General features: G+C 45.8%; 1 protein-coding gene across 1 annotated transcript; it reads left to right on the top strand.

Annotated features, from left to right (window-relative positions):
- Window positions 1–22,457: 22,457 nt before the first annotated feature.
- On the top strand, window positions 22,458–58,383 carry LOC121857956 (serine/threonine-protein phosphatase with EF-hands pef-1-like; the record flags this gene model as incomplete). Its single annotated transcript, XM_042354196.1, is given in 13 exon segments — window positions 22,458–22,478; window positions 22,666–22,800; window positions 24,213–24,309; window positions 24,460–24,620; window positions 32,079–32,231; window positions 35,314–35,333; window positions 35,773–35,945; window positions 35,948–35,987; window positions 43,828–43,860; window positions 48,590–48,607; window positions 57,081–57,216; window positions 57,942–58,064; window positions 58,198–58,383. Coding segments are annotated over 13 exon segments (1,296 nt in total), but the record flags the coding sequence as incomplete, so codon positions are not given.
- Window positions 58,384–67,910: the final 9,527 nt, after the last annotated feature.

Below are 67,910 nucleotides of genomic sequence, written 5' to 3'. Positions count from 1 at the left end.
CCCACACTGCTAACACACCAGGCCGTCTACACTACTAACACACCAGGCCCGCCCACACTACTAACACACCAGGCCGTCCCACACTACAACACACCAGGCCGTCCCACTCACTAACACACCAGGCCGTCACACTACTAACACACCAGGCCGTCCTACACTACTAACACACCAGGCCGCTCCACACTACTACAACACACCAGGCCGTCCACACTACTAACACCAGGCCGCGTCCACTACTAACACACCAGGCCGTCCACACTACCCAACACACCAGGCCGTCCACACTCACCAACACCAGGCCGTCCACACTACTAACACACCAGGCCGTCCACACTAACACACCAGGCGGTCCACACTACTAACACACCAGGCCGTCCCACACTACTAACACACCAGGCCGTCACACTCTAACACACCAGGCCGTCACACTACTAACACCAGGCCGTCCACACTACTAACACACCAGGCCGTCCACACTACTAACACCAGGCCGTCACACTACTAACACGCAGGCCGTCACACCTGCTAACACACCAGGCCGTCCACACTACTAACACACCAGGCAGGTCACACACTCGGCCGTCCACTCAACACACCGGCCATCCACCTCAACACACACCAGGCCGTCCACACACTCCCAACACACCAGGCCGTCCACACTGCTAACACACCAGGCCGTCCACACTACTAACACCGGGCCGTCACTACTTAACACGCAGGCAGGTCACACTCCAACACACCAGGCCGTCTACACTACTAACACACCAGGCAGTCACACTACAACACACCAGGCCGTCACACTGCTAACACACCAGGCCGTCCTGCACTACTAACACACCAGGCCGTCACACTGACTAACACACCAGGCCGTCCACACTACTAACACACCAGGCCGTCCCACTACTAACACCAGGCCGTCACACTACTAACCAGCCGTCACACTCCCTAACACACCAGGCCGTCCCACTACTAACACCAGGCCGTCACACTACTAACACACCAGGCCGTCCACACTCCACTTACACCAGGCCAGGTCACACTGCTAACACCGGGCCGTCCACACTGCTAACACACCAGGCCGTCTACACTGCCTAACACACCAGGCCGTCCCACACTGCTAACACACCAGCCGTCACACTCAACACCGGGCCGTCCACACTACTAACACACCAGGCCGTCCCTGCCTAACACCAGGCCAGTCACACTGCTAACACACCAGGCCGTCCTGCACTAACACACCAGGCCGTCCCTGCACACTGCACACACCAGGCCGTCTCACTACTAACACACCAGGCCGTCCACGCTACACACACCAGGCCGTCCTGCACTACTAACACACCAGGAGTCTACACTACTAACACCAGGCCGTCCCACACTACTAACACACCAGGCCGTCACACTACTAACACGCAGGCCGTCACACTACTACTAACACACCAGGCCGTCCACACAACACACCAGGCCGTCCTGCACTACTAACACACCAGGCCATCTGCACTACTAACACCCAGGCCGTCACACTACTAACACACCAGGCCGTCACACTCACTAACACACTAGGCCGTCCACACTACTAACACACCAGGCCGTCCACACTCCTAACACCAGGCCGTCCTACACTACTAACACACCAGGCCGCTCTACACAACTAACACACCAGGCCGTCCTACACTACTAACACACACCAGGCCGTCCACTACTAACACACCAGGCCGCCCCACACTACTAACACCAGGCCGCCCCACACCTACTAACACACCAGGCCCCCACACTACTAACACACCAGGCCGTCCACACTACTAACACCAGGCCGTCCCCACCAACACTAACACCAGGCCGTCCACACTACTAACACACCAGGCCGTCCACACTACTAACACACCAGGCCGTCTCACACTAACACACCAGGCCGCCCCACACTACTAACACACCAGGCCGTCCACTACTAACACACCAGGCAGTCTCACACATCTAACACACCAGGCCGTTCACACTACTAACACGGGCCGTCCACACTACTAACACACCAGGCCGTCCCACACTATAACACAGGCCGTCTCCACACAACTAACACACCAGGCCGTCCACACTATAACACACCAGGCCGTCTCACACAACTAACACACCAGGCCGTCCCACACAACTAACACACCAGGCCGTCTCACACAACTAACACACCAGGCTGTCGCACACTAGTAACACCAGGCCGTCCCACACTACTAACACACCAGGCCGCCCACACTACTAACACACCAGGCCGTCACACTACTAACACCAGGCCGTCCCATACTCCTAACACGCACCAGGCCGTCACACTACTAACACACCAAGCCGTCACACTACTAACACCCAAGCCGTCACACTATTAACCCAGGACGCCCCATACTACTAACCCAGGCCGTCACACTACTAAACACCAGGCCGTCACACTACTAACACACCAGGCCGTCCCACAGTACTAACACACCAGGCCGTCACACTACTAACACACCAGGCCGTCCACACTACTAACACCAGGCCTCCCACACTACTAACACACGAGGGCCGTCCCCACACTACCAACACACGAGGCCACCCCACTACTTAACACACACCAGGCCGCCCCGCACTACTCACATGAGGCCACCCCTACTAACACACGAGACCACACACTACTAACACACCAGGCCTCCCTCACTACTCACACACAGGCCACCCACCACTACTAACACACAGGCCGTCCCCCTGCTAACACACAGGCCACCCCACACCTACTAACACACCAGGCCGCCGCACTACTCACACACCAGGCCGTCCCCACTACTAACACCAGGCCGTCATACTACTAACACACCAGGCCGTCCACACTACTAACACACCAGCCGCCCCACACTACTAACACCAGGCCGTCCACCTGCCACACCAGCACTCACTAACACACCAGGCAGGTCACACTACTAACACACCAGGCGGTCACACTACTAACACACCACTCCGCCCCGCACCACTAACACACCAGGCCATCCCACACTAACACACCAGGCCGTCATACTAACACCCAGGCCGTCACACTCTAACACACCAGGCCGTCCACTACTAGCACCCAGGCCGTCCCCACACTACTAGCACACCAGGCCGTCCCACTACTAACACACCAGGCAGGTCATACTACTAACACACCAGGCCGTCCCACACTACTCAACACACCAGGCCGTCACACCTACTAACACACCAGGCCGCCCCACACTACTAACACACCAGGCCGTCACTACTAACACACCAGGCCGCCCCACACTACTAACACCAGGCCGCCCCACACCCACAACACACCAGGCCGCCCGCACCACTAACACACCAGAATGGAGCCAGAAGTGACTTATTAACAATGTTAGCAAGCAAATAGAAAAACTTGGATTATGCAGTTCAGTTCTGGTCCCTGAACTACACAATGGAAAAAGAATCCCCAAAAAGTATTCAAATGAGAATGCCAAGACTAATCCCGGGCATTAAGGAACCTTGAGTACAGAGACAGGTTAATCATTTATATTTGCACTCCCTCGAGAGACGGAGAGTGCGGGACGATATGATCGAGGTGTATAAATGTAAGTCACGGCTAAACAAAGGTGATATAACAAAGGTACTCTCCAACTATCCAACCAGGAGCGAACTCGTAACAATGGTTTTAAATTAGACAACTTTAGATTTAGGCGCGAGATCGGTAAACATTGGTTTGGAAATATAGTGGATGAATGAAACAAGTTATCAAACATCATCATTAACTCGAATACGCTGAACAGCTTCAAATATAGGGTTGGGTGTAAACGGGACTGCCCAGTATTGGCCAATAGGCCCGCTGCAGATTCGTCCATTCGGCCCGACGAGATATTTGCCAGAGTATTAAAGGAATGTAAGGACGAACTTAGCATGCCTTCAGCAATCTTGATTAACATGTCAATAAAAACAAGTGTAGTGCCAGAATCCTGGAGGATAGCGAATGTGATACCGATATTTACGAAGGGAGATCAGTTTAACATCAATTGTAGGCAAATTGCTCGAAGCAATAATTTCAAACTCAATTCGAAATCACCTGGAGAAGCACAAATTGATCAATGATGCCCAACATTGCTTCACAAGTGGGCGTTCATGTGTGACTATAATCTATTAACATTATTTTCAGCCGTTTTCGAATCAGTCGAAGAATTAAGTAGAAATAGTAGTTAGTTTATGCCATACATCACTAGCCATTAAATATTGGAACAAATTGTGAGGTATAGACTTTAATTCACAGTATCCATTGATCTCATTTTCGGTAATTAGAATGCAATACTGTTCAAACCAAACACTGCAGTCAATGTGTTAATTATTCAGGCGTCGAACACATCGATCAAGGAAATAATTTTATGCATTAGTAATAATAATTATTTATCAACTGTTTGTAAAGTCAAAAAACAAATGGAGAACACAATCTCAGAACTTACGGAAGAACGATGGGAAGTAACAGGCAGACAGACACGGACCATCAGTGTACTACATCAGTCGACGAGGGGCATAAAACCTGTGGGCGGTGAGCGAGAATATTCCCCCTCTATACCTTTACATCAGCCAAGCCAACGTCCAATATACTCACACAAAAAACTATTTCGGCTGGAAAATGACCAGTGTAAAGTTTACTAAAATATTTTAGATTAGAGAGAGAGAGAGAGAGAGAGAGAGAGAGAGAGAGAGAGAGAGAGAGAGGATGACGCAGTAGGATGACTGAAGATGAACATAAGAACATAAGAACATAAGAAAATAAGGAGTCTGCAATAGGCCGGTTGGCCTGTGCATGGCAGCTCCTGTCGAGAGTTACTACCACTCTCTTTCATCCATGAATCTATCTAGCCTCCTTTTGAAACTTTCCAGCGTTCCAGCACTTACTAAAAAGTTGCTAGGCTTGTTCCACTCGTCCACCACCCTATTTGTGAACCCTATCTCCCTCCTAAACCTAAACTTATCCAACTTAAATTCGTTGCTCCGAGTCCTATCCTGCTCGGATATTATAAGAACTTTATCTATATCCTCTTTATTGATTCCTTTCACCCACTTAAATACTTATATCATATCTCCCCGCACTCTTCGGATTTCTAGGGAATGCAAGTTTAGTTTCTTTAACCTATCCTGATATGGAAGGCTTCTAAGTCCCGGAATCATTTTAGTCATTCTTCGCTGCACCGACTCTAATGAATTGATATCCATTCTATAATAAGGGCACCAGAACTGAACCGCATAATCGAGGTGCGGCCTGACTAGCGCAAGATATAGTTGCAATAAGACCTCTGCACTCTTATTACTTACACTTCTAGATATAAAACCCAATACTCTGTTTGCCTTATTTCGAACTTTAACGCACTGTTTTCTAGGACGTAAGTCCGGGCTTACAAGTACCCCTAGGTCTCTTTCACAAGTCGACTTCTCTAGGTTGATGTTGTTGAGACTGTATACATTGACAGTATTTGTTCTTCCAATATTAAGTACGCTGCACTTGCTGGTGTTGAATTTCATTTGCCATTTTTCAGACCACCCCTGCAGTTTATTTAGATCCTCCTGTAATGCATTTGCATCCTGCCCTGAATTAATCTGCTGCCCTAGTTTGGTGTCATCCACAAACTTGCTTATGTCACTGCTGATCCCAGTATCTAGATCGCTTATGTAGATTATGAACAAGAGTGGGCCTAGTACTGATCCCTGGGGAACCCCACTGGTTACACGGCCCCACTCAGATTTAACACCATCTACGCTGACCCTCTGCTTTCTATCGGTGAGCCATGATTTTATCTTATTTAAAATTTTCCCCTAGATACTATGAGCCTTAATTTTTCTCAGAAGCCTCTGATGCGGTACTCTGTCAAATGCTTTGCTTAAGTCTAAGTAAATAACATCGTAATTTTCGTCATTATCTACTACCTCGAAGACTTTCCTAAAAAACGTCAGCAGATTTGTTAGACAAGATTTCCCCTTTGTAAACCCATGTTGAGAGTCGTAGATTAATTTGCTTTTCTCTAGATGCGATCGGATGCTATCTGCTATAATTGATTCAAGAAATTTCCCCACTACTGACGTCAAACTGATCGGCCGGTAATTTGACGCTGATGCTCTGTCTCCCTTTTTGAATATGGATACTACATTTGCCTGTTTCCACAAGTCTGGTACAACTCCAGTGTCTAATGAATCTGTAAATAAATTTATGAGGGGTCCGCTAATCTGTTCCCTACACTCTTTCAAGACTCGAGGGAAAATTTCATCCGGCCCTGGGGATTTTGTCTTCTTTAGTTTATTTATCCTCTGAAGAACATCCTCTTTTCTAACAGTGATATTCTTTAATTTCTCTTCTTCCTTTCCCCTAAATATCAGTTCCACCTCTGGAATTTCCTCGCGAATTTCTTCTGTGAAAACTGATAAGAAGTAGCTGTTCAATGCTTTGCTTATTTCTTCACTGCCATTTATCACTTCTCCCCTCCCTGACTTTAAAGGCCCAACTTTGTCCTTGACCTTTGTTCTATATACCTGGAAAGCTCCCTTGGGATTCGCCTTGGATTCTCTTGTTATTTTGATTTCATAGTCTCTCTTTGCTCTCCTTACATTTTTCTTAACATTCCTAGATAGTTCATTATACCTATTTCTGAGTTGCTCCTCCCCTCCCTTTAATTTCTTATAAATTCCTTTCTTTATTCCTATGTCATGTTTAAGTTTTCTGGTCATCCACCTTAGGTCAATCTTATTTAACCTAATTTTTCTGTATGGTATATTTTGTTCTTGTGCTTTATGTAGTATACTAGTGAATATATTATAGTCTGATCAATTGTTGTGTCATCTATGACCTCACCCCTTCCTACTGGGGACTGACGTGACTGTTCCCAGGTGACCACACCTAGGTACCTTCTTAACCCCTGATAATCCACCAACAGAAAGTCTGGGACTCTGACCATATTGTCATTGTTTTTCGTTTCCCAATTTAGGGTGAACCTGATTTCTCTGTGATCACTGTTACCTAGTTCTTCCCCTACTGTGATATCTCTGATAATATTTTCTTTATTTGTTAATACTAGGTCTAATATATTGTCACCTCTTGTAGGTTCTGTAATTAGTTGTTTCAAAAAATTGTCCTGTACTGAGTCTAGGAAGTCTTCAGATTCATAGTCACCTACAATGTTGTCCCAGTCAATATTTCTGAAGTTGAAATCCCCCATAATGCATAGGTTGTTATATTTTGCTGCCCTACTCATTTCCTGCCATATGGGCTGAGCTGCTTCTTTCCCAAGACTTGGGGGCCTGTAAATCACTCCCATAATTAGTTTTTCTCTTCCTTCCGTGATTTCTACCCATACAGACTCGGTTCCTATTTCACCCTTTATTGAATTATTAATACAACATTTTAATGTATCCTTGACGAAGAGTGCGACCCCTCCCCCCTTCCTACCTTCCCTGTCCTTGTGAAAAAGGTTGTACCCTTCTATGTGGTACTCTGATAAAAAAATTTTGCTCGCCAGATTCATCCAAGTTTCGGTGATTGCTATGACGTCTACATTCTCGGTACATACAACCGCTCTCAGCAAGTCTATTTTATTTCTAACGCTCCTACTGTTTGTATAGTATACATTTAAACCTACCCTTCCCTGGTCCTGTTTTACCCCTTGTCCTGAGTAACTAATTTTACTTCCCAGGACCTGCTTGTTTTTTGACTCCCACTTTCCCCGACCTCTCTCTACTGGCGAAACCCCCCCTTCGGAGTGACAATTTCACGCTCCAGGGATGCAGACAACGTCTTTACCCCCTCACGAGACAAGTGTACTCCGTCGCGACTGTACAGGTAGTCGTTGCCATAGAATCGTTGCCAGCTATCAATGAATGCCCAACCATTGTTTGCACAATGTTTTTCCAGTCGGCAATTTATAGCAATTGCCCTGGACAGCCATTCACGACCAACCCCTCTTCTAGGCAAGACACCACATACTATCGGGATCCCTCCCTTATCTCTAATCTTCCCCAGCGCCTCCCTATACCTCTTGAAAAGTTCCTCACTCCTAACCTTTCCTATGTCGTTTCCTCCCACACTAAGACACACTACTGCATTGGTACCCTACCCTGACACAGCCCTATCTATCCTCTCAGCTACATGCCCTATCCCAGCCCCAGGAAAACACACCCTAGTCCTACGTTTCCTATCTCTTGCACAAAAAGTCCTATCTAAAAACCTCACCTGGCTGTCCCCAACTACCACGACCTTACCTCTGGGCAGGGTTTGTACAACTGCTCTTTCCTCTCCCTGCACCACACTTTCCTGCCTCTTCTCTTCCTCGCCAGCTTCCTCCAGCACCTGGTAGGGGTTACTACACTCCACACCCTGGTCAGCTTTCCTGAGTCTGACCCTAGTCCTCTTGGAGACAATCACTCTCCACGCCTGTTCCTCCTTCGCAGGTGTCCTGCTAGGCAGGACACCTACCTGAAGGAGTTCAGTCCTGAGGGCTTCATTTTCCCCCTTTAGAGTGTCAATCTCACTCCTCAAGTCGCTCTTCTATTGTGTGTTTTTGTAGGGTTACAATGGCAGTTAATATTCTTTAGCGTATGAAATTCAAGTAAAAAACACATGTATTTATTTATTTTTATCTTTATTATTATTTTTTTTTTACAGAGGGTAAACATAAACCATCGTTAGTATGGCTCCTTTTACAGTTGTACCCTCCAGGATGATGCAGAATACGCCCGTGGGCAGGTAGCATCATCCTGCCCCTAATGACACACAAAGGAGCCAGAGTCACATATCATTCTTGCTTAATGCAGCTTCCCAGAGCTCCATTCAGCCCCAACAGAGAGTATCAGTAGGAAGACAAGAGCCTGCCTGGAGCTGGCCTGGCACTCTCTCAGCTAGGAACAGTCATAAGAGCATCACTCATTTATCTCCCCCGTCACATTATCTCCGCGCTTAAAGGCAATCGTTGTTGAAGCGCAGTAATAAGATTATAACAACAACTATCACTTGTGTTTTTGTGAGGTAACTTATTTTAGTTATTTTTTTTATAATGAAGTAAAGACTACTTGAAGACGCGGTCATAAGCGTATCCGCCTCCAGCCAGGGAGATGTGACAATGTCTGCCTGTGTGTGTGTAAACATGTAAACTAACACAGTTAAGTTTTGTTTATTCCTGCACACACAGTAAAATGTTACTGACAGCCTACCATAATATTCCTAATTTGTAGAAAAAATAGTAACTGCACTGCAATGTATAAAGGACATGGAGGCTTTTATATGTGAATCAGAACGTTTAGAGATTACTGTAGCAGAAATTACAGTATATTACTAAAACTAAAGAAAACTAAAAAGGATATGTACTTTGAGATTCTACTGTGACTACTTACGAATAGCAATATTAATGGGGAGCCTCTCGGTGTTGACAATGTGCTCCATAAAGTCACAACTCTTACCCAAAAGACAGTACAGTAGATGGGACAGTTTTCTGAATGTTAACTTGCTCTTTTGATAAACGTTTTATTAATACACCTGACAACACCTTAATAACTCATTCCAAAAGCATCAATAATTACTTCCACCTCAAACTAAGTCATGCACACTATATCTATATCACTTATAATTTTGTTTTTATTATTTCACGGTATATATAACGTTTCTCATTTGTGTATTAGGAAGCTGCTACTTACAGTGACTTCTGTTAGCCCAGCTGGCGAGATTGTGTTATAATAACTTTATTCACTTTATCTTCTTCGCCCCTTCTCAGCTAACTGCTGTTGTCGGGCGGTCAGTCAATTTCCTGTTACACATTGTTGGCAAGTACTGAGCACGTACGCACTCTTGAATGTACCAGAACATATCCCAATGTTTGTAAAAAATTAACTAAAAAAACTCTTGTTTGCTGCTGTCAAAACGTTCTCTGGCAGGTTAACCCAAGAGTTGATAACTCTCGTCCAGAGAAGTGTGTTTTGACAGCTTTCTGTACTATTAGCTGTGACCTCTAGAGGGGCGGCCTTCCTCTAACTCCAAAAAATGCACAACTGACTGAGTAATACTATTGTAGGTGCTGTGTTAAGTCATTCCTTGCTTTCATATAGCATTAACTATGTAATTGTCTGGGTACCGGCATCAGTTTGGTGACGCCCCTCTGAAAGTTCTCAATCAATTGGCAGTTATAGGTGTATCTCAGGACCAAACAGAACTGTAGTACTCCAAGTGAGGAACACAATACCTTTTAAAACTTTATGAGAGTCGGACCATGTAAGTAGGTGTAGGATCTTCGTATTGTTCCTACTGGTTCATCAGCAAGATTTACTTTCTTCTCACAAGATTCGAAAACTTCATTTGGTTGTCAATATAAACGCCCAGATCTTTCTCACATTAAGTTTCATCTAATGAAATGTTTTTGTCACTTTGGTACAGTCCACACCACTAATATGCCACGCAGACTGGCGCCCTCTAAATTCCTAACTGGCAACTTCGCTGGGTGCATCCCTCCCACATCTCACTTCCAGAAACACACAAGCCAGGAAATTAATCGGTGGTCAGCCAAGATGTAGAGTTAAAGCTGACCCCCAAACTATCAACACGTCCAGTACTGCCCAGTAAGACCCAGCCAAAATTTATGCTCTCACACTAATACTGAGATTAATCCATCGTGTCTGGAATGAATTACCGAGTGGATGCGAAACCTATCACGGACGGACGGATGGACGGTAGGAGGGAGGGACACGGACAGACGGACGGATGGAACGAACGGACGGACGGATGGAACGGACAGACAGATGGACGGATGGAACGGACGGACAGACAGACGGACGGACGGACGGACGGACGGACGGATGGATGGATGGATGGATGGATGGATGGATGGATGGACGGACGGACGGACGGACAGTATCATTGGAATACTTTACATCCCCAAACTTTCGGTCCGGGAGGAATACTAAGAGATATAAATTTAACGCCGGTCAACAAGGAACGGCGCTCCTAACACAGTAAAACGAATGATTTCACATCTTCATAAAACTTTGAAAAAATTGTATTTGGTGCAAGCTTAAGAAAACGTTACATTCCTAAAAATTACATAGAAAAATACTTTAATGGTCTTGAAACACAAGGAGGTGGTCTAATGCTCCCGAGGCATGAGTGTTAAGACGCTCCCACACATCTAAAAAGGGAGGAGACCCAATTCACCCAAAGCATTGTTCTCTGATGCTGTGTTGTGACGAGGTCAATACCGCAAATTTCAAGATCAATTGGTTCTCTGCTCAAAAAAGACCTTTCTCCAAATCGCCCCTGAGGCATTACGACCCTGAGTATTACGGTTGGGGCCCATTAAAATTAGGATCTATTGGAATTAGTACTCACCGGGATTGAGATCCAAATGTTACTAAGCTCCAATGGTTAGGTTGTTATGAATTAGGGCTGGGACCTGTTTGAGGAATTAACAGCTGTTAGAGAGGACATGACACCTCCAAAACACGAAGCTGATTAGCTAATAGCTTGTAAAGCAGGATAATGAACTATGACAGCATGGTGAGTGGTCATTTTATCTCCGTGAAACAAGAACTTTCCAGGAGAGATAGGGATGCCTTTAAAACAGGTGAGTGTGATCACTGCACCCACTTGAATGGAAGAGGTGAGGCTCTGATTGGAAGAAAGTGGGAGGGAGTGGACTCCGATACCCTCATATCCCTAGATGGGTAAAGTGGGGTCCAAAAATCCCCACGCCGAACTTATATGAACATACCCTGTAAGTGTAAAAGGGTAACAAAATTAAATCTATATTTTCATATACTCAGCTATTTGGTAATTTTTTTTTCATTTTCAGTCAGAAGCCTAGCTAGACCTTTAAATGATATACAGTAGACATCGACGGGACCACAGGCGACCATAAAGACGGAGTAGGTCCGACGTCCGCATGAACGAGTAGGAGCATCACGTTGACTCACTGATGAGGGGGAGGGACACCGACGTCCTCAAAGACGGAGGGGAAGACGTAATATTTCCTTAAAACTATTGTGGGATGCGAGAGACTTCAAACTTAGTTGATGAATAAAACGATAATCAATGAATATAATAACTTAGACGTACCTGAGATATGGTGTGTTAATGTCCTTCGTAGAGCTGTGTTAATGAACACTTACCTGGGAAAAGATAAGGACAAATCTGGTTGAGATTACCTGCCGTTACCACACACACACACACACACATACGCACATACTTAACTTACAGGTACAATAAGGCAGAACCAATATGTCAAGAACACAACAGTAATATTATTAGTAGTTACCTTGTGCTGGTGGTAGCAGAAGCCCTGGCACCGGTTTGACAATTTTATGACACCTCTTGCCACTTGACGACATCTTGCTGTACTCCCTGACACACTTTACACCTTGCGATAGCTCAAAACACTTTGCAACACTTTACGACACTAATGACACTTTATATCACTTTATGAGACTTTAAAGCATTAATGACACATTATTGACACTTTACGACATCAATGGCACTTTACGACACTTTGACAGACTTCACAGCACCTTACGACACTACTGTATGTTGCTTGGACACTATAACTATTAGAGACTTTCTAACACTTTATGCCACTTCATGATACTACATGGCTTTTTACAGCACTTTAAAACACTGACAGTCAAGACACTTCATGACACCTCTCGTACTTCACAGCACTTCAGAAATACTTTTGAAAGCCTAACCTAACCTTCCTTAACCTGTAAAAAGGTTAAGAATCACTTTCGAGTTTATGGCTCCCTTCTCATTTGAACACCGAAAACAACACCATAACATAGTAAACACCGAAAACACCACCATGCCATCTTAAACACCGAAAACACGAATAATTTAAGCTTTTTATACTGGTAGTCTTAAGATTTATTTAGGTTAGGAAAGGTTAGGTGAGGTTTTCAAAGGTTTTCTTGGTGTTCGTTTTAGTATTTTACCCCACATTTTCTCTCTACTTCAAAGCCCTGCCCACTTTGAACAACCAATATTGTTGGTAATATCGGTTAAAATATTCGAAAAATACAAATTTGCAACGGAAACGTAATAGATTAAAGTATTTTCATTTTTGCTCTTTTTCCAAACATAAATATAATTATCTAGTTCCTTGTTCGACCTAAAACGAGTCTTTTCCCTTAAGCCACTTACGACACTTTATACCAACTCTTATTACACGTATGGGTGTTTTTGACACACACAATTACTTTGTGACACTTAAAGTCTTCGTGACACAAACGCTTCACATCACTTATAAAACTTCATAACTCAAACACTTTACAACACAAATAAACACTTAACGTTACTTACAAACACGTTATGATACATGTGATCACTTCACAATACTTATGAAAAGTTACGGCACTTAAAAGCACTTTTTGAAACTGAAGACCTCTTTGAAACACTTATAACTACTTCACGTCACTTATAAACACTTTGTGATACTTGCAAACACTTCATGACACTTTTAAACACTTTACTACACTGAGGAACACTTTACGATGCTTTGCAGAGCTTGTCAATTACAGTCTCTTCACCGGCTATTTGTTTGTCTAAGCCTTCATGTAATTCCTTACCGGCACTGAGGCAGAGACAGCACTGCGTATGTCTTGTCTTTGTTGACATTCTCATAAATCCGAAACCGCGAAACGAGGCAGATTCAAGACTTGAGCGAACCGGTCAAACCTCATTCCATGCTATAACGGACTGACTTTGGTCGTGTTATATAAAATATAGGGCAATTCATTACAGATGATTATATGCTAATATTTTAATTCGTACAATGGCTCGTTTTGGGATCGAGTCTGATGTATCTAACACAGATCAGGGCTGTTCCTGAACCCTCGAAACACGTTATCGATGTCTCAAAGTGGTTTCGGTCTGGTGACTAAAAGTATCCAGAATTCTTTATATTGTTTATCTCTCTTGATGTGCTTATTTAAAACAAACAAACAGGAAACAAACATAATAAGATAAATCTGCATTAAATAAAAAAAAATAACGATAGAACACATGTTAAATTACTTTTTTACTCAAAGAGTAAACGCTTTTGAAGTCATGTGTGTTGTCTCATGACCAACAACCCAGACCACGTCTAAACCAAAGCTACCAACAGTCTCAACGTAACTGTCTCGTATATTGTGTGGTTTAATATTTTGACAAACTAAAGAAAATCAATCACCCTAAAATTAATTAATGAAAAGTGTTCAAAGACGTTGTCGTACTCAATAGGTATGGACAGTCACCGCAATAAATTTGCACCCAGACACTGCGGCACCGAAAACGATCGTGGAGGTTTGTGCGTTTCTGGAGGTTGGGTGAGGGAGGGATGCACCCAGTGAAGTTGTCAGTTATGAATTTCAAGGCCACCAGTCTGTGTGGCTTATTAGTGGCGTGAACTTACAGTAAGTACAGTCACTTATAAAAGAAACGCCCCCCCCCTCCCCCAGTCCACAGCCCTTCTAACTCATGGCAGTTCCGATCTGGTAACAGTGTACAGTACCTGACGTAGAGGGTCGGGGTGAGGGGTGGTGTTGGGGTCACATACTTACTCGACCAAGGTTCGAGTGGGTATACGAATGAACTCTCCTTTTGCAGAATAAGCTTAGTTTGGGTATAGGTATAATGCGATGAATAAGGTCAATTTAATACATATTATATTGGTAAGATACATTTATCAAGTTATACTTACCCATATGTTTACCAGTGATTTTAATGAAACACTCGAAGCCGGTATCTAAGGAGAATAGAATGAACTATGGCCAGCCCTACCCATCCTCTCCACTCACTCATTGGTGGGAGTTCCTCTGAGATTTAACGTTCAAGTCTTATCAAACTAATTAGAATGTGTAATCGGATAGACGAAGTAGGATTACACTTGACTGGTAAACCATAATCTCACCTTACATATGGAGCCATAATAATATAAATACGACCAATTAAAAGGGGTGATTGTGATAGCTTATTAATGGGCCTATGTATTCCTGCATGCAAACCACCCAGGTTAATCTAATATAAAATAGGAATAGCAGCGTCTCTGTCTGTCTGTCTGTCTGTTCTGGGCAGCCGAAACGGCACAATCGTTTTTCATCAAACTTGGTGGAAAAATCGCAAAAAAATCGTAGAGTGGAACAAACCTGGTCCCATGTCGATGGTTTCTTTAGGAAGGCATTAATTAACCATTTTTTTTTTACGCTGGAATACGATGCAAGTCTACGGACTTGGCGCACCCTCATTCGTGTACGTTGTCAGCCCACGATTGCAGTTATCATACGGCTCCCTCCTCCTCCCCCCACTTTTTCTATTAGCCTACTTTTTTTTAAATATTGTTTGGATTAGTATAGGAAGGAAGATGAGTAAATAGAAGAATAAAGAAGGGGAAACAGAAAATAGTTAGAGATAACAGGTGGGGGGGAGCTGAGTTTCATCATGCGTCTGGATGCACAGTTTCAACGTTACCAGACCATTTTCGGACCTTACAGCTACAGTGTGTACACTGTACAGTATACTTAGTCCTGTGGCTTACTGTACATGGAAAAGGAAAAGATATAAAATGATAATAACAGGAATGCAAGGACAAGATAGAAAGGGAGAAGAGAAGGAGAAGAAGAGAGACTGAAGCCTTACTATCCTTAAGAGGCGAGTGAGGAAAGGAGATCGGAGAGAAGGATAGTGAAAGGTGGAGGTATGAATGGAGGGATGGAAGGACAGAATAAGAATGGTATAGAAGGATAGTAGAGAAGGAGACAAAGGAAGGACAGCGATAAGTAAAACAAAAATCAGAACAAGTATTTGGATGATAACATGTAGAAATTAGTCGGTCAAATGAAGGTAAAAAGAGTAAGAATAATGAGATACAATATAAAGAAGAAAGAGACACTTATTATAACAACCACGACCATGATTATGACAGCCATGACCATGATTATAACAACCACGACCATGATTATAACAGTCACGACCATGATTATAACAACCACGACCATGATTATAACAACCACGACCATGATTATAACAACCACGACCATGATTATAACAACCACGACCATGATTACTTAAACCTTGACCATGATTATAACAACCGACCATGATTATAACGGTCACGACCATGATTATAGCAACTACGACCATGATTATAACAACCCCGACCATGATTATAACAACCACGACCATGATTATAACTCCTATGACTATGATTATAACAACCACGGCCATGATCATAACAACTACGACCATGATTATAACAACCACTACCATGATTATAGCAACCGCAACTATGATTATATCACCTACGACTATGATCATAGCAACCACGACCATGATTATAACAACGCCGACCATGATTATAACAACCACTACCATGATTATAACAACCACGACCAAGGATTATAACAACCACGACCAAGGATTATAATAAACTAATGACCATGATTATAACAGTCACGACCATGAGATTATAATAACCACGACCATGATTATAAATAACCACGACCATGATTATAACAACCACGACCGGCGATTATAACAACCACGACCATGATTATGACAACCATTAGACCATGATTATAACAACCACGACCATGATTATAACAACCACGACCATGATTATAACAACCACGACCATGATTATAACAACCACGACCATGATTATAACAACCACGACCATGATTATAACAACCACGACTACGATTGAGAATAACCACGGCCAGATTAAACAAACTACGGACTATGTTGATTATAACAGTCACGACTAATGATTATAACAACCACGACCATGATTATAACAGTCACGACCATGATTATAACAACTACTCTAATTATGATTATAACAACCACGACTATGATTATAACAACCACGACCAAGGATTATAAATAACTACGACTATGATTATGACAACCATGACCATGATTATAACAACCACGACCATGATTATAATATCACGACCATGATTATAACAACCACGGCCATGATTGAAATAACCAGGACCATGATTGTAATAACCACGAAATTATGATTATAATAGTCACGACTATGTGATTATAAATAACCACGACCATGATTATAACAACCACGACCATGATTATAAATAACCACGACCATGATTATAACAACCACGACCATGATTATGACAACCATGACCATGATTATAAATAACCACGACCATGATTATAACAGTCACGACCATTGATTATAACAACCACGACCATGATTATAAATAACCACGACCATGATTATAATATTGACTAAGGATTATACAACCACGACCATGATTGAGGAAGAACTATTGCCAAGGATTATAATAAACCACGACCAAGGATTATAACAACCACGACCATGATTATAATAGTCAAATAGACTATGATTATAACAACCATGACCATGATTATAACAACCACGACTATGATTATAACAACCACGACCATGATTATAACAACCACGACCATGATTATAACAACCACGACCATGATTATAAATAACCACGACCATGATTATAACAACCACGACCATGATTATAACAACCACGACTGAAGATTATAACAACCACGACCATGATTATAACAACCACGACTATGATTATAAATAACCACGACCATGATTATAACAACCACGACCATGATTATAACAACACGGCCATGTTTATAAATAACCACGACCATGATTATAATAACCACGACCATGATTATAACAGTCACGACCATGATTATAACAACCACGACCATGATTATAATAGCCACGACCATGATTATAACAACCATGACCATGATTATAAATAACCACGACTATGATTATAATAACCACGACTATGATTATACCAATCACGACTATGATTATAAATAACTACGACCATGATTATAACAACCACGACTATGATCATAACAACCACGACTATGATTTATAACAACCACGACCATGATTATAACAACCACGGCCATGAGTATAACACCCACGACTTTGATTATAACAACCACGACCATGATTATAACAACCACGACTATAATTATAACAACCACGACCATGATTATAACAACCACGAATATGATTATAAAAAACACAAACCATGATTATAACCACGACTATGATTATAACAATCACGACCATGACGACCATGATTATAACAACCACGACTATGATAATAACAACCACGACTATGATTGTTAACACCATGACTATGATTATAACAACCACGACCATGATTATAGCAACCACGACCATGATTATTACAACCACGACCATGATTATAACACCCACGACCATGATTATAGCAACCACGACTATGATTATAACACCAACGACCATGATTATAACACCCACGACCATGATTATAACAACCACGACTATGATTATAACAATCACGACCATGACGACCATGATTGTAAATAAACCACGACTATGATAATGACAACCACAACTATGATTGTAACACCCATGACTATGATTATAACAACCACGACCATGATTATAACAACCACGACCATGATTATAACACCCACGACCATGATTATAACAACCACGACTATGATTATAACAATCACGACCATGACGACCATGATTATAACAACCACGACTATGATAATGACAACCACGACTATGATTGTAACACCCATGACCATGATTATAACACCCACGACCATGATTATAACAACCACGACTATGATAATGACAACCACGACTATGATTGTAACACCCATGACTATGATTATAACAACCACGACTATGATAATGACAACCACGACCATGATTATAACAACCACGACCATGATTATAACAACCACGACTATGATAATGACAACCACGACTATGATTGTAAAAACCCATGACTATGATTATAACAACCACGACTATGATAATGACAACCACGACCATGATTATAACAACCACGACCATGATTATAACAACCACGACTATGATAATGACAACCACGACTATGATTGTAACACCCATGACTATGATTATAACAACCACGACTATGATAATGACAACCACGACCATGATTATAACAACCACGACTATGATAATGACAACCACGACTATGATAATGACAACCACGACTATGATTGTAACAATCCATGACTATGATTATAACAACCACGACTATGATAATGACAACCACGACCATGATTATAACAACCACGACCATCTATCTAATATACTATAGGAATAGCCGTGTGTCTGTCTGTGTGTCTGTTCTGGGCAGCAGAAACGGCACAATCGTTTTTCATCAAACTTGGTGGAAAAATCGCAAAAAAATTCGTAGAGTGGAACAAACCTGGTCCCATGTCGATGGTATCTTTAGGAAGGCATTAATTAACCATTTATTTACGCTGGAAAACGATGTCGCTGTACGCTGTCAGCCGGACGGCGGTTGCGCACTTGCCAAGCGCGAGCGTTTGAACTTTCATGCCTCGGTAAACTGTACCACCAGACCACCAGACTCGCCACCCGGCACAAAGGGCCCACGATCACTTGTATACTCTATATACATATGGGGTTGTAATATTACATGGTTATTTAGTAATGTTATTAGGAGTTTAGAATATAATGCCTTAGTTGTGCATGAAACGAAACATGAACCGAGACAGTGGTTCGTGCACGACGTGATCTTCCACCGCCCACCGCCCAACACCACCCCTCACCCCGACCCTCTACGTCAGGTACTGTACACTGTTACCAGGTCTGAATTGCCATGAGTTAGAAGACCTGTGGACTGGGGGGGGGGGTTCTTTTATGAGTGCCTGTACATGTGATATATTTTCCCTATTATTACTGCGACTAAGCACACTGCCTTGTGGCATATCGCTTGTCACAGGTGCAGTGCATATGACAAATTTCGTGCCCTTTACCACGAACCTTTTTTACGATCGTAAAGAAAACCACTGACCCATGATATACAAGACATTCTCCCAAATTCCATATCCTTCCAAAGTAATTTTTAGCCTTGACAAAGTCAAGATCTGTATTGCTAATATTACCACTACGGCCACAGATTCAGTGCCTTCGGCAGAAACGTCAAACAGGAGCCTCTGGGTATAAATTAATGGTGGCATTCCATCACAAGGCTGCTCCGTTGTAGATGGTACATCAAGGTATCAGGTACTGTACAATGTTCACCATAACTCTACACATTATGCAGGTCAAGCTTGCTCGACAGTAATTATTCGTGCTGTGGTAATCACCCCTTTTGCCACCACGTTCCAGGATCTGGGTCCAAACATCCAATACCTTAAGTAATTGCGTCAAACGGGAGCGTCCTGAAAAACTCATGTTGGTAGTCCTTACAAGGTTGTTTCGTAGCAGATGTTCCATCATGGCGTCTCTTAAAATGCCCTCAAGTACCTTACAGACTATGCTGGTCAAGCTCACGGGCGTATAATTTTTTGTAAAGTGGCGATCATCCTGTTTGAATATAGGACTCACATATGCCAATTTCCAGTCACTGGGGACCTTTTGCTCTTCCATGCATCTGCAGAACAAGATTTTAAGGGGCTTACCATGCTCGTTGTACAACTCTCTTAGCACTCTGGGATGACAGTTTGTCCCAATACAGTCTTCCGAAAGCGTAATGCGAGTCAACGCTTTGTCAAACCGTCTTTCCTTAAACGCAGGGAGATTGTTCGCATCCTCTTGAAACACTGATGAAAAGAATTTATTTAATTCCTCCGCTTTATCCTGATCTGAGTTTTATGTAACTACCACCTTCAAGTCTCAGATCTGATACGTCCACAAATGTCCTTAATTTCGACTTTGCGTAACAGTAAAAGGCCATTGGCTTTGCTTGACCTCACTTGCAATCCGCCTCTGAAACCTCTTTTCAGCCCTTCTACACTCTGACTTTGCTTGGTTCCTGGACCTGGCATACGTCCCTCTGTCCTGCTTATCATTTGCCACAACCCATCTCTTGAATTTCTGAGATTTCCTCTTAACTTTGTTGACCGCCGCATGGCTCATGTGTAACGGTCTTCTTGTATTCTTGGAGACACTGGGTTTGGTCTTGTGTATACATTTATCATTCAAATAGTTCACCTTACTGGGAAATAATGTTCAGAGTGATATTCCCGTTCTTGTTTACCAGCGAGTCAGGCCAGTGAATGCCTACCCCTTATCTCTTCCTTCATCTTGTCGTAATCACCACTGTAATATTTGAACCTTGACCTGCTTTTATCATTAACCAAATAACAGTTAAATCTTAAGGATAATATCATATGATGGCTGGTGCCAACGGGAACTAGTAACAGTTGTTCCAGCTAGGCCACCATACCCTCCTCGTTGGTTATGGTGTTTGCCCCTATAGTGAGTTGGATCTTTAACATGTTGGAATATAAAATTGTCTCTCAGGGTTTCACAAAAAGTAGCAGGATTATTTATGTCATTTTGTGAAATTTCATTCCTCCAATCGATGTCGCCATAGTTGAAGTCCCCCATGACAAGGAGGTGGCTAGAGTGAGCGCTATTGCGTTGCCTATTAAAACTATTAAGTGTCCATGGTTTAACAATCTGCAATTCGGGGATTTGTAGATGCATCCAACAATGAGTAAATCTCTCCCCCTTCAGTTTAATTTTACACCACTTGGATTCTTCAAAAACATCCTCTCCCCGCACCCTCCCTGGCTGGTTCTAAGGTCTTGTCTAACATTGATAACCACACCCTGTTTCAATTTGCCTGAGGAAGGTTCATAAATGAGTCATATCCTCCCTTTCTTACACAACAGTTCAACAACACCTACTATAAGTTTCCAACTCCGCTTTCTTGTCAAGGAAAGTGTCAGCTTTTGTGTACATGACTCTCAAGCCAGAAACAGTCCTCGGTAGTGACTTCGAGTTTGGTGGTTGTTCTGGCTTCCTTCCATTCTCATCAACTTCCTCGTTTACCTAATTCACTGTAATTTGTAGTGTAGGCCAGAAATGACACTGCTTACATGGCTGAGTCCGCACCACAACCATCTTCAAGTCTCGATAGTTATGGCGAGATTCAGTGATTTTGGTGTTGTTCACTCGGTGGGCCAGATCTTTAGAATGTTGCAATAGAGAATTGTCTCAAAGTTTATACAAATAGATTACGAGGTAATTAAAGTCGATTATCACCATAACTGTAATCACCGTGGGCCTGAGGAGTTTGTTTATCGTCTCGTCGAGTTTGTGTTGTAAATATTTCAAATTTTTGTTCAAATTAGGCCCCAAACGACACGCATATTTAACAGGAGGCAAAAAGTGACAGCGGGAGAGGCTGACACCTGGGAATGTTGACAACTGATTTATAATAATTATTAATGTGCCTAGAGAAATCTACTTACTCTACTTAAGAAATAAACCAGAAGAAAATATTGTACTGTAGGTAGAAAAAATTTTTAACGGAAATTCAGTAAAATCATAATGCAATTTCAATTTGATGCAGCACATACAAAAACAGCGTAGACATATAAAATAGGCAAATATAATTAGTCGATTCAACGTAAGATGACTTATGAAAGACCTAAGGTAAGCCTTATAGCTAAATAATTGTATGAACATAAAACATTTCACATTTCTCAACATAAAACAAACGCTCATCCTACCTATTATATAGTACATGATAGTATATAAACACTAGACGATCACAGTAGTCAATAAATACTTTACACGAGCTGCTCCTCAAGGAGTGAGACACTAACGTTTTCTTTGGTGATGCTCCACACTGAAAGCTGCACTGCTGATCCAGCGGTGGTACAGGAGATACTGCGCCAGGCTAGAGATCAGACGACGGTATACCTGGACCATCTTCCAGTCCATCGAGTATGCTGGCGAGCAAGACCAGATGAAGGTGAGACCTGCACTTACAATATCTGATACAGAGAGAAACCCAATACTCTAATATTTCTGCTCCTTTTATCCTTAAACTTGTTATGCTGAGGCATAATTTCGTATTATAATTTTGTAAACTAGGTGTTTTGATTGTTTTCTGTCCTATGCAGCAGTTATTTTGGCAAATTTATTGAACTTTTTTGTGTATATATTGATGTATTAATTATGTAAGAATATTCTCGAATGTATTGCATCGCTTTTCCTATGATTTACTTAATATTGTAAGCCTCGAACAGAGTAAAACATTTTAGAATCTCCCAGGCGTCTCTGGGTGATGCTAGGGTGTTCGAGAGGGATCTGGCGAGGCGTACTTAAACACCAGCGAGCATGCTAGGAGAAGTCGGTCAATCGCTTCTGTTCAGAGTGTGAAGAGCAAGTCTAGTAGAACAACTTGAGACAATTGTTGTGCAAGTATTGTGGAATTGTTGTGATTAATATAAAGTGAAAAGACTAAGGAATTGTACACTGGTAGTGTGCTGACTACAGTATATATTCGAAGTGAAAAGTCCAGCTGTGAAGCCATTACCCTGTTAACAGTGTTGTGAAGAATCAGTGCTTATTAAAGAAGACTACAGTGCACAAGTGTGTTTCTGTGACCTGGTGGAAATCTCCTGCCTGTTGTTTGTCTGTACACTGGCGGGACAGTCAATGGTAATTCGACAACACTTGAGCTATATATTGCTTCTGTACAACCGAACCTAGCCGCTGGTAACCAGTGGTGGAAGCTGGGTAAATGGTGATGGAGGAGTGTCGTAACAAACTTAATACTTTGCATAAATACTTTTGAAGCCTTCCAAGTTTTAATAGTTCCAACAACGTCACACGAAATGGCTTTAGATGTCTCTTATTGATATTTGCTGTGAAAGTCTTGTATAATTTTTTCGCTTCTACTGACAGCTTTAAAACCTGTTTCATGGAGCGAACTTCCCACTGTGGGAGCCTTCATACTGTGGGAATCCCACAGTATATAGGAACTTTTTAAATTTTAAGAGCTTTGTTTTCCTTGGTGTTGTTAACGATATTCCTGGAGTGAGGTGATAACTAGAGCCACGTAGCAGGGCACAGAGGCGCAGAGCCTTCTAGTTTTCATAATTTTTCAATGTTGTTGGGCACTAGAGCATTACTAACTTGATTACCCTCTTAAAGACCTTCGTGGTTGAAGCGCAATAATGATATTATACAACAACAGGTGAGGGTATCAGTAGAACAGGTATTGAGAGTGCAGGTGTTGGTAATGCAGGTAGTGGTAGTGGAGGAGACGAGAGTGTAGGTGTTGGTGGGGCAGTTGTTGAGAGAGCAGGTGTTGGTGGGGCAGGTGTTGGCAGCTTGGCAGAGAAGTGATTAGTACCATTAATGATATGTCTCCCACAGCTGTACGACTTCTTCAACGCCCTCCTCACACACATGACCAACACCACCATGAACGATGTTATGGAGGCCTTGTCACCCCGCGCCTCTCCCTCCACAGGTAGGAGAAAAGAAGAAAGAAAGAAAAAAGAAAAAGAAAGAAAGAAAGAAAGAAAGAAAGAAAGAAAGAAAGAAAGAAAGAAAGAAAAGAAAGAAAGAAAGAAAGAAAGAAAGAAAGATAGAAAGAATAAGAACGAAAGTTATCCCACAGATGAGGAGGGGGAGGAGGATGAGGTGAGCATGAAGAGGCTGCTGGAGGAGGCGTGGGCTGAGGAGGTGAAGGTGGAAGGGAGCTACAAGGGACCGCACCTCACCACGCCGCTCACAACACACTCCATACACCAGCTGGTCGATGCCTACAAGAAAAAGAAGGTCAAGGTTACCCCTCTAATCACACACACACACACACACACACTACCATACCCAGACACTCACAATACACTCACACTGCAACACACACACTCACACAGCACACACACACTTACACTGCTACACACACACTCACACTCACACTGCTACACACACACACCCACACTCACACTGCTACACACACACACACACACACCACCTTGTTACACACACATACTCACACTGCTACACAGACACACTGCCACACAGACAATCACACTGTCACAAAGACACTCACACTGCCACACACTCACACTGCCACACAGACACTCACACTGCCACACAGACACACTGCCACACAGACACACTCCACACAGACTTCACACTGCCACACAGACATTCACACTGCCACACAGACACTCACATCACACAGACACCACACGCCACAACACCACACTGCACACAGACATACACTGCCACAGACACCACCCCACAGACACACACTCACACAGACACTACACTGCCACAGACACACTGCCACACAGACACTCACACTGCCACACACTCACACTGCCACATAGACACACTGCCACACAGACACTAACACTACCACACAGACACTCACACTGCCACACAGACACACTGCCACACAGACACACTGCCACACAAACACTCCACACTGCCACACAGACACCCACACTGCTACACAGACACACTGCCAAACAGACACTCACACTGCCACACAGACAACCACACCCACACAGACCCACACTGCCACACAGACACACTGCCACACAAACACTCACACTGCCACACAGACACCCACACGCCACACAGACACCCTACACAGACACACTGCCACACAAACACTCACACTGCCACACAGACACCCACACTGCCACACAGCACACACTGCCACAGACACTCAGACTGCCACACAGACAACCACACTGCCACACAGACATCCACACTGCCACACAGACACTCACACTGCCACACAGACACTCACACTGCCACACAGACACACTGCCACACAGACACAGACACACTGCCACACAGATACTCACACTACCACACAGACATCCACACTGCCACACAGACATCCACTGCCCCACAGACACTCACACTGCCACACAGACACACTGCCACACAGACACACTGCCACACACAGACACAGACAACACTGCCACACAGACACAGACACACTGCCACACAGATACTCACACTGCCACATAGACACTCACACTGCCACACAGACACTCACACTGCCACACAGACACACTGACACACAGACACTCACACTGCCACAGACGCAGACACACTGCCACACAGACACCACACTGCCACACAGACACAGACACACTGCCACACAGACACTCACACTGAAACACAGACACAGACACATTGCCACACAGACAATCACACTGCCACACAGACACAGACACACTGCCACACAGACACTCACACTGCCACACAGACAATCACACTGCCACACAGACACTGCCACACAGACGCTCACACTGCCACACAGACACACTGCCACACAGACACAGACACACTGCACACAGACACACCCACACAGACACAGACACACTGCCACACAGACACTCACACTGCCACACAGACACAGACACACTGCCACACAGACACCACACTGCCACACAGACACAGACACACTGCCACACACACACAGACACACTGCCACACAGACGTCACACTGCCACACAGACACAGACACACTGCCACACAGACACTCACACTGCCACACAGACACAGACACACTGCCACACAGACGCTCACACTGCCACACAGACACACTGCCACACAGACACAGACACACTGCCACAGACACACTGCCACACAGACACAGACACACTGCCACACAGACTCACACTGCCACACAGACACAGACACACTGCCACACAGACACCTCACACTGCCACACAGACAATCACACTGCCACACAGCACACACTGCCACACAGACGCTCACACTGCCACACAGACACTGCCACACAGACAGACACACTGCCACACAGACACACTGCCACACAGACACACTGCCACACAGACACACTGCCACACAGACAGACACACTGCCACACAGACACTCACACTGCCACACAGACACAGACACACTGCCACACAGACACTCACACTGCCACACAGACACAGACACACTGCCACACAGACACACCTCCAAACAGACACACTGCCACACAGAAACAGACACACTGCCACACAGACGCTCACACTGCTACACACACAGACACAGACACACTGCCACACAGGCACAGACGCACTGCCACACAGACACAGACACACAGACACACTGCCACACAGACACACTGCCACACAGACACAGACACCACACACAGACACACTCCGCCACAGACACTCACACTGCCCACAGACACAGACACACTGCCACACAGACACACTCTCCACACAGACACACCACACAGACAAAGACACTGCCACACAGACACACTGCCACAGACACTCACACTGCCACACAGACACAGACACACTGCCACACAGACACACTGCCACACAGACACACCACACACAGACACACTGCACACACAGACACACTGCCACACAGACACACCACACACACACACTGCCACACAGACACACTGCCACACAGACACACTGCCACACAGACACACCACACACAGACACAGACACTGCCACACAGACACACCACACACAGACACAGACACACTGCCACACAGACACACCACACAGACACAGACACACCACACAGACACACACACAGACACAGACACACACAGACACCCAGCCACACAGACACACCACACTGCCACACAGACACAGACACACCACACACAGACACACTCCAGCCACACCACACAGACACACTTCCACACAGACACACTGCACACACAGACACACAGACACATCACACACAGACACACTCCACACAGACACCACACTGCCACACACACAGACACAGACACACTGCCACACAGACACAGACACACTGCCACACAGGCACAGACGCACTGCCACACAGACAGACACACTGCCACACAGACACACTGCCACACAGACACACTGCCACACAGACACACTGCCACACAGACACTCACACTGCCACACAGACACACTGCCACACAGACACCTCACACTGCTACACACACAGACACAGACACACTGCCACACAGACACAGACACACTGCCACACAGGCACAGACGCACTGCCACACAGACACAGACACACTACACAGCACACACACACTGCCACACAGACACTACACTGTGGGTTCTAGGTTGATACGCCCAGGTTCCTCAGATACTGCATTAAACCATTCCCTAAGGTGCGACCCACATCAGCCGTCTTACAACCAGGTTCCCACTCACTGCTGGGTGAACACAGGCAACGGTCTGTTCCAAAGACACCTCACACTGCTACACACACAGACACTCACACTGCTACACACACAGACACCACACTCACACACACAGACACTCACACTCGCACACACACAGACACTACACAGCTACACACACAGACACTCACACTGCTACACACAGACACTCACACTGCCACGCAGACACTCATATTGCTACACACACAGACACCACACTGCCACACACAGACACAGACACACGGCACACAGACACAGAACACACTGACACACAGACACCCACACTCACACACAGACACTCAGACTGCTACACACACAGACACTCACACCCCACACACATAGACACTGCACTGCCACACAGACACCCCCACTGCCACACACAGACACTCACATTGCCACACAGTCACTCACACTGTTACACACACAGACACTCAGACTGCCACACACACACAGACACTCACACTGCTTCATACACAGACACTCACACTGCCACACAGACACTCACACTGCTACACACACATACACTCACACTGCCACACAGACACAGACACGCTGTCACACAGACACAGACGCACTGCCACACAGACACCCACACTGCGACACAGACACTCCACACTGCCACACAGACACACCACACACAGACACACTGCCACACAGACACAGACACACTGCCACACAGACACAGGCACACTGCCACACAGACACACTGCCACACAGACACTCACACTGTGGGTTCTCTAGGCATACGCCCAGGTTCCTCAGATATTACTGCATTAAACCATTCCCCAAGGTGCGACCCACATCAGCCGTCTTACAACCAGGTTCCCACTCACTGCTGGGTGAACACAGGCAACGGTCTGTTCCAAAGACACTCACACTGCTACACACACAGACACTCCACACTGCTACACACACAGACACTCACACTGCTACACACACACAGACACTCACACTGCTACACAGACACTCACACTGCTACACAGACACTCACACTGTGGGTTCTAGGTTAAGGCATACGCCCAGGTTCCTCAGATATTACTGCATTAAACCATTCCCAGGTGCGACCCACATCAGCCGTCTTACAACCAGGTTCCACTCACTGCTGGGTGAACAGGCAACGGTCTGTTCCAAAGACACTCACACTGCCACACACAGACACTCACACTGCTACACACACAGACACTCACACCACACACAGACACCCACGCTGCTACACACACAGACACTACACTGCCACACAGACACTCACACTGCCACACAGACACTCACACTGCTACACACATAGACACTCACACTGCTACACACACAGACACTACACTGCTACACACACAGACACCACACTGCCACGCAGGCACTCACACTGCCACACACACAGACACTCACACTGCTACACACACACAGACACCACACAGCTACACACACAGACACCACACTGCTACACACACAGACACTCACACTGCTACACACACACAGACACTCACACTGCACACACACAGACACTCACACAGCTACACACACAGACACCACACTGCTACACACACAGACACTCACACTGCCATGCAGGCACCACTGCCACACAGACACCCACACTGCTACACACACAGACACTCACACAGCTACACACACAGACACTCACACTGCTACACACACAGACACTCACACTGCTACACACACAGACACTCACACTGCTACACACATAGACACTCACACTGCTACATACACAGACACCACACCACACACACACAGACACACCACACCACACACACACAGACATCACACTCCACGCAGGCACTCACACTGCCACACAGACACTCACACTGCTACACACATAGACACTCACACTGCTACACACACAGACACTCACAATGCTACACACACAGACACCTCACACTGCTACACACACAGACACTCACAGTGCTACACACATAGACACTCACACTGCTACACAGACACCACACTGCCACACAGACACTCACACTGCTACACACACAGACACTCACAATGCTACACACACAGACACTCACACTGCTACACACAGACACTCACACTGCTACACAGACACCTCACACTGCCACGCAGGCACTCACACTGCCACACAGACACCACACTGCTACACACAGACACCACACTGCTACACACACAGAGACACTCACAATGCTACACACACAGACACTCACACTGCCACGCAGGCACTCACACTGCTACACACACAGACACTCACACTGCTACACACACAGACACTCACACAGCACACAGACACTCACACTGCTACACACACAGACACTCACACTGCACACACACACAGACACTCACACTGCTACACACAGACACTCACACAGCCACACAGACACCACACTGCCACACACACAGACACTCACACAGCCACACACAGACACTCACACAGCTACACACACAGACACCACACACACAGACACTCACAGCCACACACACAGACACTCACACTCCTACACACACAGACACTCACACTGCCACGCAGGCACTCACACTGCCACACACACAGACACTCACAATGCTACACACAGACACTCACACTGCCACGCAGGCACTCACACTGCTACACACACAGACACTCACACTGCTACACACACAGACACTCACACAGCTACACACACAGACACTCACACTGCTACACACACAGACACTCACACTGCTACACACAGACACTCACACTGCTACACACACAGACACTCACACAGCTACACACACAGACACTCACACTGCTACACACACAGACACCACACTGCTACACACACAGACACTCACACTGCTACACACACAGACACCACACTTCTACACACACAGACACTCACACTGCCACACAGACACTCACACTGCTACACACACAGACACTCACACTGCCACACAGACACTCACACTGCTACACAAACAGACACTCACACTGCCACACAGACACTCATACTACCACACAAACAGTCTCACTCCACACAGACACTCACACTACACACGCAGACACTCACACTGCCACGCAAACACTATACTCCACACAAAGTCCCACTGCCACACAGACACTCACACTGCTACACACACAGACACTCACACTGCTACACACACAGACACTCACACAGCTACACACACAGACACTCACACTGCTACACACACAGACACTCACACTGCTACACACACAGACACTCACACTGCTACACACACAGACACTCACACTTCCACGCAGGCACTCACACTGCTACACACACAGACACTCACACTGCTACACACACAGACACTCACACTGCTACACACACAGACACTCACACTGCCACACAGACACTCCACACTGCCACACAGACACCACACTGCTACACACACAGACAGTCACACTGCCACACAGACACTCATACTACCACACAAACAGTCTCACTGCCACACAGACACCTCACACTGCTACACACGCAGACACCACACTGCCACGCAGACACCACACTGCCACGCAGACACTCACACTGCCACGCAGACACACTCACACTGCCACACAGACACTCACACTGCTACACACACAGACACTCACACTGCCACAAGACACTCACATTGCCACACAGACACTCACACTGCTACACAACCACTCACACTACCACACAAACAGTCTCACTACCACACAAACAGTCTCACTGCCACACAGACACTCACACTGCTACACAGACACACTGCTACACACACTCACGCTACTACTCAGACATCATATTACTGCTCAGACATTCACACTGCCACACATGACACTCACACTGCCAGACATTCACAACCTCATTGTCACACCGCCACACTTTCACACAACCTTTAATGACTTTGTAAATTCTAAATTCTTTAAGCCTTATTTTCAGTGTAGCAGCTTGGTACATAACGTACAGTACAGTATGGCAAAAAAAAAATATTCGTAGATTGTATTTTCCGCTAGTGGTGAAAATATTAGTGTACTACAACAACGCTGCACACACACACACTAGGTATACTTGTGCTTCTAACTATTTTCGCTCCATTCTGATTATTTATTACCTGTCCCACACCTGCCCTACATGATCCTCAGCGATTAGCTATACACTGTTTGTCTGGTACAGGCACTACACGTCCGCTACGTGTACGTGTTGCTGAGGGAGGGTGTGCGGGTGTTGCGGCAGCGAGCCACCGTCACCCACGCCTCCACCGCCATCTCCGGCCAGATTACCGTGGTGGGTGATCTGCACGGAAAGCTGGACGACTCTCACTATACTGTATAAGGTAAGTGTCCTCTTAATAGGTCAGCTACCTTGTGTACTTCTATACTTCTAATGTTCATTCTATCCACTCGCTACAAAAAGTATCTGCAAGGTGGAGTCCGATGGATGTCAAAATGAACAATACGACTCCTGTTGTCTCGGTAGGGTTGTCAAAATCATTCGTCCGTTGTCTTATTGTCTAAAAAAAAAATTGCTGATTCTATTTGTAGCTAGTATACACTACCCCTTATTACACGTTACTCCCACTACTTTTCAGTTTATTTGGAACAGTTCAAAACTCGAAACAATTAAGTATCATTCAAATCGGTTCCATAAAAAGGAATATCATTGGAACAATACTCGAGACACGCTTCATAACAGTTGGACAAAGTGTGTCTGTACAGACATTTTATAAAAATATGCGAGTCAATAGGGCAAATATTAATAACACTGATAACATTACAATATAGACACGGTAACATTATCGAAAATGGAATGCCGTACTGCTAGAAGACTGTTTGAGAGCTTTGTGGGTTCAAATACCGTATGACACCCATTAGTCTATGTCCTTGGGTAGGATTTACTGTCGACGTCTTTTAATGAATAAATAGTGGCACTGTGTTTTTTGTATGGTGGTAAACTTCCATGGCCTGCAGATGGCCACAAAGGCCACGACCATTTACGAATTTGGCCCAAAGCCTGAAAATCGTATTTTTTACTAACATAGGCAAGTTGCATATGAAAATAGGGATTTTGTGGGACCGGAAATCGACTGGAATCATTATTTTTGGCCTACAAGGTTGTTAGAAGCCAAGAACGGTCACTCCCACTTTTGGCATATGTGTACACTCAAAGATTTGGCAAGAGCCCATGTGGCTACATTTAGGAAGACCATGACTTCTTATGATGAAGCAGTAATTGCTTTTGATACTTACAAAGGTGTTGATTCTAAAGAATTCCATGCATAAAAAGAGTTGGTTCAATAAAGGCAATCAGGTATGATGTCCAAGATAATACAAGCCTGAAAGAAGTCTCCCTTAAGAAACTGCTTGTCCACCACGATACCAAGCTGACACAGTACTTGGCGATGAAGTGTATTGAGTATGTTGAGAAGCTGCTTATAGTGTTCTATCATGGCACAAGCTGCTTCAAACAGGCACGACATTAAGACACATACATTGAAAACAAACCACAATGAGGCGGATACTCGGATGATTTATGGAGCTGTCAAGGAATATGAGCGTCTCAGAGAGGGAAGTGAATCATTGTACCATTAAAAGATCCAAAGAAGATATCGATGGTATTTCATAGTCCAGACACAGATGTACTTACTGCTCCTACAACTACAGGGTAGGTCATCACCACTCTTTCACTCCAAATACTTAGATCAACTTGAAAAGTTCTACCATTAGCATCAAAGCAGTTGTACAAGCTCTAGGGCCACAACTTAGTGAGTACCTTTGCCTTTCATGTATTAACAGGAACAGATACTACTGTGAAATTTCCTGGGATATCAAAGACGATATGGTTTACTCTCTTAAATAATTACAAGAGTGATAACCTGAAAACTCTTTTCGACGCTCTCAAGACATCAGAGCCTCTCAGTGAGTCTGTTATTAGGTCCCTGGGAGTATCATTCTAGGTTACTATGGCAAGAACAGTTATGATGACCAGGTAGATGCAAAGTGTCTTAGTGAGTTATGGTGGAAAAAAAAAGCAGTGAGGAAATGCCTCCAACCTCATCCGCCTTTAAACAACACTGCTTGAGGACTCAAGCACAAACAATAGTTTGCACTCAATCTTCAATTGGTATCCAAGAGATCCTGTCATGCTCATGCTTTAAAAGTGTACATTGTGAGAATCAAGATATTCATTCTGTGGTTAATGATGATTTTGATGGTAACGCCTTTTTAAGTAATTGTTATATGTAAGGTATAACGTATCATCATTTGTTTTCATTAGAATTTATTAACAATCTTATTTAAGTGTAAAAATACTTGCTTTACTTTTTTAGGTTCTTGGTATTGAAGTTCTTTCTTTAATTAAGAAACTTTAATTACTTTCATTAGCTTTTCACACACACACATGTGTGCATGTGATAAATTTTATATACTTTGTACGGAGACATTTTCACATTCAAATGTTTATATTGGAGGGAATTAGGTAATTTTTATATATTTTTTCTATATAATAATGAAAAAAAATTCTCAAACTTACCTTATTTTTCAGTTCCATACCGTATGTGTACAGCAAATTACTATTATCTTTGAATATGTGCCGCGAGTGTTACTCAGACTCAAATGAATATTATAATGAGTACGTTTAAAATGAGCTCTTTTGACCTACTGTAAGCCAATAAACAACAGATCTGATGTAGTGTGAATAGTGTTTTCTTTATAACATATTGCAATATAACTTGTTATAGCTTCCAAAAGATCTTTCACTCTCTCTCTATATATATATATATATATATATATATATATATATATATATATATATATATATATATATATATATATATATATATATATATATATATATATATTACCTGTATTTTTGGGCATCAAAGAGGTGCGTTGCCGTTCTTGGCTTCCAACAGCCTTGTAGGCCAAAAGTAATGATTCCAATCGGTTTTGGTCCCACAAAACCTATATTTTCATACTCAACTTACCTTTGTTAGTCAAAAATACGATTTTCAGGTTTTTGGCCACCGAAAAAGGTCGTTGCCATTGTGGCCATCTGCAGGCCATGGGAGTTTGCCACCATACGGATCCTTAATAAGAATGGTATGGAAAAAAAAACAGTGCCACCTTTTATTCATTAAATTAAATCGGCAGTACGTAAGGACATAGACTACATATTCGTACCTACTTTACGGTTGACTATGTATGTTGGTGATCTGTCAGTGTAATAACTGCACGTCTGTCGAAGTAATCTGATGGAATGTTGATTTATGATGAGATGGTGTCAAAGGTTATGACGCAGTGATATAATGCAAAATATTATCTATATATTATGAATTTCCGTGGGAGTAAAGTGAAAAGGGCAGTACAACGAGACCACGGTGTAGTTAGGCAAAATTGTTTTATATTCTTAGACACAGAATCAAGTCCACAAGTAAGTACTGTATATAACAGTCAGCGTCGAATAAAACTATTGAATGATTAAAAAGATTATCATTATAAAAGTACGACCTCATAATAATAATAATAATAATAATAATAATAATAATAATAATAATAATAATAATAATAATAATAATAATAATAATAATAATAATAATAATAATAATAATAATAATAATAATAATAATAATAATAATAATAATAATAATAATAATAATAATAATAATAATAATAATAATAATAAAGCTCTACTTGCACTATACCTCCCCGGACAGACCCTCGTTGTTAGGCAGGATTGGTGTTGTGTGTAGTGCTCACGGCACACTCACAAAATGAAACATATTAACATATACATCAAAAGCCGCCCATCTAGATTCTCCTCTTATTATATTTCACTACTGAGCAATCGCCATACAAGTGCTCACCTACAGTACCACAGGTAACACTGGTCTGCCCTCCATTGATGATGATAATCCTCCACCCGACAGAACGGTTCCTTCCACTGACAACCCTTACGTGTTCAACGGTGACTTCGTGGATCGTGGCCAGAAGTCCATGGAAGTGATATTGTTATTGCTGGCGCTGGTAATCGCCTTCCCCGCTGAGGCCACCGCGGCAACCACGAGGACCTGGTCATGAACGCAAGGTGAGTCAAGCAGCCAGATACCGTGCGTCAGGCAAACAGGTGAGTGAAACAGCCAGGTGAATGAAGGAGGAGTGAAACAGCCAGGTGAGTGAAGTAGGAAGGTGAATGAAACAGCCAGGTGAATGAAGTAGGCAGGTGAGTGAAAGAGCCAGGTGAGTGAAGAGGAGAAGGCAGGTGAGTGAAACAGCCAGGTGAGTGATGAAAGTGAAACAGGTGAATGAAGTAGGCAGGTGAGTGAAAGAGCCAGGTGAGGAAGGAGGCAGGTTAGTGAAGAGGTGAGTGAAGTAGGAAGGTGAATGAACAGCCAGGTGAATGAAGTAGGCAGGTGAGTGAAACAGCCAGGTGAGGAAGTAGGCAGGTTAGTGAAAGAGCCAGGAGAGGGAAGTAGGCAGGTGACTGAAGAGGCAGGAGAAACAGCCAGGTGAATGAGGCAGGTGAGTGAAACAGCAGGTGAGTGAAGCAGGAGAGGAAAGAGCCAGGTGAGTGAAGAGGAAGGTGAATGAAACAGCCAGGTGAATGAAGTAGGCAGGTGAGTGAAAGACAGGTGAGTGAAGGAGTGAAGAGGCAGGTGAGTGAAACAGCCAGGTGAGTGAAGTAGGCAGGTGAGTGAAACAGCCAGGTGAATGAAGTAGGCAGGTGAGAAACAGCAGGTGAGTGAAGTAATGAAAGAGCCAGGTGAGAAGAGAAGGTGAATGAAACAGCCAGGAAGGCAGAAGGTGAATCAAAGAAGAAAGAAACAGCCAGGTGAGTGAAGAGGCAGGTTAGTGAAAAGAGCCAGTGAGTGAAGGAAAGGTGAAGAGTAGGCAGGTGAGTGAAACAGCCAGGTGAATGAAGTAGGCAGGTGAGTGAAAGAGCCAGGTGAGTGAAGTAGGCAGGTTAGTGAAAGAGCCAGGTGAGTGAAGTAGGAAGGTGAATGAAACAGCCAGGTGAATGAAGTAGGAAGGTGAATGAAACAGCCAGGTGAATGAAGTAGGCAGGTGAGTGAAACAGCCAGGTGAGTGAAGTAGGCAGGTTTGTGAAAGACCCAGGTGAGTGAAGTAGGCAGGTGAGTAATAGGCAGGTGAGTGAAACAGCCAGGTGAGGAAGCAGGTGAGTGAAAAGCCAGGTGAGTGAAGTAGGCAATGAAACAGACAGGTGAGTGAAGTGAGGCAGGTGAATGAAGCAGCCAGGTGAGGAAACAGCCAGGTGAGGAAACATAAGGAAGAATAAATAAGATATAAGCAGGCAGGTGAGGAAGTAGGCAGGTGAGTGAAAGAAGAAGTAAGAAGTGAAACAGACAGGTGAGTGAAACAGCCAGGTGAATGAAACAGACAGGAGTGAAGTAGGCAGGTTAATGGTGAGAAACAGCCAGATGAGTGAAGTAGGCAGGTGAGTGAAACAGCCAGGTGAGAAAGCAGGTGAGTGAATGAAACAAGTGAATGAAGTAGGCAGGTGAGATAAACAGCCAGGTGAATGAAGTAGGCAGGTGAATGAAACAGCCAGGTGAGTGAAGTAGGCAGGTGAATGAAACAGACAGGTGAGTGAAGTAGGCAGGTGAGTGAAACAGCTAGGTGAATGAAGTAGGCAGGTAAAAAACAGACAGGTGAGGAAGTAGGCAGGTGAGAAGCAGGTGAGTGAAACAGCCAGAGAAATGAGCCAGGTGAGAAGAGAGAGTGAAACAGCCAGGTGAATGAAGTAGCAATGAACAGTGAGTGAAGTAGGCAGGTGAGTGAAACAGAGAAGCATCCAGTGAGTGAAACATCCAGGTGAGTGAAGTAGGCAGGTGAGTGAAACAGCCAGGTGAGGAAACATCCAGGTGAGTGAAACAGCCAGGTGAGTGAAGTAGCAGGTGAGTGAAACATCCAGGTGAGTGAAGTGGCCAGGTGAGTGAAACATCCAGGTGAGTGAAGTAGGCAGGTGAGTGAAGTGAGGCAGGTGAGTGAAACAGCCAGGTGAGTAAACAGAGGCAGAGGAAACAGAATGAAGTAGGCAGGTGAATGACAGGTGAGTGAAGTAGGCAGGTGAGAAACAGCCAGGTGAGTGAAACATCCAGGAGTGAAACATCCAGGTGAGTGAAGTAGGCAGGTGAGTGAAACAGCCAGGTTAGTGAAACAGCCAGGTGAGAAACAGCCAGGTGAGTGAAGCAGGTGAGTGAAGCAGGCAGGTGAGTGAAGTAGGCAGGTGAGTGAAACAGCTAGGTGAGTAAAACAGCCAGGTGAGTGAAGTAGGCAAGAGGGAAACAGCCAGGTGAGTGAAACATCCAGGTGAGTGAAGTAGGCAGGTGAATGAAAACAGTAAAACATCTATGAAGTAGGCAGGTGAGTGAAACAGCCAGGTGAGAGGAAACATCCAGGAGTGAAGTAGGCAAGGAGTGAAACAGCCAGGTGAGTGAAGCAGGCAGGTGAGTGAAACACAGGTGAGTGAAACAGCCAGGTGAGTGAAGCAGGGCAGGTGAGTGAAACAGCCAGGTGAGTGAAGTAGGCAGGAGTGAAGCAGGCAGGAGTGAACAGCCAGGTGAGTGAAGTAGGCAGGTGAGTGAAACAGCCAGGTGAGTGAAACATCCAGGTGAGTGAAACAGCCAGGTGAGTGAAACATCCAGGAGTGAAACATCCAGGTGAGTGAAGTAGGCAGGTGAGTGAACAGCCAGGTGAGTGAAACCCAGGTGAGTGAAACAGCCAGGTGAGTGAAGTAGGCAGGTGAGTGAAGAGGCAGGTGAGTGAAACAGCCAGGTGAGTAAAACAGTCAGGTGAGTGAAGCAGGCAGGTGAGGAAACAGCCAGGTGAGTGAAACATCCAGGAGTGAAGTAGGCAGGTGAATGAAACAGCCAGGTGAGTGAAACATCCAGGTGAGTGAAGTAGGCAGGTGAGTGAACAGCCAGGTGAGTGAAACATCCAGGTGAGTGAAGTAGGCAAGTGAGTGAACAGCCAGGTGAGTGAAGTAGGCAGGTGAGTGAAACAGCCAGGTGAGTGAAACAGCCAGGTGAGTGAAGTAGGCAGGAGTGAAACAGCCAGGTGAGTGAAGTAGGTGAGTGAAGTAGACAGGTGAGAAACAGCTGAGAGTGAAGGCAGGTGAGTGAAACAGCCAGGTGAGTGAAAATCCAGGTGAGTGAAACAGCCAGGTGAGTGAAGGCAGGTGAGTGAAACAGCCAGGTGAGTGAAGTAGGCAGGTGAGTGAAATAGCCAGGTAAGTGAAGTAGGCAGGAGTGAAACAGCCAGGTGAGTGAAGTAGGCAGGAGTGAAACAGCCAGGTGAGTGAAGAGAGAGTGAAACAGCCAGGTGAGTGAAACATCCAGGTGAGTGAAGTAGGCAGGTGAGTGAAATGGCCAGGTGAGTGAAACATCCAGGAGTGAAGAGGCAGGTGAGTGAAACATCCAGGTGAGTGAAGTAGGCAGGTGAGGAAACATCCAGGTGAGTGAAGTAGGCAGGTGAGTGAACAGCCAGGTGAGTAAAACAGCCAGGTGAGTGAAGTAGGCAGGTGAGTGAAGTAGGCAGGTGAGGAAACAGCTAGGTGAGTAAAACAGCCAGGAGTGAAGTAGGCAGGTGAGTGAAGTAGGCAGGTGAGTGAAACAGCCAGGTGAGTAAAACAGCCAGGTGAGGAAGAGGCAGGTGAGTGAAACAGCCAGGTGAGTGAAACATCCAGGAGTGAAGTAGGTGATTGAAACAGCCAGGTGAGTGAAACATCCAGGTGAGTGAAGTAGGCAGGTGAGTGAAACAGCCAGGTGAGTGAAACATCCAGGTGAGTGAAGTAGGCAGGTGAGTGAAACAGCCAGGTGAGAAGTAGGCAGGTGATTGAAACAGCCGGGTGAGTGAAACAGCCAGGGAGTTAAGTAGGCAGGTGAGTGAAACAGCCAGGTGAGTGAAACATCCAGGTGAGGAAGTAGGCAGGTGGTGAAACAGCCAGGTGAGTGAAACATCCAGGTGAGTGAAGTAGGTGAGTGAAACAGCCAGGTGAGTGAAACATCCAGGTGAGTGAAGTAGGCAGGTGAATGAAACAGCCAGGTGAGTGAAACATCCAGGTGAGTGAAGTAGGCAGGAGTGAAACAGCCAGGTGAGTGAAAAACACCAGGTGAGTGAAGGCAGGTGAGTGAAACAGCCAGGTGAGTGAAGGAGGTGAGTGAAACAGCCAGGTGAGTGAAACAGCCAGGTGAGTGAAGTAGGCAGGTGAGTGAAACAGCCAGGTGAGTGAAGTAGGCAGGTGAGTGAAGTAGGCAGGTGAGTGAAACAGCTAGGAGGTGAAGTGGTGAGTGAAACACAGGTGAGTGAAGTAGGCAGGTGAGTGAAACAGCCAGGTGGGAAGTAGGCAGGTGAGTGAAACAGCCAGGAGTGAAGTAGGCAGGTGAGTGAAGTAGGCAGGTGAGTGAAACAGCCAGGTGAGTGAAACACAGGTGAGTGAAGTTGGCAGGAGAGAACAGCCAGGTGAGTGAAGTAGGCAGGTGAGTGAAACAGCTAGGTGAATGAAGTAGGCAGGTGGAATGAAACAGACAGGTGAGTGAAGTAGGCAGGTGAGTGGAGAGGCAGTTGAGTGAAACAGCCAGGTTAGTGAAAAACAACCAGGTGAGTGAAGTAGGCAGGTGAGTGAAACATCCAGGTGAGTTAAGTAGGCAGGTGAGTGAAACAGCCAGGTGAGTGAAGTAGGCAGGTGAGTGAAACACAGGTGAGTGAAGTAGGCAGGTGAGTGAAACAGCCAGGTGAGTGAAGTAGTAGAGAAGCAGGTGAGTGAAACAGCCAGGAGTGAAGTAGGCAGGTGAGTTAAGAGGCAGGTGAGTGAAACAGCCAGGTGAGTTAATGAGGCAGGTGAGTGAAACAGACAGGTGAGTGAAGTAGGCAGGTGAGTGAAACAGCCAGGAGTGAAGTAGGCAGGTGAGTGAAACAGCCAGGTGAGTGAAGGTAGGTGAGGAACAGCCAGGTGAGTGAAGTAGGCAGGTGAGTGAAAACAGCCAGGTGAGTGGAGAGGTAGGAGGAAACAGCCAGGTGAGTGAAGTAGGCAGGTGAGTGAAACAGCCAGGTGAGTGAAGTAGGCAGGTGAGTGAAACAGCCAGGTGAGTGAAGTAGGTAGGTGAGTGAAACAGCCAGGTGAGTGAAGTAGGTAGGTGAGTGAAACAGCCAGGTGAGTGAAGTAGGCAGGTGAGTGAAGTAGGCAGGTGAGTGAAACAACCAGATCGCCGTTATGTCCTCATCACCTGAACAATGCGTGGCTCAGACCACTGCGTCACAGATCATCGGTTCGTCAGAGCCAAGCTCTCGCTTCACGTCGCCTCAAAACGGTGCTGAATGGAGTATATTCTCGACACTGTCATGACAAAAACCGGCAGAGAGACCCTCAGCCAGATCGAAAGAATACACCAGGAATGGTTTGATGAAAATGACCCAGAAATCAATGTACTCGTCGATGATAAACGTGCTGCTTTAATGAATTGGCAGAACAACCTCAGTCTCGGATTAAAGCTGATACCTTCCGCAAGAAGAAAGCTGCGGCCCAGCGCTAACTTCACAAACTAAAGAACGACTGGTTTAAAAATAAAGCAGGTGAAATGCAAAAACTTGCAGATCAACGCAAGGTGCGCGAATTTTTCAATTCCACTAAAATATTTTATGAGCCAATCACTCGTGGCAACAGGCCCCCTCTGCTCATCCGATGGTAACTCCCTAATTAAAGACAAAGAAGGCATCTATCAGCACTGGAAAGAGCACTAACATTCGCTGCTCAGCCGAAACACCGATGTGGATGTCCTGACTACCCAGCAGGTCCTTCAGCATCCAGAGCTGACCCATCTCAGCTATCCTCCATCCCTGGATGAGGTAGTTACTGCCATCAAACAGATGAAAAATAACAAAGCCTCAGGGCCTGATGGAATCCCAGCCGAGGTGTATAAAGAAGGAGGACCTCTGCTTACTAGCAGTCTCCACTCTCTCCTGGAGAATATATGAGGAAAAGGAGAAAATCCCCCAAACTCGTAAAGACACCACCATCGTCAATATTTATAAGAACAAGGGCTACCGATCAGACTGTGGCAACTACTGCATGATCTCGCTGCCCTTCGTAGAAGGACGATTATCGCCCGAGTCCTCCTAAAAAGACTTCTTCCTGAGGCGGAAAACTTCCTCCCAGAATCTCAATGTGGCTTTAGACCATCATGTGGCACCACTGACATGATCTTTGCTGCCCGCCAGATACAGAAAAAGTGCAGAGAACAGCGTCGTGACCTGTACATGGCCCTAATCGACCTAACCAAGGCCTTTGACCCGGTCAACAGGGAAGCTCTCTGGCGGACCCTCAGCCATTTTGGCTGCCCACCAAAATTCATCGCCATTGTGATGCAACCTCACGATGGCATGAACGATAGTGTCCTGCACAAAGGCACCCACTCTGAGTTCTTTCTATCCAAACCTGGGGTAAAGCAAGGATATGTACTGGCACCAACCTCTTTACATTTTTTTGGGTTGTTTTCCTTACTCGTGCCAGTGCCAATTTAGCCGGCGGAGTGGACATCGAGTACCGGATGAAGGATCTTTTCAACATAAGACAACTCCAGGCAGTAACAAAGGTGTCGGCAGCTTCCATTACTGATCTTCAGTGTGCAAAAACGACCTCACCCTTCACTCACTGAACGCGACCTACAGGACATCCTGAACACCTACGCAGATGCAGATGCACACTTCGGCCTTGAGGTGAATGTACGCAAGACTCAGATTCAGCCTGTCCCTGGTTCAGCCACACCTCCACCATCCATCCAGCTTAACCCACTTTCAGCATCTTGGTTCCCACTTGTCCACCACAGCGGACATCGATAAAGGGATTCAGCATCGGATCAGATGTGCATCTCAAGCCTTTGGCAGACTCCATACACGTGCCTACAGCTGTAGGGAGCTGAAATTATCTAGAAAGTTGCATGTATATCGAACAGTGGTCCTGCCCACCCTGCTATGTGGCAGGGAGACATGAGTCACATATACAGGAGGCACCTCAAGGCACTTCAAAACTTTCACCAACGTGGCCTACGTTCCATCCACCGAGTTCGCTGGAAAGACAAGAGAACAAATGCCAGTATTCTCGCTGACACTAACTGTAGGAGCATCGAGGTTACCATTATCCATAAACAACTACATTGGACTGGCTATGTTACCCGCATGGAAGACAGTAGACTGCCAAAGCAGCCAGTTTTCAGTCACCTGACGAATAGTGAACGTAACACTGATGGGCAACTGAAAAGGTATAAGGATAGCCTTAAGACAAGAAAAAGTGCCAAATCGACCCCCTCACCTGGGAGACGATTACTCCACACCGCAACGCTTGGCGGAGCACCACGAGAAGGGTGTTAATACTTTCGAATTAGCCCGACTGCAAACAGAGGCAGACAAGCGCCAACGCCGGAAAGACGCTACCGCCGCCCCTCCCGCACTAGATGGAGCCATCCACATGTGTAACATCTGTGAACGACCCTGCCGGTCCCGTATCGGCATCTTTATTCACCTCAGAACTCACCAACTAGGTGACATCTTTAATAACTCATATCATTGTTCTATAGCTGGATGGTCGTCAAACTAGATTCCGAGTGACAGCAAAGTATTACTAGCTTTGGTGTGACATATACACTATATTACTAGCTGTGGTATGACGTATGCACTATATTACTAGCTGTGGTATATACACTATATTACTAGCTGTGGTATATACACTATATTACTAGCTGTGGTATATACACTATATTACTAGCTGTAGTTATATACACTATATTACTAGCTGTGGTGTGACATAATTATATGTACTACTAGCTGTAGTGTGACATATAAACACATTAAATATTGTTGTGCACTTAATACGGCGGCGTCCTTCACATTGACCTCCTCACCTCTCCCCTCAGGTATGGCTTTTGCAAGGAGGTCAGCCGGAAATAGATAAGTCTGGTGGTGAGGAAGGTTGTTAGTCTAGTGGTACAGTGTCTGGTTTATTGTGCATCTCATACCGTATCCATTCTGTGAATGGTAGTTAGAAGAATTGCGGAGTACAGGTCACAAAGCGAGTGTAGAACAGATCCCAGTCGTCAGGATTTTGCTTGTTAAATTTTTAGTTCTGTACATAGAGGTTGACTTATTCACACCTGCGTGAGTACTGCAGTCATTCACATCGGTGGAAAAAGGTGAGTCAAGTGTTGGGGGAATACTAGTACTGCTAAGGGAGGGTGAGTCAGGTGTTAAGGAGAGGGTGAGTCAGGTGTTAAGGGGAGGGTGAGTCAGGTGTTAAGGGTGCATGTGTTCTGGGTATCAAGTTCTATCTATAGGAGCGAACACAAACACCTGTAGAGTTTTCGTAGGTTCTATTTCCTGGATAAACAGAGATACACAAGCGAGGTGGCGCTCCTTACTCTGTCTGGGGTCAACTAGCCTTTCTTGCGTTTATATTATGTAGTGATACACAACAGCTCCTATATGTCGCCAGGCACATTAATTAAGCATGTGGACACAGGTAAATACATTGCCACATCGCCGTTGGGGTTAGGCTGAATAAATAGTGTATATAAATGGAGCACATACATAATATACATACATCTCTATGTCGCTCATAGCAAAGTCTTTGAGCGGACCTTTTCTTTTTTGGATCCGTTCTATCGAGGGACTGACTACCAGGAAGGGTAAGGGGACCAAATTGTGGCGGGTCAGAAGGAAACAGTTACGGGCGGGAGGAAAACGGCGGAAGTTCCCCTCCACCACACATGACCACTGCTGTCACACCTGGTGTAGTCCTGTGACCTACCGGAGACCCAATATGACTACGCCCTGGTCCCAACGTAGGGGAGGCCGGTCCTGAACACGGACTTGGGTGCCGACACTCACCTGGGGAGAGAACGAGCGCGGTCGTTATAGCTGGCGACTACTGCCCTGAAACACGTTCGGCGGCTCGGCGATCACAATCCTCTGTCTGGCCTGCCACCCTGGAGAAGCATTGAGGGTGAGCAGGGACACTGGAATGAAGGGGGCAGGTCCTACAAGACCTGGGCAGGGGGAGCGTCCGTGTAGCATAGGTGTGTTGGCGGAGTTCAAGAAGACCCCGCCGAAGGCCTCACTGGCTATTCCCAGAAGGGGCCACCTTAAGGATGAGGTGCTTCAGGATTTGACAGCCCGCTACCATTGGATCTCGGTACGGGGGCGATGACAACACATGCCGGACTCCCCATCGGTCAAGCGAACACAGCAAAGTCCCCGCGAGGAACTGGGGGCCTGCCGGTTTGCAGGCGCACAGGAAACGCCCACGCCGGAAGTAGTGGCGAACTTGCTGATGGTGGCGGCAGACGTCGTCATTACCGCACTTGATGACAACAGGCCAATCAGAGACGGTCGACACACGCGGAAAGACTTTCTGACACACAGAAAAAGTCGGCTGACACAGACTCAAAGGCGGTGGGGTTGTCGTCACTATGAAGGGTTCTCGCCATGGCTGGGCGTAATACTTGGCAGGCTCACACGCATGACATTGGGAGATGTCGGAGTCGATGCCGGGCCAGAACACAGCCTGTCGTGCACGTCGTTTGCGACCCTGCCCACGTAGCATTGGGTTGTGAAAAGGCGAGCCAAGACGTGGGGACGTGAGGCAGCAGGGACAACTACACGTGCCCGTACAGAAATATCAAGGTCTCCGCTCTGCAGCAGAGTTCATCGCGTAGTTTCCACAAGGAGCAGGGTGTTGGGGAAGGTCGTAGCGGCTGCTAGGGAACGCCCCTCACACACTGGACGAGTCGGACGTAGGAAGGGTCATTCCCCGGGCCGTTGTTCAAGTCTCCATTGCCTTGTCGTCATCTGGTGACAGGTCCGGAACGAAGGGATTGGACGGCGTAGAGTGACCAGTCCCTGACGGAAAGAGGTGCGAGTCGGCGTCGAGCAATATGGTCTTCTGGAGTAGGCGGCTACAGAGAGCAGGATAAGGCATCAGATGCAGAGCGCCCTAACAGCACGCCACACTGCTGTGAAGATGTACGCCGAGAAGCTTTCTCCTTCAGACGCTGGAGGCGAGGGTTCTCAACGGCGTCCAGCGTGTAGTGGGTTAGAGGGTCGGGACAACCGGGCGATGGTTTCATCACTAGGTGAAAGTGTTGCAGGCCTGCTGAGGTAAAATTGCATCTCTGATATCAAACCACAGCCAAACAGTCTAACCCAATAGGTGGCGAGCGCTGCCTCGGTGTCAGAGAGGAAACGGGGCGAGCCAATGGGACGAGCCTGGAACTGCCTCTCCACCATGATCCCGTACATATGCATCCCATCAAAATAAGCGTGAGGCATCTTTGCCTGCAGAACCGTCGGCAAGGCTGGGTCAAACGTGGCGAGGACAGGTGACTAGACAGGGCCTGTTTCACTTGCTGGAAGGCCTTTGTCGTGGTCGGGGGTCCACAGGAATGTCCTTGGGGCTCATCAGGGGCGAAGTGGTTGGGCAGCTGGGTGGAGATGTCCGGGCGAAACCTCTGCTAACTGGTTGACGAGACCGACAGAAGGACCCCAAGTCGGTGAGGTGGTTAGCAGGGTGGAAAATCCGGTGATGGCGCGACCTTTTCCGGGTCAGCTGCGATACCATTCTGAGAGAGGGTAAAATTCACAAAGTCCACTGAAGAGCTGGCCAGAAACAAACTGTCGGCATTTAGGTGATGTCGCGCTTCCCCGGCACCTGTTGAGCAATTCCCCAGATACGGCAGAGGTGGTCCATGTAATCCTCATCAAAAATGAGCATGTCGTCGACCACTTTCACGCAGTTTGCCAGACCTTTGTAGAGCCATATCACCGAAGGCAGCGCATCTCCTGAAGCGGCAACCCATGGGGTCGCGCAATAACTTTAACGTCCGCGTGGGGGATGTGAAAGTTGTGGGCGGTCAGTCTTCTGGCAACCTTGGCCTTCCGCCAGTACCACAGGCGTCCATCGTCGTGAAGAAGCGCTACCGTTCACATCGCGTGATAGATGCAAAGGGTGGAGGAGAAGGGTGCGAGGACGAGACACCTGGCTGTTGAGCTGGAGAGGTCAGTGGTGATCCAAATCACCACCTTTGGGTTTATAATGACTACCATAGGTGATACCCTCATGGAGACGGGGTCATCACCGGCTGTGCAATAATTTCTTGGGAGAATCATGGATATCCAGCTTGCTTTTTGACCGCCTCGCTGAAGCTGGCCAGGGAACCAGCCGAGGGGTGTAGATAGGCGAAGGGCTTCTGCGTCGTCCCTGCGTAGACCTCATGTAAAGGCCTACCATCTTCTTGAGAGGCTTGATTCCAGAGAGCGGACTTGCTCAGCCCAGAATGTCGCTGAATTCCTCAGGAAGTACTTCCGAGCATCCGAAGGAGAGGCAGGTGTCACTGCAAGAGGTTAGGGTAGGGCGACAGCAGTGGTCCGTTAAGCGTTCTTCTTGCACCCTGTTGGCGTGTTTTTGCCTCAAGAATAGGTTTGGGGGAAGCCCTGGAGATGATGGCATAATCCTTGACAATGTCTGTAGGAGAAAGGGCGAGTCGGGACACCGTTATGGCGATCAATCCAGGCTGACACGACCTGTTGCTGCTGGGCAGATCGGTGCTGGAGTGAACCTGAAGTCAGGGCCATTCAGAAATCCATCTGCCGTGAAGCGGAGATCCCGCTGGCGGTCCTAAATCACTTGAGAGAGCTCCAAATATTGCAAAAGGCGGGGGACCGATGAGACTGCGTCGAAGTGCCAGTAAGCCGGGCAACACGATCTGAAGACGGGATGACATACTGCCGTAGGCTCAATGCTGATGTGCTGGGGACTTTGGTCCTGGGGACGCGAGGGGAGCACCGATAACACATTCCTGGAATGGCGCTGGAGCTGTCAAGGGTCGTCATGCTTCTCTGATTGGGAGACTGTGGGCGGCCCTCACTGGTGAAGGGCGCTGAAGCCTGCCGACGCTGTCCCTTGGCTTTATGTTGGTAGAAATTACTTGTCGTAGTGGCCCAGACGACTGCACACATTGCACTCGGGACGCGTTTGGCTGGGCACCTGTACTGGGGAGGACCAGTGGCCCCACACATAAATTGTTGCAGGCAGACCTGCAGCTGACACCCTGTGTTCCGTGCTGCTTACCACAGCCAGCCACAAAGAGCTGGGCAAGTGTGTAGTGGGGTGAAGGCAGTAGACTCCTTGTCCTTCAGGATACAGCGCGTACAGCTGTAGGGGGAGTCGGGATGGTGAGGCAACCAAGGCTTCCCCATAGAGCGACATATCATCAACAACATGTCCTTAAGAGAAGAGTGTAGGGCCGAGGAGTGTGTGAGTAGTTGGATTAAGTTTCTGTCCTGACCATCAGGCTCACCTGTCAACCAGCTCGCACTGCTGGTGGTTACCTGGGTATATATCTACCCCTTCTGCGCCCCTGAGTCTACATGTGCTGCATCAAAAGTCTCGCCTCCATCTGTCTGCAGCTAAACAATTCCCTCCTGCGTAGGGCCTTCATTCCGCTTGCCCCTTTTGATGCGTGCCGTTGGTGAATATCCAGTACCTCCTACAGATAACGAAGAGGCTTCAGAGGCGTACCTGCAACGTATGTTCCGTAAATATCACGCCGAGTTTCCAAAGACAGCAATACGCTGGCCAGCCGAATGCTGTTCAGGCCAGACAAACCGGAGATCCACCACCGGCAAAAATCTCAGTCCACCGTCGCCGCCGTATTCACGAAAAAAGTCTGGAAAATTCACATCACCAAGATGGGTGGTGTTTGAGCAGCCGCTTTAGGTGGGCTAGGCGGAAGATCAGGTTGATGAGGTATTCTGAACCAGTCATCAATGAGGCAGTGTTCGAGTCAGCCTGGTTAACAGTGAGGCGGAGATATCTAGCTTCAAACCGTGCATCATCTCCAATCTCCACAGGTCTCTCTCTGCCTGTGCTTGCCTTTTCTTTCATTCTCCACAAGTCGTTATTGTCTCGCCTCTTAACCTCTATGAACTTTATTAAAGCAATTATCTCTGAAGACAATGCTGAATATCGAGGTGAAGGGCTGTGAGATGTGTGGGGAGCTGGATGTCCTGTTCAGCCAGTCATCCGACTGCCCATCTGGCGCATCGACTGCGTAAGGCACGAGACATAACACTTATCTGTGTAATGTGTCTTAAATCAATGTTGACCGGTCAGCCTGTCGTATCAACAAGATCTGAGACAAAAAAATATAATTAAATGCACAGACAGGATTATATATATATAAAATATATATAAAGGAATGGCCGCAGTCGCGTGTTCGTAATGTGTGTGTGTGTGTGTGCATCTCGGGCAGTGGTCTCGCTGTGAGGGGGGTGAGGCGACGACTCACAGTTAGTTACCTTCCAGTATGGTCGGGGAGGTAGCGCTGAACTTCTACTCTCACACATGCCCTGAACATGCCTTACACCTTGTAGGAACAAGGTCACACAGTTAGTGGCACTAAACACACAATGCACTATACACTTCACAGAAATCACTGTCACTGACACTGCTCAAAGTTGCTGTACCGGGAAGAGATGCATGGCTAGCGGAGGCTGGACACAGAGCAGGGGTCCAAGCCGGTCTTGCCACAAACTTTACACTTCACTCTGTAGCACAGTCCAGCATACGCACACTGCGCCATGCATGTGCCTGGGTATCAAGTTCTATCTACAGGAGCGAACACAAACACTCTGTAGAGTTTTTCAGTAGGTTCTATTTCCTGGGATAAACAGATATACACAAGCGAGGTGGCGCTCTCTCATTCTGTCTGGGGGGTCAACTAGGCCTAGGCGACATGTAAAGGAGGTGAGCAGTGTTAAGGGAGGTGGGTCAGGTGTTAAGGGGAGGGTGAGTCAGGTGTTAAGGGAGGGTGAGTCAGGTGTTAAGGGAGGGTGAGTCAGGTGTTAAGGAGGGTGAGTCAGGTGTTAAGGGGGAGTGAGTCAGTGTTAAGGGAGGTGAGCTGGTGTTAAGGGAGGGTGAGTCAGGTGTTGGGGAGGTGAGTCAGGTGTTAAGGGGGGGGGTGAGTCAGGTGTTAAGGGGAGGTGAGTCATGTGTTAAGGGAGGGGTGAGCTGGTGTTAAGGGAGGAGTCAGGTGTTAAGGGAGGGTGAGTCAGGTGTTAAGGGAGGGTGAGCCAGGTGTTAAGGGAGGGTGAGTCAGGTGTTAGGGGAGGGTGAATCAGTGTTAAGGGAGGTGGGTGTTAAGGAGGGTGAGTCAGGTGTTAGGAGGGTGAGAGTAGGTGTTAAGGGAGGGTGAGTCAGGTGTTAAGGGGGGGTGAGCAGGTGTTAAGGGAGGGTGAGTCAAGTGTTAAGGGGAGGGAGAGTCATGTTAAGGGAGGTGAGTCAGGTGTTAAGGGGAGGTGAGTATGGTGTTAAAGGGAGGGTGAGGTAAGGTTAAGGGAGGGTGAGTCAGGTGTTAAGGGGAGGGTGAGTCAGGTGTTAAGGAGGTGAGCTGTGTTAAGGGGGAGGTGAGCATGTGTTAAGGGAGGGTGTTAAGGGAGGGTGAGCTATGTGTTAAGGGGAGGGTGAGTCAGGTGTTAAGGGAGGGTGAGTCAGGTGTTAAGGGAGGGTGAGTCAGGTGTTAAGGGAGGGGAGCAAGTGTTAAGGAGGGTGAGTCAGGTGTTAAGGGGAGGTGAGCTGTGTTAAGGAGGGTGAGCCATGTGTTAAGGGAGGGGTGAGTCAGGTGTTAAGGGAGGTGAGTCAGGTGTTAAGGGAGGTGAGTCAGGTGTTAAGGGAGGGTGAGTCGTGTTAAGGGAGGGTGAGCTGTGTTAAGGAGATGAGGTCAGGTGTTAGGAGGTGAGTCAGGTGTTAAGGGAGGGTGAGTCAGGTGTTAAGGAGGGTGAGCTGTGTTAAGGGGAGGGTGAGTCAGGTGTTAAGGGAGGTGAGCTGTGTTAAGGGAGGGTGAGCTGCTAGGGAGGGTAGGTGTTAAGGGGAGGGTGAGCTAGTGTGTTAAGGGGAGGGGTGAGTCAGGTGTTAAGGGGAGGGTGAGTCAGGTGTTAAGGAGGGTGAGCTGCTGTTAAGGGAGGGGTGAGCAGGTGTTAAGGGGAGGTGAGCTGGTGTTAAGGGAGGTGAGTCATGTGTTAAGGGAGGTGAGCTGTGTGTTAAGGGAGGTGAGTCATGTTAAGGGAGGGTGAGTCAGGTGTTAAGGGGAGGGTGAGTCAGGTGTTAAGGGAGGTGAGTCAGGTGTTAAAGGGAGGGTGAGTCCGGTGTTAGGAGGGTGAGTTAGGTGTTAAGGAGGGTGAGTCAGGTGTTAAGGGGTGAGTCATGTGTTAAGGGAGGTTGAGTCAGGTGTTAAGGGGAGGGTGAGTCTGGTGTTAGGGAGGGTGAGTTTGGTGTTAAGGGAGGGTGAGTCAAGTGTTAAGGAGGGTGAGTCATGTGTTAAGGGAGGGTGAGTCATGTGTTAAAGGGAGGGTGAGTCATGTGTTAAGGAAGGGTGAGTCAGGTTAAGGGAGGGTGAGCGTGTTAAGGGAGGGTGAGTCATGGTTAAGGAGGGTGAGTCATGTGTTAAGGGGAGGGTGAGTCATGTGTTAAGGGAGGGTGAGTCATGTACGGGAGGTGAGCTGTGTTAAGGGAGGGTGAGTCAGGTGTTAAGGAGGGTGAGCTGTGTTAAGGGAGGGTGAGTCATGTGTTAGGAGGGTGAGTCATGTGTTAAGGGGGAGGCTGTGTTAAGGGAGGTGAGACATGTGTTAAGGGGAGGGGTGAGCTGTGTTAAGGGAGGGTACGTGTTAAGGGGAGGGTGAGCTGTGTGTTAAGGAGGTGAGCCATGTGTTAAGGGAGGGCGAGCCGTGTTAGGGAGGTGAGTCAGGTGTTAAGGGAGGGAATCAGGCTTAAGGGAGGTGGAGTCATTAAGGGGAGGGTTGAGCCAGGTGTTAAAGGGAGGGTGAGTCAGGTGTTGAGGGGAGTGGGGTTTAAGGGGAGGTGATTGTTAAGGGAGGTGAGTCAGGTGTTAAGGGTGCATGGTGTTAAGGGAGGTGAGTCGTGTTAAGGGGTGGGGAGTGTTAAGGGAGGTGAGTCAGGTGTTAAGGGAGGCTGAGCAGTTAAAGGAGGTGAGCCAGGTGTTAAGGAGGGTGACAGCTAAGGTGACAGGTGTTAAGGGAGGTGAGGTGTTAAGGAAAAGAGTTGTGTTAAGGGAGGGTGAGTTGTGTTAAGGAAGGTGAGAGCTGGGAGGGAGGTGAGTCAGGTGTTAAGGGGAGGTGAGCGTATTAAGGGAGGGGGAGTCAGGTGTTAAGGGAGGTGAGTCAGGTGTTAAGGAGGTGAGTCAGGAGGGTGAGTCGTGTGTTAAGGGAGGAGAGCTATGTTAAGGGAGGTGGAGTCATGTGTTAAGGAGGGTGAGCTGTGTGTTAAGGGAGGTGAGTCAGGTGTTAAGGGAGGTGAGCTGTGTTAAGGGAGGTGAGCTGTGTTAAGGGGAGGTGAGCGTGTTAAGGGAGGGTGACATGTTTGAGGGGAGGCGAGTCATGTTAAGGGAGGCATGGTGTTAAGGGGAGGGAGTCAGGTGTTAAGGGAGGTGAGTCATGTTAAGGGAGGGTGAGTCATGGGGAGGGGTGAGTCAGGTGTTAAGGGAAGGTGGAAAATGGTGTTAAGGAGGTGGAGTCAGTGTTAAGGAGGTGAGCTGTGGTAAGGGAGGGTGAGTCAGGTGTTAAGGTAGTGAGTCAGGTGTTAAGGGAGGTGAGCAGTTGTTAAGGGGTGGGGGAGTCAGATGTTAAGGAGAGGTGAGTCAGGTGTTTAGGGAGGTGAGTCAGGTGTTAAGGGAGGGCGAGCTAAGAGGTGAGTCAGGTGTTAAGGGAGGGTGAGTCAGGTGTTAAGGGAGGGGTGAGTCAGGTGTTAAGGGAGGTGAGCTGTGTTTAGGGGAGGGTGGGCAGGTGTTAAGGGAGGGTGAGCTGTGTTAAGAGAGGGTGAGTCATGTGTTAAGGGGAGGGTGAAGTCAGGTGTTAAGGGAGGTGAGCTATGTGTTAAGGGAGGGGTGAGCCATGTGTTGAGGGAGGGTGTCAAGTGTTAGGAGGAGCTGTGTTAAGGGAGGGGTGACAGTTAAGGGAGGTGAGTCAGTTAAAGGGAGGTGTATCAGGTGTTAAGGGAGGGTGAGTCATGTGTTAAGGAGGTTGAGTCAGGTGAAGGGAGGGTGAGTCCGGTGTTAGGGAGGTGAGTTAGGTGTTAAGGGAGGGTGAGCTGTAAGTTGGAGGGTGAGGCAGTTAAGGGAGGTGAGGCATGTTAAGGGGGGAGGTGAGTCATGTAGTAAGGGAGGTAGCGGTGTTAAGGGAGGGAGTCAGGTGTTAAGGGAGGTGACAGGTGTTAGGGGAGGTGAGTCAGGTGTTAAGGAGGTGAGTCAGGTGTTTAGGGGAGGTGGGTCAGGTGTTAAGGGAGGGTGAGTCATGTGTTAAGGGGAGGGTGAGTCATGTTTTAAGGGGAGGGTGAGTCAGGTGTTACGGGGAGGGTGAGTCAGGTGTTAAGGGGAGGATGAGTCAGGTGTTAAAGTGAGGATGAGTCAGGTGTTAAGGGGAGGATGAGTCAGGTGTTCGAGGAATACTAGTAGTTAAGGAATGATAAATTTGTTGTGTATGTGAAGCGAAAGTTTAAGTTTATAAAATAAGTTGATAGTAAAAATTAAAGAATTAGGCATAGACTCACTAACGTGTTACGAACATCATAAGAGTTCATAATCTGCTGCTATGGTGATTCACTAAGAACTTACAAAGTCCACAACTAGATGTAAAATGGCTGACTTTACTTCGAAACTTAGGTGACTCTGAAGGTCTCGTAAGCTTCTGGAAGGCGGAAATAATGCCGTTTTCTCTACTTTACAACTCGTACCCAAACATGCACAGCTGCCAGTGTATATATATATATATATATATATATATATATATATATATATATATATATATATATATATATACGAACCCACGGCTGGACCACCAGGATACTAAAAGCAGTACTAGACTCTGTTATATTTCACACAAAGCCTGTTCAACGAGCTTATGGCCCCGTGAACCTCTAATGGGGACTACCTTATCACGCAGGTAGTAAGAGTAACGTTTTACCAAATCCGGCTTCGAAACACGAGGATCCATATATATTTCTTTAGCCCAATAAACACGCGGACTTCTACATACAATCAACACCTCAACCCGCCAGGATTCGAACCCACGGCCCACGAGCCCATGAGTATGACCGGGGAACGCTAACCGCTTTACCACCAGGATACAAAAAGCAGTACTAGACTCTGTTATACTTCACACAAAGCCTGTTCAACGAGCTTATGGCACTGTGAACCTCTAATGGGGACTACCCGTATCAGGCTTTGTGTGAAATATTACAGAGTGTAGGACTGCTTTTAGTATCCTGGTGGTCCAGCGGTTAGTGTTCCTCGGTCATAGTCATGGGCTCGTGGGCCGCGGGTTCGAATCCTGGCGGGTTGAAAGGCATTTACTGCTGCCTCCTGCACAAAATATAAATCAAACCTAACCTAACCTATAGTTAACAGTAAATTTATAAGGTAATTCTTCCCGATGCAGTTGTACCAATGCGTCGTTTTCATCACACACGCAACTGGCTAACCTAACCTTCCACCTCTTAGGATGCAATTGGAAAATAAATGCCTCTTCTTCGGAAACATCACTAATTTAATCAGTCATTGCTTCTTCTGTTGCAGTCAGGGGTGGTACACGGCTTGGTCCTCCTAAAAATAAAAGCAGATTTTAATATATTACTTGGTAAGGCATACCAATAGCAAACCATTGCTTATCTGAGTATATGCGTTATCACAGAGTGCTGTTGCCTATAAATACATGATTAAAATTACAAAGTGTATCTAGACTGTCATGACAGTCACTGTAAACTAAGATAACTGGAAACCAAGGTTAGGTTTGGTAAGGCTGGCAAGGTTTCAACGACAGATATGAGAGTAACCTGTATATTATATCTAATCAGGAGTAGGAAACTTGACCTAATCTAACCTAGGTTTCTGCTCATCTAAGGCGTTTATAGTATAATACAGTGGGTTAAGTTTCATGATGGATTATATTATATAAAAATTATAATATATTGTGTTTCTTAATTTCTTACCATAGAGTTAAATACCTTCACTCTGGTACTTACAGGAGATTATGGTTTATCTATGTAGAAATTCACTCCACCACTCGACATTCCATGATTTATACTTGATAAATGATGATTTAATGAGTTCCATTAATTTCCAATATCCATCTAAGTTATTGGTTATACTTTGTCATAACCAATCAGTCATTACCTTTAGTAATAATAAGATAGGATCACAGATACGGGCAGATAATTGCACTTACATTTATTTAGCAAGATTCCATACAATGATTTACAATTTGCTCGGGTATACGAGTAACTCACGTTCACGCTGTAATAAAATTAATCTTCTAAAAGAGGGAATTTTCAACCTGGGGACACATTTGATTACTCTACTGTGGGTATGACTTAACAGAGCCTTAATTCCTCAAGTAATACATTTACTGCCAGCCTGGATTGCTCTTGTTGCAACCAGGCTTCACTTCTTTCACAGGGAATAACAACAAAAGGTACTCTTGGGTTACCACACATAGTCTCGCGTCACTGACAGTCACTGCAGTGTAGATGGTTGTCGCGGCAAGGAGAACTGGTAAGCGTGACTTGATTAACTACTTAGACGCAATAGACCAGCCTGGATTGCTTTTGTCGCAACCAGGCATCCACACGTGATATTTCCACGGGGATAACATCCTAGGTTAGCACACTTAGTCTCGTGTCACTGACGGTCCACAGGACAGGGTGGCGGTGGAGGACTCAGTGTGATGTCCCGTTCCCTTCAGGAGGGAGAGGATGGGGACGACGTCTTAACTAACCCATGGCCTTGGGGATACTACTCAAAATGAGGTTTTGGGGCGTGAGGCGATAAACAGTACAACACTGTCTCACTGGCCTCCCCCTATAGGCTGGATAACATAACAGTAATGGAAAAAAAAATATGTCGTAGTCATGGCTCGCCGGGTGCCTTATCTCTAGTAAAACAAACTTTGGAGTTGGTTGTGTGGGTAAGCCTAACACAACCCATGACACATGACCATCATGACATTTCCTGAGAAATTTCACTTACAATAATGACATTAGGAAATGCTAGGAAACAAGTATTTTTAACCCATCTAGCAGGGTGTAAAATGTACCATCCAGGTATATCTAGTAGTACGATACAACACTAGGGATATTTGATCAATATTTTAGCAGTGTACAGTGTATGATATGAACCGTTTTTTTACTTCAAATTACCAACAATATTGGTTGCTCAAAGTGGGCAGGGCTTTGAAGTAGAGGGAAATACTAAAAAGAACACAACACAAACCTTTAAAAACCTTACCTAACTTACAAAAATCCTAAAACTATAAAGCACTTAGCTTATTCTTGCTTTCGGTGTTTACTGTGTTAATGTAGGTTTCGGTGTTCAGATGCGGAGGGGGATTCATAAATTCGAACGCGATTATTAACCTTTTTATAGGTGAGGTTTTCAAAGCCTTTTTGGCGTTCCTTTTAGTATTTTACCCCACATTTTCCCTCTACTTCAAACCCCTGTCCACTTGGGGGGAGGTCTTATTGTTTAAAATACTCGAAAAATATAAATTTGCGCTGGAAACACTATAGAATGAAGTCTATTTCTAACTAAAAAAGAAACCGGAAAAACACATAGCCAAAATAAAAATCGGTGCCAAGTGCGTTGTCCAGATATACCCTATTTTCTTCTATAAATGTTGAGGGTGATCACAAATGCACCTTATGGGGTCTAATTTTGTTGTGACATGATTGGGTTACGTCTCATACTCAGTTATATATCAGTCGCAGTGATTGGCAAAGAGGAACACACCACCGCCACCTGTTAGCATTTCACGAACTAATGCCAGAGTTCGTACGACCACCGCAGCTAAGTTACGAACCGTTAGTGAATCGTTCTTACAGTAGTTCTTATGGACTTCAGATCTCCCGGCAGTTATGAACTTCGTATTTCAACAGTGTTAGTGAATCTGTGCCCTGGTTCCTTACGAAGCTAGTCAGTGTATGTGCTGATCTAACCTGATTCCAACAGGCTGTGTTTACTATTCTGCCTTAAGCTGCACTCTACTTAACATAGAACTGATGATGTGGCAAATACACTTCTTCCTCTCCTTCCTAGGCGCCACACGGGCCGAGGATCTTGCGGCTGCTGGAGGAAGTGTATCGATGGCTGCCATTGTCCACCGTCATCAACAACAAAGTGATGGTGGTCCACGGCGGCATCTCCCTCGACATAGACCTCAAGACCATCTCCAACATCGACAGAAGCAAGGTACTGTAACTTGTGTTATCAACATCGTTATCATATTTCCAATACCGGTAATACTCATATTAGTAGATATCATAACAGCTAATGATTGAAATATTCTGCCTTCCTGACAATCAAAACATTACACCGCACAACCCTCACTGTGAAATATAGATAATACTGTTCCCCACTCGTATCATTACCATCAGTACCATCTTCTACGTCTATAGTAGTAAACACATCCACCCAAGCGAGCGGTTGAATGGTCGTCTTTCTTCTGACAGTCAAAATAGTAGTCGAGTCTTGTCATAAAAGTTATATAGCGTTCGTTTTCTTGTATTATCACCATCAATATTTATTATTGACTTTCTTCAATATTTGCGGTAGTGAGCTCCGGCGAACATCAGTAAGATGGCAGCCTTAACCTCACACCTATGTTGTTAACTTTACAACATGATAGTTCATGGACATATCTCACTCTGTGCGTCCACGAGTTGTTTCCCGTCCTTCTTCTAACATTATTATGACGCCCACACTAAGGTACACCTGTGAAGAACAAACTGGTGTAGGTGTTCCTGTGTACATGTTACTTTATGGATATTACCCCATGTGAGCAGTGTCTGTGATCCAGAATGGCGAGTGTAAAAATGTTGCCATGGGCAGTGTCCAAGAACTGTCCATGTTAAGGTGTGGTAGCTGTACAGGAACATTCGCCTCTTTTTCACCTTCTTGTTGTGTGGTTGGTGCAGTACACCAGCGTGCTGAGGAGTCCGGCCACCAGGCTACATGACGACGCTTCACTTACCGAGGACACCGAGCCTGCCCTTAACAAACAAATCCGTCTAGCTGCCGCCACCTACGAGTGGAAACAGGTCAGTCTACAACCCTTATAATCTTTAAAACTAGTACTATTAATGGCATGATTGAAATTTCTATGGAGTAGTCGTTGGAGTAGTCGTTGTTGTTGTTGTTGTCGACGTGTAGGTAACAGTCTGGTGTTAACAGGTGCTGGACCTATTATGGAGTGACCCTCAGACACAAGCCGGTTGTCAGCCCAACAGCTTCAGGGGGGGCGGCAGTTACTTTGGGCCAGACATCACCAAGGACTTCCTCGCTCAACACGGCCTCGACCTCCTCATACGCTCACACGAGTGTAAATTTGACGGCTACGAGTTTACCCAGGATAACAAGGTCAGTAGTTTACCTTAGATAACACAATCAGTTGTAATTACTGCTTTTGGCACCATTGCAATGGGTCCCTCTGACAACATTATAATGGATACCATTGGCACCATTATGAAGATACAGTGAGAGTTACAGTAGGAAGGATTGCAAAGTAAGAAAAGTTGGTTGAGTGACACAATAGTTATCAATTATATGATCTTAGGGGAAATCTTCTAAACACCAATGCTAGGTACAACCTATTTATTAGTAAAGTGAATGAACCTTTGACACCTAAATATAAACATGACATGGATACACTTCCTACCAAAGCAATTCAATTCACTCTCTGGGTCACTCTGACAATGACTTACATGTATCCTGTGGGAGGCTCAGCAGCTGGGAACTCTTAACTGTCGGCCTGGTACGGCTGGGGAGACGGGTCCTCCATGTATGTATATTATGTATGCTGTATGTATACTATGTATGTACCCCATTTATATACATTACTTATCTCGTCAGTAGCGTGTGGCAGTGCCCCTTTTTCATGTCACCACACGCTTAGATAATGTGCCTGGCGACATCTGGAAGATGCTAATGTATCACTTGCCACATGTTGCCTGAGAGGTCAGAGAGAGTTCAGTTGACCCATATAGAGTGTAAGGACTAGCCGGCGCTTGTAAGCGTACCCCCTGTATATTCCATCAAATAGAACGTACAGAACTCTACAGGTGTTTGTGTTCTCTCCTGTTGTTAGAACTGAGTACCCAGAACCCCTACATGGCGCAGTGAGTAGGATTGATTGGAAATATAAGTGCGTTTGGGTATAATCAAGACCGGTAGACCCCCCCCCTCCCCGCTCCATTAACTGTCGCGCTCCTAATCTCATTGTCTCCCACAAAAACTCGTTTGAATTACCAACGAGTTTTGAGCAGTGTGCAGTGACGGCAAGTTCTTGTGAAGTGATATAAGTGCCTCGTGTGTGTAGTGCTGAAGTGAGTCTTCGTTTTAAAGGATTCGCAAGGTGGAAGGCTGGTATAGGGCATTTGTGAGGAGCAGTGCGTCAGCGCACCCCCTCGCGGCAGTGTCCTGCGGGTAACTGATTAGCGCACTCCGCGCCCCACAGCTCGCTGACCCCCCCGCCCCCCCCGTCTCCACACACCACCGCCCACACATACACACACGAACGAACGAACACACTGACCGCAGTCATTTCTTTATATATATTATATATATATAAGTTACTTATCTGTGTATTCAATTAATTTTTTGTCTCAGATCTTGTTGATACGACGGGCTGACCGGTCAACACTGATTTGAGATACAATATACAGATAAAGTAATTATGCCTCGGGCCTTACGCAATGGTGTCCCTAGCACCCGGATGACTCAGACGGATAACAGCTCTACAGAGATGGATGACCAGTCAGAGCGCGACGCTCCACCCTCTCCTACCACATCTTGCAGCCCTTCACTTCGACCTTCAGCCTTGTCTTCAGAGATAATTGCTCTGATGAAGTTTATGAGGGAGGAAAGGCGTGAGGACGAAGCGAGAAGACATGTCAAGGACGAAGAAAGGAGACAAGCGGAGGCAAACAGAGACCACCAAAGGAGATTGGAAGATAGTGAACGGTTTGCAGCTTTGATATCTAGCCTCACTGCTTACCAAGCCCCTGGCTCTCCCACTGCCTCGGTATCGACTGGCTCAGATACCTTGTCAATGCCTTCTGTACGCCCCCCCCCCCCCCCCCCAAAGCGGCTGCCCAAACCCCACCCATCTTGAAGCCTGATGTGACTTTCCAGACTTTTCGTGAGTGGCGGCGACGGTGGATTGCTTATGCTACAATGGTGGATTTCCAGAGCTTGCCACAGCCGAAACAACTCATTCAGCTACGTATGTGCCTGTCTTTGGAAAAGCAGCGTGAGTTGGAACATACGTTGCAGGTGCCCCAGACTTCTTTCTTGTCTGTAGAGGAGGTACTGGATGTTCTAGAACGGCTCATCAAAGGTCAGCGGAATGAAGCGCTACGCAGGAGGGAATTGTTTAGCTGTAGACAGATGGTGGGCGAGACTTTTGACGATTTCTATGTACGACTCAAGAGAGCCTCGGAAGAGGTAGACATATGTCCCGGTAATCACCAGCAGTGCGAGGAGACCCAGTTGAAGCAGGTGATCCTGATGGGTGTTAAGGACAAGGAGCTTGTCCAATGCCTCACCTCCCTCAACTCTTCCTCTTCTCTTAAGGATGTGTTGACAATATGTCGCTCCTATGAGGCTGCCAGGTGTGCCACCTCTGCCATCTGAGTTCCCCCTACAGCTGTATGGGCTATGTCCAAGTACAAGAAGTCTACCCCAACGCCTACGCCCACCATGTCCACGCCCGGCTCCCTTTGCAACAGTTGTGGTAGGCAGCACGGAACACAGGTGTGTCCAGCTGCTGAGTCTACCTGCAACAGTTGTGACCGCAAGGGCCACTGGTCACTTACAGTACGGTGCCCAGCCAAACGCGTCCAGTGCAATGTGTGTGGTCGTCTGGGCCACTACGACAAGTGTTGCCAGACCAACAAACCCAAGGGACAGCGTCGGCGGAAGCAGCAGCGCCCTTCCACCAGTGAGGGCCGCCCACAGTCGTCAAATCAGAGGCATGACGACCCTGGACAACGCCCAAGCCATATTAGGAGGGTGTACTCCCCCTCGCGTCCCAGGACCAAAGTTCCCCAGCACATACAGCGTCATCGTGACCTACGGCAGTGTGTCATCCTGTCTCGGGATGCTGCTCGACACCGCCGCTGATGCTACGGTCATCGGTCCCCAGCATTTGCAATGCTTGGGGCTCTCTCCAAGTGATCTAGGCCCGCCTCCCAAGGATCTCCGCTTCACGGCAGATGGTTCACAGATGGCCCCAGCCCTAGGTTCACTCTATGCACATGTCACCTTTGGCAACAAGTCGTGTCAAGCCTGGATTGATGTGCATAATGGTGTCCCGATTCCTTTGCTGTCCTACAGACATTGCCAAGAGTTGGCCATCATCTCCCAGGACTTCCCAAAACCGATTCTCGAGGTAAAATACGCCAACAGGGTGCACGAAGGGAAGAGCAACCACCCTGCCGTCGCCCCACCCCTTGCCAGTGACATCTCTCCTTCGGTAGTTGTCCCTGCTGCTTCACGTCCCCACGACTTGGCTCGCCTCCACGACAGTCACCGTGGAGCTGAGGCCACCAAACGGGATGCAAGACAGACTGTGTTCTGGCCTGGCATCAACCTCGATATCTCCAATGCTGTCCATGCGTGTAAGCACTGCCAAGTACTACAACCCAGCCAGCAGCAGGAACCCTTCATGAGTGACGACAACCCCACCCGCCCCTTTGAGTCTGTGTCGGCCGACTCTTTCTGTGTGTCAGGAAAGTCTTTCCTGGTTATCGTCGACCGTCTCTCTGGTTGTCCGGTTGTCATCAAGTGCAGTAATTATACGACGTCTGCCGCCACCATCAGCAAGTTCCGCCACTACTTCCGTTACGTGGGCGTTCCTATGCGCCTGCGAACCGACGGAGGGCCCCAGTTCAAAAGCCTGGACTTTGCTGCGTTCCTCGACCGATGGGGAGTCCGGCGTGTGGTGTCATCGCCCCATTACCCGCAGTCCAACGGCCACGCTGAGGCTGCTGTCAAATCCCTGAAGCACCTCATCCTCAAAGTGGCCCTTCTGGGAATATTGACTGCGAGGCCTTCGACCGGGGTCTCCTTGAACTCCGCAACACTTCCAATTACACTGGACGCTCCCCTGTCCAGGTCTTGTATGGACGCCCCCTCCGTTCTTGTGTCCCTGCTCACCCTCAGTCCTTCTCCAAGGAGTGGCAGGCCAAGACAGAGGATTGTGATCGCCGAGCCGCCGAACGTCTTCAAGACGTCGTCGCCAGCTACAACAACCACGCCCGTCCTCTCCCCAATTTGAGTGTCGGCACCCAAGTCCGTGTTCAGGACCCGACCTCCCTACGTTGGGACAAAGTGGGCGTAGTCATGGGTCTCGGTAGGTCAAGGGACTACCAGGTGCGGTTACCCAGTGGTCGTGTGTGGTGGAGGAATCGCCGCTTTCTCCGCCCTGTAACAACGCCTCCCGCTGACCCCGCCACCAGTACTGAGTCCCATATCCCCCCCAGTGATCAAGTCCCTTGACGCTCAGAACGGATCCAAAAGAAGAGGTCCGCTCAAGACTTTGCTATGAGCGTATAGGGGGGGGGGGGAGGTGTATGTATATTATGTATGCTGTATGTATATTATGTATGTACCCCATTTATATACATTACTTATCTAGTCAATAGCGTGTGGCAATGCCCCTTTTTCATGTCACCACACGCTTAGATAATGTGCCTGGCGACATCTGGAAGCTCCTAATGTATCACTTGCCACATGTCGCCTGAGAGGTCAGAGAGAGTTCAGTTGACCCATATAGAGTGTTGGGACTACCGGCGCTTGTAAGCGCACCCCTGTATATTCCATCAAATAGAACCTACAGAACTCTGCAGGTGTTTGTGTTCTCTCCTGTAGTTAGAACTGAGTACCCAGAACCCCTACACTCCACTCGACCCGGGACTCGGGCCTGAGTGTGGTTTCGACGGGTGCTGGACTCTGTCTCCTGTGGAAGGTTCTGCAAGCTGGGGACTCAGCGCTGGGGAGAGAGGTCCTCCTTCCGACCTGGGACTCGGCCTGAGTGTGTCTCGGACTGGCTCTGGATTATGTGAATCACTCTGAATGAGCTGTAGGACCCATTTTGTTGGGCAGTTCATTGTCACGTGATATTACCAGACCAGTGCCTGTCAGTGGCGTCTCTCCATCACTGCTCATATGGGTGTGCCTGGCATTTGCCCCTTGTTATCATGTGCTTGGTGGTCATCCGTGTGGTTTACTGGTCGTGATAGGTCTATCGGTAGGGCATCCTCCTTAGTTACTAAAATGTACGCCATTCTCCGGATCTAGATAGCTTTGGTCCGACAGAAACTCACTATACAGTAGTTTACCTTCGACAACACGGTCAGTAATTTACCTTCGCCAACACGGTCAGTAGTTTACCTTCGACAACACGGTCAGTAATTTACCTTCGACAACGCGTCAGTAGTTTACCTTCGACAACACGGTCAGTAATTTACCTTCGCCAACACGGTCAGTAGTTTACCTTCGACAACACGGTCAGTAATTTACCTTCGACATCTGGTCAGTAGTTTACCTTCGACAAAACGGTCAGTAATTTACCTTCGACAACACGGTCAGTAGTTCACCTTCGACAACACGGTTAGTAGTTTACTTTCGCCAAAACAGTCAGCAGTTTACCTCCAACAATAAAGTCAGTTGCTTACCTTTGGCAACACGGTCTGTATTTTACTTTCGACAATGCAGTCAGGTGTTTACTGTCGACTACACGGTCGGTAAATTACATTCGACCACAGAGACAGTAGTTTACCCTCAAAAAACAGTCAGTAGATTATCCTCAACAATTCGGTTAGTAGTTCATCTTAGACAAAACGATCTGTAGTTTACAAGAGTTAGCAATGTAGTAACTTCAGTCAGCAGTGGAGTAAAAACAGTCAGTAGAGTAGTAACAACAGTCAGTAGTCTAGTAGTAACACTCAGCATTGTAGTTACAACAGATAGCAACGTAGTACCAACAGTCAGTTGTGTAGTAACAATAGTCAGTAGTGTAGTAACAACAGTCAGTAGTATAGTAACAACAGTCAGTTGTGTTGTAACAACAAACAGTAGTGTTGTAACAACAAACAGTAGTGTTGTAACAACAGTCAGTAGTGTAGTAACAACAGTCATTTGTATAGTAACAACAGTCAGTTGTATAGTAACAGTCAGTAGCGTAGTAACAACAGTCAGTTGTATAGTAACAGTAGTCAGTTGTAAAGTAACAACAGTCAGTAGTGTTGTAACAACAGTCAGTAGTATAGTAACAACAGTCAGTAGTGTAGTAACAGCAGTCATTTGTATAGTAACAACAGTCAGTTGTATAGTAACGACAGTCAGTAGTGTTGTAACAACAGTCAGTAGTATAGTAACAACAGTCAGTAGTGTTGTAACAACAGTCAGTTGTATAGTAACAACAGTCAGTAGTGTAGTAACAGCAGTCATTTGTATAGTAACAACAGTCAGTTGTATAGTAACGACAGTCAGTTGTGTTGTAACAACAGTCAGTTTTATAGAAACAACAGTCAGTAGTGTAGTAACAGCAGTCAGTTGTATGGTAACAACAGTCAGTAGTGTTGCAACAGCAGTCAGTTGTGTAGTAACAACAGTCAGTAGTATAGTAACAACAGTCAGTAGTGTAGTAACAACAGTCAGTAGTGTTGCAACAGCAGTCAGTTGTGTAGTAACAACAGTCAGTAGTATAGTAACAACAATCAGTAGTGTTGAAACAACAGTCAGTAGTGTTGTAACAACAGTCAGTAGTGTTGTAACAACAGTCAGTAGTGTTGTAACAACAGTCAGTTGCATAGTAACAACAGTCAGTAGTGTTGCAACAACAGTCAGTTGCATAGTAACAACCGTCAGTAGTGTTGCAACAACAGTCAGTTGTATAGTAACAACAGTCAGTTGCATAGTAACAACAGTCAGTAGTGTAGTAACAACAGTCAGTAGTGTAGTAACAACAGTCAGTTGTATAGTAACAACAGTCAGTTGCATAGTAACAACAGTCAGTAGTGTTGCAACAACAGTCAGTAGTGTTGTAACAACAGTCAGTTGTATAGTAACAACAGTCAGTAGTGTTGCAACAGCAGTCAGTTGTGTAGTAACAACAGTCAGTTGTATAGTAACAACAGTCAGTAGCGTGGTAACAACAGTCAATTGTATAGTAACAACAGTCAGTAGTGTTGTAACAACAGTCAGTAGTGTGGTAACAACAATCAGTAGTGTAGTAACAACAGTCAGTTGTATAGTAACAACAGTCAGTAGTGTTGTAACAACAGTCAGTAGTGTTGTAACAACAATCAGTAGTGTAGTAACAACAGTCAGTTGTATAGTAACAACAGTCAGTTGTATAGTAACAACAGTCAGTAGCGTTGTAACAACAGTCAGTAGTGTAGTAACAACAGTCAGTAGTATAGTAACAACAGTCAGTAGTATAGTAACAACAGTCAGTAGTGTTGTAACAACAGTCAGTAATTAATAGTAGCAACAGTCAGTAGTGTTGTAACAACAGTCAGTAGTGTTATGACAACGATCCAGTAATTATAGTAACAACAGTCAGTAGTGTAAGTAACAACAGTCAGTAGTGTGGTAACAACAATCAGTAGTGTGGTAACAACAGTCAGTTGTATAGTAACAACAGTCAGTAGTGTGGTAACAACAATCAGTAGTGTTGTAACATCAGTAGTGTTGCAACAGCATTAGGTTATATGGCAACAACGGTGTTAGTATAATAACAATGATAGTGTTGAAACAACTAAATGATAGTCAATTGTAACAACAGTCAGTGATGTTAACAACAGTCAGTAGTGTTATCATTATGGACAGTAAACAACAGTCAGTTGTATAATAAACAGATCAGTTGCATAGTAACAGTCGTGGGCAACAACAGTCAGTAGTGTAATGCAATATCAGTTGTAAAAAATAACAATTCAGTGTTGTAACAACAGTCAAGTAGTATGGCTGAATCAGTTGCATAGTAACAACAGTCAGTTATATAGTAACAATCAATTGTATAGTAACAACAACAGCCAGTAATTGATAACGTCAGTAGTGTTGTAACAACAGTCGTTGTAGAAACACAGCCAGTTGTGTAACAACAGTCATTGAAAGTAACAACAGTCAATGGTGTGGTAACAACAGTCAGTGTATAGTAACAACAGTCAGTAGTGTTGTAACAACAGTCAGTAGTGTGGTAACAACAATCAGTAGTAGTAACAACAGTCAGTTGTATAGTAACAACAGTCAGTAGTGTTGTAACAACAGTCAGTAGTGCAGTAACAGTCAGAGTGTATAGTAACAACAGTCAGTTGTATAGTAACAACAGTCGTAGTGTTGTAACAACAGTCAGTAGTCATAAAGCAACAGTCAGTAGTGTAGTAACAACAATCAATTGTATAGTAACAACAACAGTCAGTGCGTAACAATCAGTAGTGTTGCAACAACAGTCAGTAGTGTTTTACACAACAGTCAGTTGTATAGTAACAACAGTCAGTTTAGTATAGTAACATAGTCAGTAGTGTGGTAACAACAGTCAATTGTATAGTAACAACAGTCAATAATGTTATAACAACAGTCAGTAGTGTGGTAACAACAATCAGTAGTGTAGTAACAACAGTCAGTTATAGTAACAACAGTCAGTAGTGTTGGTAACAACAGTCAATTTGTAGTAACAACAGTCAGTAGTATAGTAACAACAGTCAGTAGTAGTTGTAGCAACAGTGTGTATTAAGTATGCAACAAGTCAGTTATAACAAATAAGCCATGCAACAATCAGTAGTGTTGCAACAACAGTAGTCAATGTAGTAACAACAGTCAGTTTATAGCAACAACAGTCAGTAGTGTTGCAACAACAATCATTACGTAATGGCAACCGTCGGTGATATTGCAACAACAGTCAGTTGTATAACAACAGCAGTCAGTTGCATATTAACAACAGTCAGTAATCTTAGTAACAACAGTCAGTAGTGTAGTAACAACAGTCAGTTAATATAGTAACAACAGTCAGTTGCATAGTAACAACAATCAGTAGTGTTACCAACCAGTCAGTGGTATTGTAACAACAGTCAGTATATAGTAACAAGATCCAGTAGTGTTGCAAATAACAGAGTCATGTTATTAACAACAGTCAGTAGTGTGCAACAACAGTCAGTTGTATAGTAACAACAGTGGTAAGTGGTAACAACAGTCATAAGTAAGCAAATAGTAGTGTTGTAACAACAGTCAGTAGTGTAAGTAACAACAGTCAGTAGTAAACAACAACAGTCAGTGGTGTAATAACAGTCAGTAGTGTAGTAACAACAATTCAGTTGTATAGTAACAACAGTCAGTTGTATAGAACAACAATCAATGTGTTGTAACAACAATCAGTAGATGTAAGTAAAATGCAAGCAACAATGATCAGTAGTGTTGTAACAACAGTCATTAGTATAGTAACAACAGTCAGTAGTGTTGCAACAACAGTCAATGTGTGTAAACAGTAATGTGTACAACAGTATTATATAACAACAATCGTGGAGTAACAACAGTAAATAAAACAGTCAGTTGTATAGTAACAACAGTCAATAGTGTTGTAACAACAGTCAGTAGTGTAGTAACAACAGTCAGTAGTGTAGTAACAACAGTCAGTTGTATAGTAACAACAGTCAGTTGCATAGTAACAACAGTCAGTAGTGTTGCAACAACAGTCAGTAGTGTTGCAACAACAGTCAGTTGTATAGTAACAACTTTCAGTTGTATAGTAACAATAGTCAGTAGTGTGGTAACAACAGTCAATTGTATAGTAACAACAGTCAGTAGTGTTATAACAACAGTCAGTAGTGTGGTAACAACAATCAGTAGTGTAGTAACAACAGTCAGTTGTATAGTAACAACAGTCA

This window comes from Homarus americanus, unplaced genomic scaffold (genome assembly GCF_018991925.1).
Source record: "Homarus americanus isolate GMGI-L3 unplaced genomic scaffold, GMGI_Hamer_2.0 scaffold36576, whole genome shotgun sequence".
NCBI classification, from domain to species: Eukaryota; Metazoa; Arthropoda; class Malacostraca; order Decapoda; family Nephropidae; genus Homarus; species Homarus americanus.
Note: the sequence above shows the minus strand (reverse complement) of the source record. Positions and strands in the feature narration are given on the sequence as shown.